This window comes from Nicotiana tomentosiformis, chromosome 6 (assembly GCF_000390325.3).
Source record: "Nicotiana tomentosiformis chromosome 6, ASM39032v3, whole genome shotgun sequence".
NCBI lineage: Eukaryota > Viridiplantae > Streptophyta > Magnoliopsida > Solanales > Solanaceae > Nicotiana > Nicotiana tomentosiformis.
In genome coordinates this window covers 67,225,195-67,297,283 of record NC_090817.1, presented here as the reverse complement: position 1 = coordinate 67,297,283, position 72,089 = coordinate 67,225,195, and the positions used below count along the sequence as shown (strand labels likewise).

Below are 72,089 nucleotides of genomic sequence, written 5' to 3'. Positions count from 1 at the left end.
CTTACTACTGGTCCAATAAATCAGTATGATAAATCATAAACATATATGAAGCATAACAGTAGCAGTGAGGTACAACCAGTAACTAACATGATCTTTCAAAATTTCTTTTAACGATATAAATTTCTCAATCTCGTATCCTATCTAAATAGCTCAGAAAATATCAATTTCCAATATCAAACAGATAAGGAATACCATATAAAATGCCAGGCATCAGTGGAAGGATAATCTCGTGAATATTCGGGCTGCTATCAATATAATACACGATTATGCCGAGGTCATACGACCCGATCCAGAGTGGTGTGTACACTGCTGAGGGTTGACCGACACGAACCAGAGATGCATCTCAATATACTGCCGAGACATTCGGCCCGCTCCACAAGAAAGGAAGGTACTTATCAAATTTACGAGACACATGCTTACAATACAAGTACAGGAGCATAAAGTGAATATAACCTTTACCGTTTCTCAAATAATTTGCCAACAACTCAAGATGATAAAACTCGGCCTAATATATATATATATATATATATATATATATATATATATATATATATATATATATATATATATATATATTTCTATATCAATTTCAATTATAAATTTGATTAATTAAGCTAACAAATGGAGTTCAAATAATTCAAATATTACATGATAGAATCCTGAGTCTACCCGGACATGAACATGCTTTAGCTACGTACGGACTCTCGACATCTCGTGCGTATGTAGCACCCACAACTAGTAACACATAACAATTACATCATCTAGGGGGTGGCTTCCCCCTCACATGGTTAGGCATGAGACTTACCTCACTTCGAAGTTCCATAACCAGCTCCAATTCCTATCTAACTCTTCAATTCAAAGCCAAACGATCCGAAACTAATCAAACAATGTTCTAATCAATCAAAATATACTCCAAATGTGTATAATTTAACAATTTATAATAATTTCCAACTCCACTCGAAAAGTCAACCCTCGAGCCCATGTACCCGAATTCCAAAACTTCTTGAAGATAATCATTACCCATAATACTACGAACTCAAATATATAGTTTATTCCTAATTCCATGTCCAATTTTATGGTAAAAATTCAAAAATACCAAATTCTAGGTTTTCTTCAAAATTCCACAATTTCTACAAAATCTCATGTTTAAATCCTTGTAATTAACTAGCATTATATGGGAATTATTTACCTTGCCGTAGATGACGAAAGTCTCCCCTTGAAAAATTCCAAAAATCGCCCACCCAAGTGAAAATGAGAGAGAAATGAACCAAATCTCATATAAAAATAAAGTCTGCCCAGGCCCACTCTTCTTCGCATTCGCGACCACCTTATCGCGTTCGCGATGCCCAACTGCCCCTTCCCTTCGCGTTCGCGACCTCCAAGTCGTGTTCGCGTAGGTTGCCTCAGCTCTTCTCCGTGTTTGCAACCTCTATGTCGCATTCGCGATGAGCAAATCCCAGCAACCCAAAAATTCTTCTTCGTGAACGCGTGAGACCCTTCATGTTTGCAAAGAACAAAACCAAACACCAACACCAGCAGCTGCAAAACAAGGAAAAATAGTCTGAAACCACTCCGAATTACACCCGAGGCCCCCGGGTCCCCATACAATCACACCAACCAGTCCCAAACCATAACACGAACCTGATCGAGGCCTCATATCACGCCAGACAATATCAAAACAATAAAATCGACGATCAAAACCTTCCTCTCAACTTTCAAACATTCAAATTTCAACGAACACGTCCGATTCATACTTAAACATTCCCGAATGACGCCAAACTTTACGCACAAGTCATAAATCACAATACGAACATATTCCAAAGCTCAGAATCCCAAACGGACATCTATAACATCAAAATCTACTTCAAACCAAACTTATGAAATTCTAAAACTTTCAAAATGCCGACTTTCCAAAATAAGCGTCGAAATGCTCTCGGACCACCTGATAGTCAACCCGAACACACGTCCAAATCCAAAATCATCATATGAACCTATCGGAACCTTCAAATCTCAATTCCGAGGTCGTTCACTCAAAATTTAAACCTTGGTCAACTCTTCCAACTTAAAGCTTCAGAATTGAGAATTTTCTATCCGAATCAACTCTGAACTTCCCAAAATTCGATTTCGACTATGCGTTCAAGCTATAAAATATGAAGTGAAGCTACTCAAGGTCTCAAACCACCGAACGATGTGCTAGAACTCAAAACGACCGATCGGGTCGTTACAATCATGTTGTGCTTATTTGCTATGGATCAAACAACAACTGAAAGATTATGGAATGATGATTGAAAAGGTCCCCATATTTTGTGACAATACAAGTGCAATGAATATAGCCAAAAATCCAATCCACCATAAGAGAACCAAACAAATTGATATGAGACACCAGTTCTTCAGAGATAATGTAGAAAAAGGGCATATAACTATGGAGTTTTGAAAAAAAGATATCGAATTACTGACATATTCACTAAAGCTTTGAACAGGGATCACTTTGAAAGGAACCATTTGGAGCTTGGTTTAATCAAAATGTACCAAGATAATCTTGACTTCGCTTAATGACTGATATGAATAAATAATGTGTTAAGTAAATAAATGTGTTGAAAAATGTTTAACTCAGTCTTATGATGTAACATATATGCACGCATGACATGGACTCTAGGGCATAGATGTATAATCTAAAGACAAAAGTCTGGACTAGAAAATGTGTCACATCCAACATTGAGGAAACAAGTCAAAGAACCTGGTTGTTTGAGATCCAAATATCTACCCCATTTCCAATTGATTATTGTGCTTAATCGTTAAACTGTCGTGTCATTAAATCAAGTTCCCACTCACTTTGTCAATCAGTCTCTTAAAAATCTAAAAAATAATTAGTGGATCAGGTTCCAAAACTGTCAAGTCATAGGGTAATCATGATTAGATCCAGTCCGCGTGCAATTATGACCAGTTTCCTAAACCACCTGTACACGTCTCTGCCGCTCAATTAACTCACTCAAACCGCCACTTTTCAAAATTTAAAAAATCTGACGGTTACACCTTTCACCTAATTAGAGCCGGATTAGGAACAATTGAAAGGAAAAATTAGAGCCATCAAACTATCAATCACTCCCTATAAATTCCTCTTCTCATTTCATTCTCCTCATTCTAATCAAAATCCCTAAAAACCAACACAAATTTCTAAAACCCTAAGTTCGTCTTCTTGAGAAAACCACACAACTCCATTATCATGGAAACCTCACCAAGCATAGTACTATCCCAAATTACCAATGAAACTACAAACCCTAACCCTACTGCAACTATCTCCACAACCACCCAATCTAGCTAAGAACTACCATCTCTACCAAAAGCCCCAAAACTCGTTAAGGTTAGTTGACTATTATGATGAAGAAGATAGTGAAGGACCTGAGAGTGAGAAACAAGTAATGGAGGAGCCACGAATTGAGGGGGAAGAAAAAATTGACGATTTGGGTGAGGTTGGTGATGAACAAGCAGATACATCTACTGTTGAGAAAACGACTACTATGGAAAGAGATGAACATCAAGGTGAAGTAATGGTGGAGAGTGAGGTGAGTACAGTAAAGGAGGGCGAAAATATTGGTGAGGGTTTAAACAAGGAGATATAGGAGGAAGATGTAGGAGAATATGGGGACACTATAGGCACTGGAGTAGAAGCACCAGAAGCCCCTGGAGAATAAACAGGTTCTTCTGTTGCTGGTGAGGGAGAACTTGCTATGGAAGTTGTGACTAAGCAAGAGGCTACTCCGGTTCAAGAACCGGTTTCTTTGAATGTTAAACCTAAAAAATCTGAGTCCCTTGATTGGACTGATTCTGAGGATAAAGAGGAAAAGGATGAAGAAGCAGAAGTTAAAATGAAAGACAGTGAAGACATCGATGATGAAGCTCTGGTGAAACTCATTGCTAGGTTAAAGGAGAAGTGACAAGCTGAAGAAATGTCCACTCCCACGAGGATATAGGTTGTTGAAAAAAAAGCAATCTTGACTCCTAGAGCTGTGAACTTAGGGGGAAGAACACTTGTGACCAGAGGAAAAAGCAAAGCAGCTCTTCAGAAAGTTATGGAGGAGAATAAGAGAAAGAAAAAAGAAAGACAAGGATTCAGACTAATTGATGAGTCTGATATAGAAGAGATGGACTTAGTGGGTGGAGATGAGGATGATAAAGAAGAGTAGAAAAAGGTTCCTCTGCAAGAAAAGGGAAAGAAGAAGGCTAAATCTTCTGCATCCACTCCCAAAGGAAAATCTGCCAAGAAAATAAAAGCTACACTCTCTGATCATGAAGTGAAAGGAACCAGTTCCAAAAGAAGGAAAAAGACTCAGAGAAAAATTGTCATTGTTGGTAGAGAGGAGTGGTTTGTTGGGCTGATGATGCTGAAAGGAAGAGTGATATATCTTGTTGTAGTGACTATGTTTGGGATGAAGAAACTACTGGAGAAGTTGGAAATTCAGGGGTGGACTCATCTATTCTTATGCATACTACCAGTCATGTATGGTGCAATGCTTCATTTTTACATGAATTTCAAAGTGCTGGAGAATAATCAAGTAAGCACTGAAGTTAAAAGAGTGAACCTGGTTCTTGATGCAAAAATAGTGGGTGAGATTTTGAATGTGCTAGTTGAGGGTTTTGACACTTACGTGAAGCGTGAGTGTCCTGAGTTGGGGGGAAAGGAGGATGCCATGTACTTAATAAACAAGTACACTCAGAAGAGAGAGAAGTTGATTGATAGAAATATAGGAAAAGGGGAGATAAAATCGGTTCACAAACTGCTCTTTGAATTTGTGAATAAGTTTTTACCGCCTCGTTCTGAAAGGAGGCGTGAGGTAGCCTACCTGGACTTGGCTGTTATGGAGGTCCTTGACCAGAAAATATCAATTAACTTCCCATCTCTGATGTTGAAGTACATGGATAGGGCTACTGATCAGGAATGAGCACTCATGAATTTTTCATATGGGTTCCTGTTGACCAGGGTGTTTGAATATTTTAAGGTGCCCCTCGGAGGTCCTAAAATGGGTACAAATAAATATTTGTTTGATGTGGAGACCCTGAAAGAATATAATTGTATTGAATGACCACCAGGAACCAAGAGCAAAATTATGGTTACCAACCTACTTGAGGAATTGGTTGCTGCCAATGAGGAAAAAGAAAAGTTGAAATAAGAAATTGCCTCATTGAAGGAGGAAAACAAGAGGTTGGAAGAAGAAGAAAGAACAAGAAGCCTCTGCAGCAAGAATTGATAGACTTCTGGGGATAATTCAAGGAGAACCCTCTTCCACCAAAAAACCTAGTCCTCAATCCACTTAGGTTCCTAGGAGACCTTTTGTCAGTCCCTTGTCCTACACTCTCTTTATGACCAGTGTTTGTGTTTTTTTTTGTGTGGTGTCATTGGCAGTTTGATGGGTTTATTCAACCGACTTTTATATTGGGCCCCTTTGAGATTAATATGGTACATAGTTGTTCTCAAAATGACAGTCTATAATATTTCCTATTTTGGCTAATTCTAAATGTCTGGACAGTATGCTTTCGACTATCCATATATGTTATGTACATGTTATTATAGGCCCAACAGCCATGAGTTTTACATTACTGCATTCTCTCATTATGCTTACTAACATGTTGGGTTTTTTGTTGATGCCAAAAGGGGGAAGTTAGGTCTGTGCTTACAAACCAGGTTCTTGAAAATGGCTTGTACTAATAACTAGAAAATATTTTGAGTTGTTTTTTTGCCAGTCTAACAACGAAATATACCTATCTATCTATAGGGTTGCGATAAATGGAAAGATGAGTTCCTTACACTTGTGCAAACATGGACAAACTAAAGCAATATACCGAAACTAGTTCTTGTGCTGGAAGTTGATGAACTTGGAACAAGCTAGTTGATGGAGTTATACAGGGGTTTGTCATCATCAAAAAGGGAAAATTTGTTGAACTGAGAACGTATTATATTTTGATGATTAACAAACCATGATAAGAACCAGATTTTAGGGTCTAGTCTGCCATATGCAAGACTGCTGTGAAGATGTGACAAAGTAAGAATGTTGAACATCAAAAGAACTAAGTTTACAGAAGGCTAGCTAAAGTCACCAAGTCAGATGCGGAAGACCAGCTTTCCCATGCAAGAAATAATTTCTACAAGATCCTGCCCGTGTCCAAAAAGGAATACGTGTTTGGAGGATTTTCTGTAATAACAGGAATATGCGTATATGGAAAATACTTGTCGTAAGCAAGAAGGATGCAAGTTGGAGTCAAATAAGGAAACCTAGTCTAAACGTAAAGGATTTCCTTAACCAAAATATTGTAGGGTTTGGAGCATTTATTGGAGAAGAATTTCGGCCAACCTTGCACCTATAATAGAAGACCTTATGCCACAATTCAAGACTACTACTATTGAGAGAAATCGTGAGAATACTTCTGATAATAGCAAAACAGATCAACAAGGTATTTTTAAAGATTAAACTTAATCAACTGAAGAACAAGTTCTTGAAGATGAAGCTGCTCGAGTTCTTTAGTTGTTAGGTTGAGTTTTGTGTTCTGAGTTATAACCTATTTGCTTTCACAAAAGTTCTATAATAGGTTATTATTGATACTTTGTGTTACGCTTTCTAAGCTAGAGTCAGTTTAGAAAGGGTTGCTACAATTGGGTTGATTTTAGGGGCTAGGGTACTAGAGGTAATTTTCTTGGTTATTGAGTTGTAACATAAAAACTGCTCTTTAAAGTTAGCGGAGATTTGGAGAAAATCCTACTGGGTAGGTCGTAGTTTTTACTCTCTTGAGTAAGGAGGTTTTCCACAAAAAAATCTCTATGTTTATTACTTTTCTGTAATTATTCTTGTTTGAGTGTGCTAAACTAGTTCAACGAACGAGGTTCTTTGAAAACGCAAAAATCAGGCAAGAGATAATTCAACCCCCTCCTTGTGTCTAAGTAGTCTAAAATAACAATACTACATTTAATATCGATTATACAGTATAAACTGTTTTTGGTTTTAAATTAGATAAAAGTTTGTTAATATTAATTAGCACCATCCATTTTGCCGGCTCATAACCTAGTGTTCAACTCTTTGCAGTATAATGTCGCATTAGATTATCACTTTGGAATTTAATGGCAGGATACATATACGGCCCGTTAAACTTGTTCAATATTTTCATCTAGCTACCTCAATGAAGGTTTGTATATATTAGATACTTTAACTTCACTTATTATGTATCTATTAGATACAAAAGGCTGACATATCAAAAATTATTTTTTAAACTTCTCTTAAGCGTGTGAAAAGTTCAAACATCCCATATTTTTTTAAACAAAAACCCTTTTTCGGAAACCACCATTAATGCCACCCTACCACTACTGCTCCACCATTGTCGCCACCACGAAAGTCCTACTACCGCAACAGCACACAAACATCATCCATCTCCGCATACCATTGTCACAATTCGCTTCCTTTCCACCATAGATTAACTTTACACCGCCATCATCTTTCCCGAAAGTCACCATCATCTTCTTACAAAACCCAACACTCTAGCCACCATGAAAACCCCTTAAGCTATCGCAGAACCCTTTTTACCACAAATATCTTCTTTCTTCATCTCCACCAGAGAATGCCATCGACGATCATCCCTCCATTTGGTAGCGGTTGAAGGGTAAGGCTGCTAAAGCCATTGTCTTAGGCCCCAAATAACAAAAGGCCCGAAAATCTATACTTTACCATATTATATATAGCATATAATATTTTTTAGTATCGTTAATAATAGATTCTAATGTTATCATTTTTTAATTTGGCCGAGGTTGTATAAATGACTGCGTAAAAAGCCAAAATATACATATACATACATACATATATATATATATATATATATATATATATATATATATATATATATATATATATATATATATATATATATATGTATGTATGTATCTTTTTAATTCTTATATTTCCTTCCCTATGAACACTTATTTTCTTTTAATGTTTTTGCGATTCCACTTTTTAATTTCAACTCAATTTTTTTGAATTAATTATTTTATTTGTCACATTTAATTGATCCATAGATCATTAGGCAAGTACAATTGTATCTTATTTCAATTCTATGGATTTTATAAAATAAGTTTAAGAGGCATCTTAAGATAACATGGCTTTACGCCACCAACTCTGTCGAGCCGCATTTGCCTCTATTAGCTCACTCCTTACCATCTAACAACCTACTCAACGACCTCTTAAAATTTTAACGCTCTCAAATTCATGACAAACAACACACCAACCACCATGAGCGCACTATTAGATTTCCTCCCTAAATCCCCTCCAAAATTCTTTTAAAGGGAGTGAGAGTGGGATAAAGAAAAAATGGATTTTCTGAAAATAGAAGAAGAAAGGGAGGTTAATAGGTAGGGGGAGAAGAAAGGGAAGGTGGGAGGAAGAAAAAAGGGAGGATGGGGAGGGGGACTTGCTGCAATGTAGAGGGCCTTGCCGCGCCGACGACTGTAGAGGGGTTGGGCATGGATTTTTTTTTCTTTTTTTAAATAGATTTTTCCTTTTTCTTTCTTTTGCTAAAATGATTTCTTAAAATTATTTAATAAAATGCTTAAGGCTTGTTTGGATGGTTGTTACCTATTGTATTGTATCATATTGTTACTTTAAATACAATATTTATTTTAATTTTTACTTAAATTTTACTTTATTGTATCGTTAAATCTGTAGTTACGTAACGACGAATTTGATGTGGTGGCGTCGTTACCTTATTTTTTTCTCTCATTTTGCCGTTCTTTATTATTAAATAAATATATTTTAATAAAGAGCACATGTCCTAGTCCATTGTACCACAATATATCAACATCACCCACGAGATGAAGGTGAAGCAAAATATGAAGCAGAAGAATGCAGAATAGAAGGAAGTGCCTTATTGCATGAGGAACTGTTAACATAGTAATCTAATTAATCAACATTTAAGAAATAATTCGTTAAATTAATTATAACGCTTATGATATTAAAACAGTAAGTATATTTATAATTATGTAATACTAATACTAGGTTATTAATTTCAAAATTAATACTTAATTAATTTTAAAAAAATAGGTATTTATTGATGGAAAATACTTTCAAAACATTCATTGTAAATATTTAAGTATAAATAAATTAATTTTAAAGGGAGGTTCAAAATTGGCCGTCAACACTTGGTACAAGGACATACTACGTACTTATTTATTCTACTTTTGATAGTTTCAAAATCTACTGAAAGTAACTTCTTAAGAACTTGTGTATATACATGACCACATCTTCTATGCCAAAGAACTATATCTGATTTGTTAGCTTCAGTTGTTTCATTTCCTCTTGTAGTTAGAGCAACCACTTTGTCCCTTTTAGTAGTATTAGTGTATAGTAGGTAGAGTCCACCATCTTCTTTACCAATCCCCTTTATCTTCCCGGTGAAGAGCTCCTGAAACACACAGAAATCAGAAAAGAATGTGGCCGAGTACTGTAACTCTTTGGTTAGCTTAGAAACTGACAGTATGCAATAATTAAATGATCCTTTAATAAAATTATAATTAAAAGTCCCCCAAATATCACATTCTAATCTCAATAAGTAAGGGCTCAACATGTATTTATAAATACTCAAGTCATGAAAGACGTATCAGGTATAATCGGACTCCGAGTGACAACACGCATGAGTTATGCCGATGTCGTATGGCCCGATCTATAATAATCATGTACATACACTACCGAGGTCTTACTGCCCGATCCATGGATGCATCCTATAACACACACACACACGCACACACGCGCGCGCGCGCACACACACACACACACATATATATATATATATATATATATATATATATATATATATATATATATATATATATATATTTGAATTTCATATTTACAACTCCAAGGTAAACCCACGAAAGAATATAAATTTTATCAATAATTAAATATTCCGCCAACTCTCAAAGTGTAACGATCCGGCATGTCATTTTTAGTATTACAGCCCCGTTCCCCCATTTACTTCTCATTTTGTGCTTTACAAATATTATGTAACTTGTCGGGGTAGTTCGTTTGAGTCCGGTGAGGTTTCAGAATGAATTGAGACACTTAGTCTCAAGGATGAAAACCTAAGTTGAAAAGGTTGACCGGATGTTGACTTATGTGTAAACGATTCCGTAATAGAGTTTTGATAATTCCAATAGCTCTGTATGGTAATTTTAGACTTAGGAGTGTGTCCGGATATTTATTTTGAGGCACGTAGTTAAATTTGACTTGAAATAGCGAAAATAGGAAATGAAAAGTTTGGAAGTTTGACCGGGGGTTGACTTTATTGATAACGGGTTGTTGGAAATATTTGTCTTCAGGTGTCATCGCACCTGTGGAGTTTTGCTCGCAGGTGCGACCTCACAAAAGCAAGTTTTCCATCAGAGAAGCGACCAGGCATGGGTTGAGGCAGTGATTGCAGAAGCGAGCAGGTGGACCGCAGAAGTGGATCGCACCTGCGAGTGTGCGATCACAGAAGCAGAAGGGCGAGAGGGGAGGCTGCTTCGCAGAAGCGGATATCTTCTTCGCATAACCAAGTCCGCAGAAGCGGACTTCTTGCCCGTAGAAGCAAAGGAAGTCGCAGAAGTGGAAGCTTTACCGCAAAAGCGGAACCGCAGATGCGTCCAAGTGCATCGCAAATACTAAAATGCTGGGCAGTGTATAAATCGAAGTGTCAGAGATTGTTTTTTCACTCTTGGACATTTCAAGCACGGGTTGGGGCGATTTATGAGCGAGAATTTATGGGAAAACTTGGGGTGAGTCGCTTGTGATCATTGTTAGTCGATAATATTGAATTATCATTGAGTATTCTGACTAGATTACATGTTTTTGAGGTATAATTCGAGAATTTGGGCCTAGGGATTTGAAAATAAGATTTGAGGATTTGGAGGTCGAGTTGATGTCGGAATTTAGTAAAATTGGTATGGTTGGACTCGTGGTTGAATGGGCGTTCATATTTTGTAACTTTTGTTAGATTCTGAGACATGGGCTCTACTGTTGATTTTTGAGTTGAATTTCAGATTTTAATTGCGAAATTTAGTATTTTCATATGGAATTGATTCCTATAATTCGTGTTGAATGTATAGAATTAATTGTGACTAGATACGAGGCATTCAGAGGCCAATTCGCGAGGCAAAGGCTTATTAGAATAAATAATTTCACGGTTTGAGGTAAGTAACATTTCTAAACTTGGTTATGAGGGTATAAACCCCGAAAATACGTGTTATGTGATTTGTTTGGAGGTGACACACATGCTAGGTGACGAGAGTGTGGGCGTGCACTATAGAAATTATAACGTAATTGATTCCGTGGAATTGTGTAGTCAAATAATCTTGGAATTATCCATGTACTTTCATGTGTTAAAGGAATTGAGTCGAGACTGGTATTAAAGATCACGTTTAGGCTACGTCCCGATATTTTTAGGATCCACAGAGGTCGTATTGTTGTTGAATTATTTGTTTAAATTATAATTTTATACTCAATCACATCTTCTAATTGCATATCATATCTCAGTCTCTGTTGTCATTCATTGATACATCATATCATCTTGTCGGGTTGATTTTCATGTATTGAAAGTCCGAGAGACTGGAGATTTCGAATAATATTTATGGGATCAGGCTACACGCCGCAACATGTTTTATTTATTTATGCCTGGATCTGGCTTATTATAGCGCTTGGGCTAAAGGAACCCCTCCGGAGTCTGCACCCCATACAGTGAGCGCAATTGATATTATATTGAGGGATGGATCTTCCATGGGCATGGATCTTGCCCGAATAATTTATATTTTTGGGATGGATTTTCCCTGACATGGATCTTGCCTAATTATTTATATTGAGGGATGTATCTTCCTTGGGCATGGATCTTGTCCGAATCATTTACATTTTTGGGATGGATTTTTCCTGGTCTGGATTATCTTTATACAGTACTGAGTGACTGACCGTCAGTTGATATTATATTTGGGATGGATCTTTCCTGGGCTGGATTGGCCATATTCAGTACGGAGTGATTGAGTATTTTGAGAGTGGGAGTACACGAGATTTCCACTGAAGTGCATCACATACAACATGTACATTGACATGTAGATATAAAGATGTCATATTCCTCATATCATTCATAATTGATGTATTTTACTTGTACTGAGTTTAACTGCTGAACTTGAAAGCATGCCTACATTTCTTTACTATTATTTATATACTGAACTATACCTATTGAGCTCGTCACTCTTTCAGCCCAAAGGTTAGTCTTGTTACTTATTGAGTACATTAAGTCGGTTGTACTCATACTACACTCTACACTTCGTGTGCAGACCCAAGTACCTCCGGATACAGCGGCTGCTAGATTTTGGGGATTTATCTGTTGGAGACTATCGAGGTAGCTGCTTTGGCTTCTGCAGACCTTGACTCTTTTTCCTTTCAGTTATTTGTACTGTTCTACATTTTCAGACAGTGTTTGTATTAGTGAGACTATGTTATCATTTATATTCTCATGTACTCAGTGACACCAGGTTTTGGGAGTGTATTTGTATCAGTATTTGTGGGATTTTTCTATTAAATCTAAATATTATGTTTTCAAAGTGAAAAAATTATTGTGATTTATTGAGGTTATCGGCTTGCCTAGTATTGAGATAGGCATCATCACGACATGCGAGTTTTGGGTCGTGACAAGTTGGTATCAGAGCATAGGTTACATAGGTCTCACGAGTCATGAGCAGGTTTAGTAGAGTCTTGCGGATCGGTACGTAGACGTCTATACTTATCTTTGAGAGGCTGCCGAATCCTTAGGAAAATTTCACTTTCTTGTATTCTTGTCGTGCGAATTTGTTGATTCCGGAAACTAAATTTTTTTTTTCTATTCTCTCACAGATGGTGAGGACACGTACTACCGGATCAGACAGCCAGCCACCAGTACCAGTAGTTAGGGCCACGAGAGATCGAGGTCGTGGTGGAGGCCGAGGTGCATCTATAGCAGCACCTATTGACCCACCAATTGCTCCAGCTCAGGAGCAGGTTCCAGATATAGTTGAACCGGTGGGACCAGCTCAGGCACCAGCTATGCCTATTGTGATTCCAGGCCTTCAGGAGGCTTTGGCCCAGATATTGACTGTTTGCACTAGCCTTGCTCAGGTGGTTTCGGCTCAGGCCGCACCAGCCACTTCTCAGACCGGGGGAGGTACTCATACTCCCATCGCCCGTAATCCAGAGCAGGTAGTGCAAGGACTTCAGATACCGTGGGTACTACCAGCCCAGCTGGTTGTAGTTGCTTAGGCCCAGGTGGGTCCTATTATGAATGACGAGGAGCAGAAGAGACTAAAGAGGTTTGGGAGACTCCGTCCTCCATCATTCAGTGGAACTAAGGCAGAGGATGCTCAAGATTTCTTGGACAGATGCTAGTGGATTCTTCGTACAGTAGGTATTCTGAGACCAGTGGGGTCTCAATTACTACTTTTCAGCTAACCGGAGCAGCCTTCAGATGGTGGGAGACTTAAGAGAGGAGCAGACCAGTTGGTACAACACCACTTTCATGGCATGAGTTCTCCGTATTATTCCTGTAGAAGTTTGCACTACATACCCGCAGAGAGGAACTACATAGGCAGTTCAAGCACTTACATTATGAGGACATGTCCGTGACCCAGTATGAGATGCGATTTTCAGAATGGCTCATCATACAATCTGGTTAGTTCCCACTGAGAGGGAGAAGATCAGGAGGTTCATTAATGGCCTCAACCAGCAGTTTCGCTTTGTTATGGCTCTGGGAAATGTAGCAGGTGCTAAATTCGACGAGGTGGTTGACAATGCTCGATGACTAGAAATGGTCCGTACTCAAGAGCGTGAGGAGAGGGAGGCCAAGAGGTCCCGTGGTCCAGGTAATTCTAGCGGTGTTCCTTCTGGGGGACAGTCCTATCATAGCAGGGGTCGACCTTATAGGCCCGCTCAGATGGCTCGTCCAACTCATCATGGCGCATCAGCTAGCCATGGTTCATACAGCACTCGACCGAGTCAGTCTTCTCTTACTGAACTTCCAGCTCAGAGTTCATCTCGTGCACCATCAGTTCAGGGTTCATTTGTACCAAGTTCTTCTGGTAGTTATTCTGGTTCTCGAGATCCACCTCAGTACTTGCCGACATTTTCAGAGAGGGGTTGTTTTGAGTGTGGAGAGTTGGGTCATGTGAAGAGATAATGTCCCTGCTTGTCGGGAGGTCTAGTTTAACAGAGGAGTCAGGCTGTGACTCCCGCACCAGTTATTTCACCACCTACCTAGCCATCACGGGGTAAGGCACAGGCAGCTAGAGGTCGCCCTAGAGAGGGAGGCAGATCAGGCGAAGGTCAGGCTCAATTTTATGTTGTTCCTGCCAGGCCAAAGACCGTTGCTTCAGATGCAGTGGTTACATGTATTGTTTCAGTATGCCACAAAGATGCTTCAACTTTATTTGACCCTGGTTCTACTTATTCTTACGCATCATCCTATTTTGCTCATTGTCTAGAAATGCCCCGTGAGTCCTTAGTCTCACTTGTTCGTGTATCTATGTTAGTGGGCGATACTATTATTGTGGACCGTGTGTATCGGCCGTGTGTGGTAACTATTGGGGGATTGGAGACTAGAGTTGATCTATTATTGCTTAGTATGGTTGATTTCGATATAATCTTGGGTATGGATTGGTTGTCTCCGTGTCATGCTATTCTGGATTGTCACGCTAAGATGGTGACGTTGGCAATGCCAAGGTTACCAAGGATCGAGTGGAGAGGTTCTCCAGATTTAGTTTCCAGCAGGGTAATTTCTTACTTAAAGGCCCAACAAATGGTTGGGAAGGGGATTTGGCCTTTGTGAGAGATGTTGATGCAGACACTCCTACTATTGGTTCTGTACCGGTTGTACGAAACTTTTCGAATGTATTTCCTGTAGACCTGCTGGGTATGCCACCTGGCGGGGATATTAATTTTGGTATTGACTTGGTGCCGGGTACTCAGCCCATTTCCACTCCTCCGTATCGCATGGCACCAGCTGAGTTGAAGGAATTGAAAGAGAAACTTTAGGAACTTCTTGATAAAGGGTTTATTAGGCCTAGTGTGTCGCCTTGGGGTGCACCAGTTTTATTTGTGAAAAAGAAATATGGTCCTATGCGGATGTGCATCGACTACAGGCAGTTGAACAAAATTACAATCAAGAACAAGTATCCTGTGCCATATATTGATGATTTATTTGACCAGCTTCAGGGAGCGAGGGTGTTCTTTAAGATTGATTTGAGGTCTGGGTATCACCAGTTGAAGGTTCGGGATTCAGAAATTTTAAATACGGCATTTAGGACCCGTTATGGTCACTATGAATTTCTCATGATGTCTTTTGGGCTGACCAACGCCCTAGCAGCGTTCATGCACTTGATGAATAGTGTATTCCAGCCATATCTTGATTCATTTGTCGTAGTATTTACTGATGATATCCTGGTGTACTCATGTAGCCAGGAGGAGCATGCACATCACTTAATTATTGTATTACAGGGATTGAGGGAGGAGAAACTTTATCTTAAGTTCTCCAAGTGTGAGTTTTGGCTTAGTTCGGTGCTTAGGGCACGTGGTTTTCAGTGAGGGGATTCAGGTAGATCCGAAGAATATAGAGGCAGTTCAGAGTTGGCCCAGGCCATCCTCAACTAATAAGATTCAGAGTTTTCTCGGCTTGGCCGGTTATTATCATCGCTTTATGGAGGGTTTCTTGTCGATTGTCGTGCTTATGACTAAATTGACCCAGAAAGGTGCTCCATTCAGGTGGTCGGATGAGTATGAAAAGAGCTTTCAGAAGCTCAAGACTGCCTTGACCACAACTCCAGTTCTAGTTTTGCCTTCAGCTTCAGGCTCTTATACAGTGTATTGTGATGCTTTTCGGATTGGTATTGGGTGTGTCTTAATGCAGGAAGGTAGAGTGATTGCTTATGCTTCGCACTAGTTGAAGCCATATGAAAAAAACTACCATGTTCTTGATTTAGAGTTGGAAGCCATCGTTCATGCATTAAAGATTTGGAGGCACTATCTCTATGGTGTGTCTTGTGAGGTATTTACAGATCATCGGAGTCTCCAACATTTGTTCAAACAAAAAGATCTAAATTTGAGACAGCGAAGATAGTTGGAGCTGCTAAAGGACTATGATATTACTATTCTGTATCATCCCGACAAGGCCAATGTGGTGGCCGATGCCTTGAGTAGAAAGGCGGTGAGAATGGGTAGTCTTGCATTCATTTCTGTTGGTGAGAGGCCTCTTGTAGTTGATGTTCAGGCCTTGGCCAACCAGTTCATGAGATTAGATATTTCGAAGCCCAGTCGGGTTCTAGCTTGTGTGGTTTCTCAGTATTTCTTATATGACCGCATCAGAGAACGCCAGTATGATGATCCCCATTTGCTTGTCCTGAAGAACACAGTTCAGCACAGTGATGCCAAAGAGGTTACTATTGGTGATGATGGGATGTTGAGGATGCAAGGTCGGATTTGTTTGTCAAATGTAGGTGGGCTGCATGAGTTAATTCTTGAAAAAGCCCACAGTTCGCGATATTCCATTCATCCGGGTGCCGCTAAGATGTACCAGGACTTGAGGAAGCATTATTGGCGGAGAAGGATAAAGAAAGACCTAGTTGGGTTTGTAGCTCGGTGTTTAAATTGTCAGCAGGTGAAGTATGAGAATTAGAGACCAGGCAGATTACTTTAGAGACTTGAAATCCCGGAGTGGAAGTGGGAGCGTATCACTATGGACTTCGTAGTTGGACTCCCATGGACTTCGAGGAAGTTTGATGCTATTTGGGTGATTGTGGATCGGTTAACCAAGTCCGTGCGCATTTTATTCCAGTTGGTACTACTTATTCTTTGGAGTGGTTGGCTAAGATTTAAATTCGCAAGACTGTTCGCCTTCACGGTGTGCCAGTGTCCATCATTTCAGATCGGGGCACGCAGTTTACATCACAGTTTTGGAGGGCAGTGCAGCGAGAGTTAGGCACACAGGTACAACTGAGTACAACATTTCACCCTCAGATGGACGGACAGTCCGAGCGCACTATTTAGATATTAGAAGATATGTTATGCGCTTGTGTTATAGATTTTGGGGGTTCTTGGGATCAGTTTCTGCCATATGTAGAGTTTGCCTATAACAACAAATACCAATTGAGCATTCAGATGGCTCCGTATGAGGCTTTGTATAGGAGACGGTGTCGGTCTCCGGTAGGCTGGTTTGAGTCGGGTGAGGCTAGGCTATTGGGTGCTGATTTAGTTCAGGATGCTTTGGAAAAGGTTAAATTGATTCAGGATCGACTTCGCACGGCGCAATCTAGACAGAAGAGTTATACCGACCGGAAGGTTCGCGATGTTGCTTACATGGTAAGAGAGAAGGTACTACTATGAGTTTCGCCTATGAAAGGTGTTATGAGGTTCGGGAAGAAGGGCAAGTTGAGTCCTCGATATATTGTGCCTTTTGAGGTACTTGAGAGGCTTGAAGAGGTAGCTTACAAACTTGCATTGCCTCCTACTCTATCGGGTGTTCATCTAATGTTTCATGTATCCATGCTTCGGAAGTATGTCGAAGATCTGTCTCTTGTTTTGGATTTCAGTACAGTGCAGTTGGATGGTTACTTGACTTATGATGTGGATCCGGTGGCCATTTTGGATCGGCAGGTTTAAAAGTTGAGGTCAAAGCACATAGTCTCAGTGAAAGTGCAGTGGAGAGATCAGCCAGTCGGAGAAGCTACCTGGGAGACTGAACGGGAGATGCAGAGAAAATATCCACACCTAATTGAGACTCCATGTATGATTCTAAACCCATTCGAGGACGAACGTTTGTTTAAGAGGGGGAGAATGTAACGACCCGACCGGTCATTTTGAGTATTACAAGCCTATTCCCCCATTTACTGCTCATTTTGTTCTTTACAGATGTTATGTGACTTGCCGGGGTAGTTAGTTTGGGTCTGGTGAAGTTTCGGAATGAATTGAGACACTTAGTCTCAAGAATGATAACCTAAGTTGAAAAGGTTGGCCAGGTGTTGACTTATGTGTAAACGATTCCGGAATAGAGTTTTGATGATTCCAATAGCTCTGTATGGTAATTTTGGATTTAGGAGTGTGCCCGGATATTTATTTTGAGGTCCGTAGTTAAATTTGGCTTGAAATGGTAAAAAAAGGAAATGGAAAGTTTGGAAGTTTGACTGGGGGTTGACTTTACTGATAACGGGCTCAGAATCTATATCTAAAAATTTTCATAGTTCTGTTATGTCATTTATGACTTGTGTGCAAAATTGAAGGTCAATCGGACTTGATTTGATAGGTTTCGGCATAGAATGTAGAAGTTGAAATTCGTTAGTTTTCGTTAAGCTTGAATTGGGGTGTGATTCATGTTTTAAGCATTGTTTAATGTGATTTGAGGCCTCGACTAAGTTCGTATGATATTTTAGGACTTGTTGGTATTTTTGGTTAGGGTCCCGAGGGCCTCGGGTGGATTCCGGATGGTCAACAGATCAAAATTTGGACTTAAACAGCTGTTGGAAATTTTTGCCTTCTGGTGCAATCGCACCGACGGAGTTTTTCTTGCAGGTGCGACCTCGCAGAAGCGTATTTTACATCGCAGAAGTGGCTAGGCGTGGGTTGAGGCAGTGATCACTAAAACGGGCAGGTGGACCGCAGAAGCGGTTCGCACCTGCGAGTGTGCGATCGTAGAAGCGGAAGGGTGATAGGGGAGGTTGCTTCACATAAGTGGACAACTTCTTCGCAGAAGCGAGTTCGCAGAAGCGGACTTCTTGTCTGCAGAAGCGAAGGCAGTCGCAGAAGCGGAAGCCTCACCGCAAAAGCAGAATCGCAGATGCGAAAATGCTGGGCAGTGTATAAATCGAAGTGTTCGAGATATTTTCTCACTTTTGGACATTTCAAGCACGGGTTAGGGCAATGTTTGAGCGAGAATTCATAGGAAAACTTGAGGTAAATCACTTGTGATCATTGTTAGTTAATAATATTGAATTATCATTGAGTATTCCGACTAGATTACGTATTGTTTAGGTGTAATTCGAGAATTTGGGCCTAGGGATTTAAAAATAAGATTTGAGGATTTGGAGGTGGAGTTGATGTCAGAATTTGGTAAAATTGGTATGGTTGGACTCATGGTTGAATGAGCGTTCATATTTTGTAACTTTTGTCTGTTTCTGAGACGTAGACCCCACTACTGATTTTTGAGTTGAATTTCTAATTTTAATTGCAAAATTTAGTATTTTCATATGGAATTGATTCCTATAATTCGTGTTGACTGTATCAAATTAATTGTGACTAGATACGAGGCATTCAGAGTCTAATTCGCGAGGCAAAGGCTTATTGGATTAAAGAATTTCATGGTTTGAGGTAAGTAACATTTCTAAACTTGGTTCTGAGGGTATAAACCCCGAAAATACGTGTTATGTGATTTGTTTGGAAGTGATGCACATGCTAGGTGATGGGAGTGTGGGCATGAACCGTAGAAATTGTAACGTAATTGATTCCGTGGAATTGTGTAGTCAAATAATCTTGGCATTATCCATGTACTTTCATGTGTAAAAGGAATTGAGTGGAGGCTCATATTAAAGATCACGTTTAGGATACGTGCCGATATTTTTCGGACACACAGAGATCGTATTTCTGTTGAATTATTTGTTTAAATTATAATTTTATACTCAGTCACATCTACTAATTGCATATCATATCTCAATCTCTGTTGTCATTCATTGATACATCATATCATCATGTCGGGTTGATTTTCATGTTATTGAGAGCCCGAGAGACTGGAGATTTTGAGTGATATTTATGGGATCGAGTTGTACGTCGTAGCATGTTTTATTTATTTATGCCTAGATCTGGCTTATTATAGCGCTTGGGCTGAAGGAGCCCCTCCGGAGTCTGCACTCCACACAGTGAGCGCAGTTGATATTATATTGAGGGATGGATCTTTCCTAGGCATGGATCTTGCCCGAATTATTTATATTTTTCGGATGAATTTTCCCTGGCATGGATCTTGCCTAATTATTTATATTGAGAGATAGATCTTCCCTGGGCAGGGATCCTGTCCGAATCATTTACATTTTTGGGATGGATTTTTCCTGGGCTGGATTGGCCTTATACAGTACTGAGTGACTGACTGTCAGTTGATATTATATTTGGGATGGATCTTACCTAAGCTGGATTGGCCATATACAGTACTGAGTGATTGAGTATTTTGAGAGTGGGAGTACACGAGGTTTCCACTGAGGTGCATCATATATAACATGTACGTTGACATGCAGATATAAAGATGTCATATTCCTCATATCATTCATAATTGATGTATTTTACTTGTACTGAGTTTAACTGTTGAACTTGAAAGCATGCCTACATTTCTTTACTGTTATTTCTATACTGGACTATACTTGTTGAGCTCGTCACTACTTTCAATCCAAAGGTTAGTCATGTTACTTATTGAGTACATTGGGTCGGTTGTACTCATACTGCACTCTACACTTCATGTGTAGACCCAGGTACCTCCAGATACAGTGGCTGTTAGTTTTCGGGGATTTATCTATTGGAGACTATCGAGGTAGCTGTTTTGGCGTCCGCATACCTTGACTCTCTTTCCTTTCAGTTATTTGTACTGTTCTATATTTCCATATAGTGTTTGTATCAATTAGACCATGTTATCATTTATATGCTCATGTACTCAGTGACACCGGTTTTTGGGAGTGTATTTGTATTAGTATTTGTGGGGTTTTTCTATTAAATCTAAATATTATGTTTTCAAAGTTAAAAGATTATTGTGATTTATTGAAGTTATCGGCTTGGCTAGTATTGAGATAGGCGTCATCACGACTTGCGAATTTTGGGTCGTAACAGTAAGTAATGATGCTCGATTCAACATAATCTTTAATCAAGTTTTACGTATTAATGCACGCACTTAAACAAGTAAGTTAAGTTTAAACAGTGCAAGTAATAGCATAATAAAGACCTATGTCTACCGGGACATAACATAAATTTTTAGCTACGCACGAGATCTCGTCACTTCGTGCATACGTAGCTCCCGTAATTAATAGAAAATAATAATTTAAACACCTATGGAGTTAATTCCCTCTTATAAGGTTAGGCAAGAGACTTATCGCATTCCCAAGTCCACTTTCCAGTCAACAAATTACTCTAAAAGCCTCAAGTCGGTGCCGAACAATCCAAAACTAGCCAAAGGTTGTACAAACTAATCAATAATTGCTCAAAAGTTTATATTTTAACTGTTAGAGTGATTACGCAACCCACTTTGAAAGATTCCTAAAATTTACTCGCGAATTCCAGAAATTTTCGAAGATAAATGTTACCCATGACCTCCCGAACTCAAATATATAATTCATTCTAATTTCCATAACCAAATATGTGATCGAATCTCAATTTTAGTTAAACCCTAGGCTCTTCACAAAATCTCACAAGTTTCACTAATTTCCATGTTTAATCTACCTATAATTCGTGTATTTAATTTAAGAATGGGTAGAGTTTACTTACTTTGTGATGCTGATGAAAATCCCCCACTAAAGTGCTCTCAAATTCGCCCAAGACTAAGTGAAAGTGTGTGAAAAATAGGCTAAGTTCCGAATTACATGCACTCTACTGCCCAGCGACTTCGGCACCTGTGGTCGGAATCTTCACTTCTATGGAACCGCTTCTACAGTCAGTCGTCCGCATCTATGAAAAATACTCAACTCCCGACCAGTCGCACTTGCTACCACGTTCCGTATCTGCGAGCCCGCTTGTGCGGTTCATCACCTGCACCTACGCATCTGCACTTGCGGATCACCTCGCGCATCTGCGACCAAGGCCAGGCTGCCTCGATCCGCATCTGCGACCAAGGCCAGGCTGCCTCGATCCGCATCTACGGACCCTTCATCCCATAAGCGCCTTTTCTTCTGCGGAAAGTCACTCGCTTCTGCGGACCTCGCTTACTCCTTGCCATTCCGCACCTGCGACCAAGGCGCCTCACTTGCGACACTCCTACTGCAGGTGCGAATGCACCAGATACCAAAAATCTTCAGGAGCTTACCAAAGTGCAACCAAGCTCCGTCGACCATCCGAACCCCACCCGAGGCCCCAGGGACCTCGACCAAACATGCCAACTAGTCTTAAGTGGTTCTACTTCGTATCCTATTTTCTTAGTAATATTGTAAGTCTTATTCTTCATATTTTTGGTGCGTAACATCATGAAACGACGGCAAACGATACAATCTATCCAAACATTGTATTCATCAAATAATACAATACGATACAGTATAATACGATACATTATGAAACGGCATGAAATAACTATCCAATTTTGATAGGCGAAAATTGCAGAACAATATGATCTCTTGGAGGCACAAGGAAAAATATAATAGTAGTAACGTAGGTGAACTGAGAAAGAAATTGAATATTGTGAAAACCAAGAAAGAAAATGAAAAGGTTTACATAATATATAATGACAAAAACACTAAAAAAAAATAATCACTTGATTTCTTTCATGAATTTTGCATTTACATGTTAGGAGCTCATTTTTAAGGAACACAAATATCTTTTCTTTTCAGTTTTACCCAAGATTAATAGGAGTGAGAATAAAACAAAAAATTAGGGTAAAAAATGGGGGCCCCTAAAATTGGGGGCCTAAAGCATGGGCTTTAGTGGCTTTACGCAAAAGCCGCCCATGAAAATTGGGCAGGTATTCCTCTTTGCTGATCTTTTTTCGTATTACATTATTGTTTAGAAACGAAAATGAATCCTTACTGGTTAATGACTTTAGTATATTTGTATCGATTTCATGATGCATGGATTGATAAATACATAGAATGTTTACACCAAACCAAGTAATTTAACCTTAGTATTTAAAAGTTAAAGTGACAAGCATATCAACTAACTAATTAAATGATAAATGTGTGTATGCATTATACATATTTTGCATTTACTAATTTGGTATAAACATGGGGTATGAGTAAGTTTTCGCCAATATGCTATGCACCCGGCTGAAAGATTTCATGAGAAAGCACAATTTTCATCAATTGAGGATTAATTCAGAGGGTAATCTCAATCTCTCTCTCTCTCCCCAAGAGAAACGAGAAAATAGGAAGCCTATAGGGAGGGTTCAAGAGTCTGCAGTGAATCTCAAGAACTAGGTTGTATTATATATAATTACTGTATATTTTTTCTTTCTAAGATGGTAATCTCGTCCCTCTTTACGTTCTGGTGAATTTAATAGATTTTAATCTTAGGTCATTCTCAAATTCTTCCTATTAAACCCGGAGCTGTAAAAATCACTATACACTTTATATTTGACTTTGAATTTGTCCTTCTGATATATATAAAATCATAATGAAAGGATTGGCATCTTTTGTTTATAATTATTGGATTTTGTCGTTGTGTGCACAATTGTCACTTATGTATTAATTTCACAGTCCAACTGATTTTGGTAAGAAAGCAACAAGAAGCAAAACGTCAAAGGAAGGCAATTAGGAAAGGTTACAATCTGACAAGACTGAACAGGAAAAGGTTTTGTGCAAGAAATAGATTATTAACCCTAAAACTGCAACCTTCTCTCTTTTATTGGTTTAGAATAATAATACTTAGTAAATTTAATTAAAGTAAATTTTGGATAGTTTAATTTTATTATGAAGCATTTTATTGACGGCTCAATTAATTAATACGTCAAAACTTGAACCGACACGCCCATTTCACGCTATGAGGGTCAATTTTGACCTTTTTATCCATTAAAGTGGGCAAAATTTAGTGCGAGAAAAATTACTTCGGCCCCGATAAGTCGTAGTGTTCAGAGGCTCAAAGCGGAGGAGACAATGGGACATAGAATATGTCTGAATATGTTCAACTTTAGAATATCAAACTCCTTTTATTCCTCTTAAAGTAAAGGCCACTAATGAGGACATATGCACATATAATAATACACACAAATTGTAGCCAATTGTCATGGTTCTTTCTTTGTATAAATATAGAAATAACATTGTACATATGACACCACGAGAAATAGAAAAATATTTTCCATACCATCTTTCTTGAATTTCTTCATGGTATCAGGAGCAATACCTCACTAATTTTCTTTTAATTTTACTTTCCAAATATCTTTTCATTTCTTTTCTTTGAACACCTACAGAATGGGTACCGAAGAACAGTCTTCCAAATCTAAAACTGAAATTGATGTCTCACATCCTTATTTCCTCTCCTCCTCTGATTCTCCTGGTATGAATCTCATCAGCACTACCTTTGATGGGACCAACTATGAAAATTGGAGAAGGGGAGTCCTTATCTCTTTATATGCCAAAAATAAATTGGATTCATCAATGGAACTTGTACAATGCCAAAGAAAGATTCATCTTTATTAGTTCAGTGGATACGTTGCAATGACATGGTAATAGCATGATTACTTAATTCTCTAAGCAAAGAAATACCTGAGTGTTATTTACTCACAGACAGCTGCAGATCTATGGAATGAACTGTAGGAAAGGTATGGACAAGATGATGGTACAAAGCTATTTCAGCTTCAAAGAGAGCTGAACAATATCAATCAAGGAACTAGTGATGTAGCTGCTTATTTTACCAAACTAAAAAGGATCTGGGACCAACTGAAAGAACTCAATACTTTCATGACATGCGGTTGCGAGTGCAGTTGTGGAGCTAAGGAGCACAATCACAAGATGCTTGAGGATCAGAAATTAATATAATTTTTGATGGGGCTAAATGAGACCTACAATGCAGTCAGAGAAAATGTGTTGATGATGAAGCGTCTCCCTACCACAACACAGGTTTACTCTATCATTTTGCATCAGGAGTCACAAAGAAAGGTACATTCTACTCATCAAATTCCTAATGACTCTTCTGTTTTTATGACTGAGCAGAAATGGACTCCACAAAAGAAAGTTATGGAAACTAAAGGAGCAAGTCACTATCCAGCAAGAAAGAATGATTTATATTGCAGATATTGCAAGAAAACAGGTCATAAAAAGAGCAGTGCTATAAATTATTAGGATATCCTCAACACTTCAAGATTAACAGACAGAACATGGGAAATTTTGGAAACCAACAAGCAAATGCTGGAGAAGTTGATGAATCTCTCGCCTCAGGAATTAGAGGAAATGCAGTCTCAAATATGGTTACCAGCCAAGGGTTCTCTAAAGAACAATGTGAGAAGTTGATTCACTTATTTCAATCTATGCAGGGAGGTAGTTCACTGCAAGTGCAAACTTGACTGGTATTGAAGCTAACTGCCACATTTTCACTTCATCTTTTCTAGTATTCCTAGAGTTCCTTGGATAATTGACTCTGGTGCTACACAATACATGACTTTTAATGAATTCCTGTTACATGATGTCGTAGTACTTAGAACACCTATATTAGTTAATTTACCTAATTCATATAAAATAAAAGTTACTTGTATAGGAAAGCTTCAATTGTCTCCTGGTGTTGTGCTTCATAATGTGCTCTATATTCCAACATTCAAGCTTAACCTTCTTTTAGTCAAGAAACTATGTGAGCAATTCAATTGTAGTCTAACATTTGACAAAATTGGTTGTTATTTACAGGTCCCTTCCTTGAGGAAGGGTCGAGTTTTTGGTGATGCCTCTACTGGTCTTTACCTGGTACAGATTAACTCTCTTCAGATCCAAGCCACACATATCAAAAGCATTGCTACAGTGTCTTCTTCCAACCAACTGTTCAAGTCAAGTTGTTTAGAGTATGTTTCTTTTTCTGTTTTTATTTGTCAAAGGCCCTTGTGCCTAAGTCTTCAGAGTCATGTTATTCTTGTCTGTCATGAAAATTTTAGTAATAATAAAAGTATTACTGAATTAGAGAGTTTGTGGCATAATAGACTGGGACATTTTCCCTTTCATGCAATAAAACATATAAAAGGATTACTTATAAAGTTCACAGAAAAGAAAAAATTCCCCTGTACCATTTGTCCTTTAGCTAGACATTCTAAACTCCCTTTTACCATTAGCACTATCAGATCTAAAAAAATATTTTGATTTGATTCATATAGACACATAGGGACCATATAAAACTCCTACTTACAAAGGGAGATGTATTTTCTCACAATTGTTGATAATTTCTCTAGAAGCACTTGGACATTTCTTCTCAATACTAAATCTAGTGCATTTCCCACATTAAAATCCTTCTTAGAACTTGTTGAAAGACAGTTTTCTGCTAAGGTTAAAGTTATAAGATCTGATAATTCTTTTGAGTTAGGTGCATGACAAATTTCTAAAGACTTCTTCTCCTCACATGGCATAATCCATCAAACCTCTTGTGTTGCAACACCACAACAAAATGGTGTTGTAGAGCGTAAATATAGGAACCTTTTAGAAATTTGTAGAGCCCTTCTTTTCCAATCACATGCCCCTAAGAAATTTTGGGGGGACTCTTTGTTGACTGCCACCTACTTGATAAATAATTTTCCATATAATGTACTTCAAAATTGATCACCATATCAGGTTCTTTTTGATAAACTACTAGATTATCACTCTCTTAAGCCTTTAGGATGTTTATGTTTTAGTTCTACCTTGTCTCGACATAGGGATAAGCTTGATCCTAGAGCAATCCCTGGTATTTTTCTTAGATATCCATTTGGGAAGAAAGGGTATAGGATTCTAACTTTACTCTCTAATGAGGTCATTATTTCTAGGGATGTGAGATTTGCTGAAGCTATTTTTCCTTTCTCCTTTTCCACTCCAATGTCTAAATTATTTCCTGCCAGCTTCCTCCCTATTCATGAGTCTTCTACTCCTAATTTTGTTACCCCACAGCCTTATCATACTTAGTCTCATAGTTCACCTGTTCAACAGTCACCATCTCATTCTTGTCCTAATTCTTCTCTTCTCCCTCTGTCTAGTCCTATTGTATCCCCTTTCTCAGTTCAAACTACACCTCCAACAGAAGCCTTACCCTCCCCAGCAGGGCCAGTCTTGCGACAATCACAAAGAGAGCATCACCAACCAGTCTATTTGTCAGATTATATTTGTAATACTGCGTATTCTAATTTTTCTCCTAATCCCCTTTTACTTCCCATACATTCTTTTGCTTTTTCTGCCCTAACAGAAGATAATCAGACAATGATAAATTCTATATGTCAAATACAAGAACCTACTTCTTACTATCAGGCAGCCAAGGATTCAGGTTGGCAACTTGCTATGGAAAAAGAACTTGACACACTGGAATCCAATCGCACTTGGGACATTGTTACTTTGCTTGAAGGAAAGAAGGCGTTGCCCTGCAAATGGATATATAAAGTGAAGTTAAAGTCAGATGGATCCTTGGAAAGATTAAAGGCACGTCTTGTTATCAGAGGGGATACACAAAGGGAAGGTTTGGATTATACAGAAACGTTCTCTCCAATAGTAAAAATAACAACGATTCGATATATTCTTACCATTGCAGTGAAAAAAAATTGAAAATTGTACCAGCTGGATGTCAGCAACGCATTCTTACATGGCGATTTGGATGAAGAAGTTTACATGCGCTTTCCTCCAGATTTAACTCATCCTTCTACTTCTCTTATTTGTAGACTACGCAAGTCGTTGTATGGTCTTAAAGAAGCATCTCGCCAATGGTACGCTCGTTTATCTGCTGCTTTAGGAATAAGGGGTTTCAAGTCATCACTTAATGACGATTACCTCTTTTTTAAGATCTCTGGTGAATTGGTTACTATACCTGTAGTTTATATCGACGATATCTTAATTACTGGGAACAATGCCAAAGAAGTTGCAGACATTAAACATTTCTTGAACATTGAATTCAAAATCAAAGATTTGGGTGAGGCACATTATTTTTTGGGATTAGAACTTGTACGCGAAAAGAATGGATTAGTGGTTACACAGCGGAAATTTGCTCTAGACCTCCTCACTGAGTTTAATTACTTGGCTTCCAGACATGCTTCTTCTCCTCTTGATCTATCTCTTAAGCTCTCTTTTGAGTGCGGAACTCCCCTTTCTGATCCTACAATTTATCATCGATTGATTGGCAAGCTCAATTTTTTAACTAATACACGACCGGAACTCGCTTTTGCTGTGCAGACACTCAGTCAATACATGCAAATGCCTTGTACTAGGCATTATCAGGCAGCACTTCATACTCTGCGATACTTGTGTAAAGATCCAGGGCTTGGACTTTTTATGTCTCCAGATTCATCTTTTCAACTTGTTGCCTACTGTGATTCCGATTGGGCTGCTTGTTCTGATTCCCGACGTTCGGTTAGTAGATTTTTCTTAAGCATGGGCAGTTCTCCAATTTCATGAAAATCGAAAAAGCAACAGGTTGTTGCCCTTTCCTCGACCGAAGCGGAGTACAGATCAATGCGTCGATTGGTGGCTGAAATTGCCTGGGTAGTTCGTCTTCTTCAAGATCTCATTGCTCCTCCATCTTTTCCTGTGCCTTTGCACTGTGATAACCAAGAACAATTCATATAGCAAAAAATCCTGTCTTTCACGAACGAACTAAGCATATCGAGCTTGACTGCCATTTTATTTGTGAAAAATTGCTGGATGGGTTGATTTCTCTATCTTTTGTTCCATCTTCATCTGAGATCGCTAATATCTTCACAAAAGCCCTCTCTGGGCCTCTTCACCGTTCTTTTATGGGCAAGTTGGGAGTCCGATCTGGGGTCTTCAACTTGAGGGGGGGTGTTGCCGGAAAAATTACTTCGGCCTCGATTAGTCGTAGTGTTCAGACAGAGGCTCAAAGTGGAGGAGACAGTGGGACATAGGATATGTCTGAATATATTCAACTTTAGAATATCAAACTCCTTTTATTACTCTTAAAGTGAAGGCCACTGATGAGGACATATGCACATATAATAATACACACAAATTGTAGCCAACGGTCATGGTTCTTTCTTTGTATAAATATAGGAATAGCATTGTACATATGACACCACGAGAAATAGAAAAATATTTTCCATACCATCTTTCTTGAATTTCTTCAGAGTTGAACCTTAATTAATCCGTTATTAGATCAACCCAATATTTAACAGCTCACGTTGCTTTAATCTGAAACATCTAAAGTTCACCTTGTGTGGTAAGGGGTTATCATTTATTGGATTTTGCAGATGTTATGAATTATCACCATGTGTGGTAAGGAATTACCATTTGTTGCATTTTGCAGATGTTATGAAGAAGATAACACATCCATTAACTAAGCTGTTAGCAGTTAGCTTTACCCTCGACCAACAAATTCTTGCTCTACTTAAATACACCTTATGACAAATACTTGTTCAACAAGCCTTTCATACCTTAGTTACTTATATGAGAAAGCACAACCCCTTAATTGTGAACTCCACCAGTTGGCAATAGTCATTATTAACATTATATTACATAAAAAAAAAAAGTTTACTACGACGATTTGTGGCAGTCTATAGAAAAGAAAATTCCACCATACATTGCTCAGGATAGATATCATAACTTAGTAACTAGATGATGCTAAATTGTGAGCTTAATATATAAATTCTTGGATCAATCAGCTTCCTCTCGTGCCATTTCATTTGTTCCCATGGGCCTTCATCCCTTCTACAAAAAGAATAAAGAACAGAAGATCAAATCGTAAGGGAAAGCACTTTCTTAACCATATTTATAAAGAAGACAAAGAGCCTGCTTTACCATTTGTGCGTATGACTTAGGTACTGCAATATCAAAATCAGTTTCAACATGCATGACAAAGTTGGCATATTGCTATGGTAGCTAAAAAAGTATCTGGACTCGAACACTTCGTTTCTTCTTTTACCTAAATGAATCTGGTTACTCCAGCTCTTCAGTTTTACTTTCTTAAGCTTCAAATGGCCGGCCTGATGTTTTTGCTCTCCACCAGTTAATATTCAAATAATAAAGAGTTTAAGTTAATTATATACCCCGCAGCGTATATAACTTTTACACCATCAAGTCAACTTTTTCTATTGTAGTCACCGGCGGATTCAAGATTTAAATTTTATGGGTTCAACCTTTAAGGTTTTTAGTATTAAACCTATTATATCCTAAAGTTATGGGTTCATATCTATAATTTATTGCGATTTTAGTAGTTTATTGTACATAAATTTGTGCTACGCGTCAAAAGTTATGGGTTTAATTGAACCCGACGTTATTGAGCTACATCCGCCCCTGATTGTAGTACATAGTAACTTGTCTTATTTTCAAAATTGCAAATCTTACATTTTAATTAAGGAGTCTTACCTGTCGTCTGTCTGTCGATATCCCTTGGTTGACCTAGTGATGTAAAATATTCCACGCTTAAACTCGATAGTAAATGGATTAATGCATAACATTGTGTTAGTGTGTATCTTATACAAAATATTTCTGATGAATAAAGTGCTTTGTTAAAACTGGATTTAAATTTAATTTTTACCAAAAGATGCTGTTGGAGATAAAGTGGAAACAGAAGGAACTTCCATGAGGTCGCTAAGTTGAGAATACATATGGTTGATGAACTTTATGGACTCTAAGTGAGGTTCCTCCATTGCTTCTTTTAGCTTGCTTAGCGCCACACAATATGCTTCCTGTCCACCAAAAAACAATTTATTCTTAGCTTATTACCAAAAATTAAAGCTCTTACCCATAAACCTAGTGTGTACTTAAACGTAGGTAAATATACTACTAGTATAATATGTGCATTAAGTATGTGTGGGTTAGGATTAGAGTTGAATTCAGGATCTGAATTAGTTAATGATTTTAGAATATGCGTGATCTTATGATATCTATTAATTTTAAATCCATTTGTGCCTCTCTGTGTACATTATCTGAATTGAAAACATTGAATCCACAGCACCTGCTGCATCAAATATGCCTCTCATAATATAAAGTTTATGCACTAATATGTATAATTGTGATAGGGTACACTATAATAGACTAAGAAGAGACAATATGGAATTAACTCAGAGAAAAAGAAAGAGATGGCGTCTGTTGCAGATTTATATGCTTCTATATACATACAATGATTATCAAACTTGGAAAAAATGCAGAAACTTGTTACCATAAAAGTGTCCAGTTCTGGTTGATCAATTGCGAGTGAGCTGAGCTTCTCATCAACAGCAAAGTTATTGTTCATTTTTGATTGATCCATTGTGTGTGAGCTACGCTTCTTATATTTTGCCTTTGCTTCAGCTCTTTCAATTTTGTCAATCTCACTGATACCCGAACAAACCTGCTAACGAAAAACAGTAAAAATATACTCTACTTGATTTTCTGTTAACCTTATGCGCTTCTTAGATTTAAAAAAGAAAAAGAAAAAAAAAAGGGAGTAACTAGGTTTTGAAGATGAAAGCAACACAAGCATCTTTTACTACCTCTTCGGAAAAATTAAGTAATAGGGTAGTAGAATAATTCAAGCAAATTCATATATATAGGATTATATAATAATATAAATACCTTCAAACAGTCCAAGTGAGTGTCAACCAAAAGATCATACAAAGAGTGGGAAGATATTTTCCTCTTGATGACTTCTGTTTCTTCTTCATTATTATCTTCTTCTACGGCATCTCCTGATCTAGAACTAAAATATTCCTTTGCTTCCAGCTGCTCTCCATCTCCAAAATTGTCACTTTTTGTCTCCATCCCCAATATGTATATCTATATGATACCAAAAATGCTATAGCTACACTCAATAGTCCACTTTATATAGATGGAGTATATAGAAAAAGTAGGGTTGCTTGAAATGACTAGTTATAGTAAATGGAAAGCAATAGCTCCAAATATTTGGAAGATACTGATTGACCCATGCATGCACGACCTATTCTATCAGTCAGACAGGCAACACTCCTATCATAAAAAGAGAGAGAGAATATGACTTTATTTCTGCATTCATATTTTTATCTCTTTTTGCATAGTCGAAAGGAACATTTCATGGGCTTCTTGGATTCTGGGGACCTTTCATAGTGTACTTAGTACAACTACGCTATGATGAGTCAGTTCTTACTTTGTTTTCCATGTTACAGTGCCCCCCTCTCTTTATTACTGTACTAGTAGCCTTTCGTTCCTTGTTTCTTTCTTGAATTTAACCTATACTCACCGGTGTCGAGAGCCAAAATTTCAGCTCAAGATAGCATGTAAAAATATAAAAAAATTCAACATCTATAGTATATATACATAAATTTATTTTTAACCTATTTACACATCGTAACTTTTTTTTACAAGATGTCAATTGTCTTCTCTTGGAAAAGAGTGGTGGAGTGTCTTGCCAGCTTATACTATTAGTATAATTTTATATTGTAGTATGTTAACTATTTTATTTTTTATGTTACTAATTTCACAAATCTCAAGTGATTACCTGTAATTGTTTTTAGGTGTGATCGAATAGTGTAAAAGTTTTTTACATTAGATTTTTTGTGTATAGGAATTAAAATCTTCTTTCTTTACTTTGAAGGCTGCAGATCATGAGAGAGAGCATTCAACTTCGTTACTGTGGAGAAACTGTATGCAATGTTCTTTTCCAAAACATGTCTTTGTCAAAGCGTCATCACTATTTAGGAGTATTGTGAGGAGAATGTTATTACCACTGTTCATTGGTTCACGGGATCTTGCAGGGTCACATTCTTGAATGGGGTCCCAAATGTACGGTTGCACATGATTTTTTCAGGTTGTACGGGAAAAATTAAAAATAAAAATCATTTCTCTGGAAACTGTATTCCTATCTATATATGTACTGCAAAATTTGTTCAATAATCACTATATGAAATGAATCCTTTGACCATGGCACCAAATATATACTATCAGGGTTCAATTGATTTACTGAAACAACGAGAACTTGAAAGCTACTTTTTCAAGTTTCAATAGCGGAACATTACGTAGCCTCCTATTATCTACTATTATACCTGGTGTCGATCAACTTTCGGATACGTACGGACAGGAAGAAGAAGGCAGATAACGGAAATGCAAAAGAGAAGAGCCTGTACATTCATAATGCAAAACATTTCATACTATAAGTATAATTGAACATGTTATCCTAGGTTAGTTATCATTTTTTACTAATTTATTTATCCTCTAACTAATTACCTGTGGTTAACTTGCAAGGACCTGATTTGCATAGAACTTAAATTAGACGGTTTAAAAGATACTTGCATAATGAGGTCATGACTTGTAAGGTTGTCTAGCTTAAAATCTGTCACTTGTAATTAATTTAACTATTCATGTAAAATCTATACAATAACCAGTAACTGATAACATGATGAAAAATGTAACTAGCTATCAGAATTCACATGTTGAACTACCATGGTCGAGAAAAAAATCTTTTTTTTTTTGGTGAAACAAAAAGCTTTATTTATCACCAGTACCCAATAAAAAGAATGTACTAGAATCCTAGTATGTACAAGAATCCTAGCCAGGCATGCGAGTGCCCCTAAATGTTTATCCTCTCTTTGCTCCTCTTTTCCCTACTCAGTCTTCCTATTCTATTGTTATCATTACTTCCTATACAATTGATCTATCCACTCCCTCTCATTCCTGCTACATTTCCTGTGTAAAAAATTACTACTCTAATCTTGCATTCTTGCTGGACTTGTGCACATATAACACCCGGTGAAGGGGCTCGCTGGTTCCATAGAGCTTCATTTCTTGCCCACCATATTATGTATATCAACACTGCTGTCATTGCTGTGATAAGCGCCCTGCACTTCTTCCCTTTGACCGCTCTTATTGATCTATGCCATACCCCCTTGACATCATTTTTTATTGTACCTTTCTGCACCAATTTTAATAGCATCTGTAGGCATGCCGCAGAGAATTTGCACTCAAAAAATAAATGTTCCACTGTCTCTGGTTGGCTTCCACAAATAATACACCAGTTGTCTTGGCTTATCTTCAGCCTTAGCAATCTATCCTTTGTAAGTAGCTTTCTGTGCATGGCAAGCCAGCTAGTGAAGCAACGCTTAGGCATGTTCATCCTACATCATACCCCTCGATACCATGATCTTTCTTCTGCATCTCCCTTGCTCCATTGGTATCCACTCCCTCACTAAGTATTTGCCATCTTATTTCAGCCATCCATTATTCATAAAACCTCTAGAAAACTTGTCTCTGGTGGAGCATATTTTCTTCCAGTACCAGCTGCTTCATTCCATATGATACAGTCAGGAGGAGTATTGCCACCATGGTAGGTCCTTTATATACAGATGATTGACCCACTTAACCCACATATTATCTTTCTTGTTAGCTATGTTCCATACGTACCTAACCATTGCTGCTTCATTCCATATGATACAGTCAGGAGGAGTATTGCCACCATGGTAGGTCCTTTATATACAGATGATTGACCCACTTAACCCACATATTATCTTTCTTGTTAGCTATGTTCCATACGTACCTAACCATTGCTGCTTCATTCCATATGATACAGTCAGTTATCCCTAATCCTCCTTGCATCTTTGGTCAACACACCATGTCCTAGGCCGCTAATGGCATTTTGGTAGAATTTCATTTCACCTCCCAAAGAAAACTCCTACATATAGCTGTTATGTTTCTCAGTACCTTCTTAGGGATAATGAATATAGAGGCCCAATAGGTATGTACCTGCATTAGAACCGCACTCACCAGTTACACCCTGCCTACCAGCAAAGGATAGGTGTTTAGTACCCCATGTTCTTACTTTTATTGCTAGTTTGTCCACTAGCATTTCACAGTTTGTGGATGATAGCTTCTTAGAAGAAATTAGCACACCAAGATATCTAAAAGGCAGTGTTCCTTGCTGATACCCTGTTAGCTCACAGATATCCTGGAGGCATTGTGTCTCTATATTTTCCATATAGATATTCGACTTGGCTGCATTTGTGTTCAATCCAGATATTTGTGAGAATGTTTTGAGCCCACTGAGGATCAGTTCCACTAATTTCCATTCTCCTTTTCAAAAGAACAGAACATCGTCTGCAAAGCACAGATGGTTCAACTTGATGCCTCTACATTATGTATGATATTGGAATCCTTTTTGGTTAGTTATCCACTTCATAATTCTAGATAGATATTCCATACAAATCACAAATAGCAGAGGGGATATTGGATCTCCCTGTCTAAGGCCACGCCTGCCTTTAATGCTACCAAATACCCCTCTATTTACAGTTATAGTGTACTGAGTGAATGTGATACAAGTCGTAATCCATCTAATGAACCTTTGAGAGAAATTAAGAGCATGCAACATCTCTTCAACAAATCCCCACTCCACAGTGTCATATGCCTTATGAAGATCAACTTTTATTAAGCAACTCCTAGTAGTATTCTTCCGTTTGTATAATCTCACCAGGTCTTGATAGATTAAAATATTGTGTACTATACTTCTACCAGTAATAAAAGCACTTTGGTTGTCAGAAATTATCTCAAGAAGAACCTTCTTTAATCTATTGCATAACATCTTCGATATTACTTTGTATATTGTGTTGCAACAGGCAATTGGCCTATAGTCACCCACTGCATCAGCATGTGTACTCTTGGAAACTAGTTTTATCACTGTGTTGTTTACTATTCTGAGCATTCTTCCTATTCTAAAGAATTTCATAATCCCATTTATCACATCATTACCCACAATGTCCTAGTTGTCCTTGTAAAATTGGCTACCAAACCCATCTGGCCTAGGGCCTTGTCCCCTGAGATAGCCCACAATGCTTTCTTCACTTTTGCAGCTGTGAATTCTACCTCTAACCCATTCCTTTGCTCCTCATTAACTGAGGACCTTGCTTAACCAAGTAGCTATTTACACGAGCCCTGTCTTCCTGGTTCGTTCCCAGTAAGTCAGTATAAAACTCTATGAATGCTTCAGGTATCTTCATTGCGTCACTTCATTCCTCCCCATACATATCCTTGATATGGAATATTTTGTTTCTATTCCTCCTAGCTTACAGCATTCAATGATAGAACTTTGTGTTTTGATCCCCTAGTGTGAGCCATTGAACCTTAGCCATTTGTTGCAAGAACAGGTCTCTGGCTTTCTTCCATTTACTGAATCTGTCTTAATTGATTTCTTGGAGAGTACTCTTGATCTTATGCGATTTCCCCATTAACTGATACATATGTGTGCCCTGTGTACTAGTCTTCCACCCTTCCTTTATCCTTGCTTTGAAGTCAGTAGCCATACTCCACATGTTGAAGTATTTGAATCTTCTGCTGCCCTTTTGTACTCCCCCCCCCCCCAGCTGATAATACCAGGGGAATGACCATACAGCTTTGGACTCATATAGTGAACCTCATATGCATGCAGCCTTAACAGCCAATCATAGTTGACAAGTACTCTATCAACTCTACTCATGGCTCTATTATCACCTGACTGTTTATTGCTACATGTATAGTATACTCCTGAGGATCTCAGATCTTGCATAAAGCATTCCTCCACACACTTTTTGAATTCCTTGATCTCTGCCATGGTAACTGGCTTCCTAATCTTTCCTCTCTATTCAGAATACAGTTGAAGTCTCCCATTAGTGCCCACGAACCTTTCACCATTTGATGTATGCCCTTGATATCTCACCAGAGTTGCCTCCTCATACTCTGATCATTGAATCCATATATTACTAGTTGTTCAGTAATATTTACTATATTAACATCATAAACCAATGGTTTCCAAACAATCCATATTTTTCTACCTGGGTGTTGTGCCGGGTTTGTATTAAAGGACCAACCATTGCAAAGATTAAGAGAAGCTTGTTGTGCCTTGCCCCTCTTAATCTTAGTTTCCAAGAGACCAAATAAACCAACTTTTTGGTTGTTCATAAGCAGATTCATTTCCTTTTGCTTATGTGGTTTATTCAATCCTCTGGCATTCCAAAATCCAATTCTATCAATTTGGGAAGGGGTTGTCCCCATCCCTCCCTTTTCCTAGGGTCATCTCATCCCTTTTTCCTGTTTGACTCTTATCCCCTGCCATAGTTCCCCTCTTTGTAGCATCATCTTCTTGTTGGTGATCTCCCAAGGTTGTAAAGGAGTTCATTGTTCTAATAGTGATACCCTTCTATACTACTTCCCTTGCTTTCCCAAGCCTTGGATTGCTGACCTGATATCTCTCATGCCTGACACCAGAGGTTATTGCCTTTTCCTGGTTACACCCTTGTCCTGTATTTCCATTATTTCTTTGTATGCCCACTCATTGTCTTTGGCCCTATCCACCCTCCCTCTGTGGAGCTTCAATATGATTTTACTCTTGTTTTTTCATCATGGTTTCATTATGTCCTCCATAATGATCTTCAAATTGAGATTGTCGGGTTCCTGAAGGGTGAGGTCCAACCCCTCTATAATTGGGCTTGCTATAATTTTGCTTCATGATTTAGGGCTTACCTCAATATTTTTCACTGCATTCCCCCGTTCCATTGTCTGATCATCATCTTCAACCATATCAGTCCATAATTTTCGTTCCTCTATCTGCTTTCCATCACCGTCTCTGTTGTTTATCGACCAAATCCCTAACCCTCCACCATCGGTGGTTGATTGACTGAGATCCTGTGGTGGTATTCCTTGAAAGACATTGACACTTCGAGATTTTTTAGCATAAGATGTTTGTAAAATTCCTCTTGCTCTGCTCATGTTACTTGGATTACCTCCTGCGTATGCTGCCCTCTACCCAGTCTTTGACTTCCTCGTCATATTCAACAATGGCTAAGAGGAGACCTCATTCTAGAGAGAGAAAAGCCCGTAGAACCTTTATTTCACTTGAGAATGAAAGAAATCTTTAATTTAGACAATTTTTAAAGGCCAAAAGAAGTTCGTGAAAGTATTTAAAAAGTTTGTAATTTGGCCAAACATATTTGGATATCAAAATGGGACCAAACATATCAAAATTTGTAATAGTAGTACCAGATGGAAGATATTCAAGTACTACAAAATACAAGTAAATATCAATAAACAACGTTCATAAGTTTTGCAACTATTCTTGTAAATGCATGTTAGTAGGGGAATCTTTGGCCAAGGCCTTCATATTATGTTAAGTGATCCATTAGGATATCCTAGGTGATACGATCCTGGATAGAAGAAGCATAACATATTACGGATGATCTTGAATATCTAGTGAACTATTATGTTGATTTATTCAAACCAATATGAACGCGTAATTCGCAAGCCATGGACCACCATATATGATTTTGAATTGGAGTGATTCAGGGAAGGTTTGAACTATAAAATTATGACTTTGTTCCACACCTGAAATGAGTTGAATAGTTTGAAGAGGAATTTAAATGTGGGATAAGATAATATTTTGTGGCAAAGAGGAGATTGGAAAAGAGCAAGGGAGAAATCTCCGTTATCTGAGCATGGTCAGCTTGACCTAGTAGGAGATCCAACTTGTTGTGTTATCTGAGTGTGGCTAGCTTGACAACATAGGACCTCCAAGCATGTTGCGCAATTTGAGTGCTATTTGAGTGTTGTCACATGATTGTATTCAAAAAGATAGTTTGATTTTTGGGCTACTTTTGATTTCTAGACCTTCCATTACAAGAAAAAATAAATTACCAATGAATAGGGGACCTCGAAGTTTTTGCATATTGAGATATTAGTAAACCTCTTTTGAGATGAATTAGACCTCTTGGTTCGAGTTTGACTCATGATTGCATGTTTTCAAGAATTGAGATTTTTAAGGAAAATCTTCTGTTTGTTTCTTTATATCGTGAGTTATGTTTTGTTGTTCTTTGGAGGCAATCAAGTTAGTATATCGACTGTTGCGTAAAACATTCATCTAAATTTCTAGATTTCTTCTTTGTTTGACTATTACATTTATTCTCGATTATTTTATTAATTCTATCTTTAAGTTTGCTTTCTAATATTGATATTTAATATTTCGTTTCCGTTTGTAGCTCGCATGGTGTCACCGGGGCATTTATCAAGGCGAGGAAAGAGATATTCAATCCACGAATTATTTAAAAAAGAATTAAAGAATTATAACTCGAGCATCTCGTATTATTAATTTATGTTTATATATTTCTTGATATAACACTAACTGTTTGAAGGGTCAAACATCCTTTTGTTTGACCACATCCTTTTAATCTATGTTACTGTATTGGTAAAAAAAGTCTTGACATGTGAACAGATCAATAACCAACACGTTGCAAATATTGCCTAGTGAGTTCCATCAAACTCGAAGGTCAACTAAGGAAGTAAATTCCAAGTTCTCTAAATCGATATCAAACAATGTTAATCCAAAAGTAACCATCCCGAGTCTCCGAAAAATGATCGAATATCCAAAAAAACTACGAATATCTGGATAAGGTGTATCTCCAGATAAATTATCAAGTGCCCGGAAGCAACTATTCGGAGTCTCTGAATAAGAAGACCGATATACTTATAGTTTTTGAGAAATTCGAGGGTAAGTTTTAATTCAGTAGTTACAAAATTTAGTATTACTCAGAAGTTATAAATCTTTTAAGACATAATGGAAGGGCCAAATAAATGCTCGTTAAATAGGTCTGATTAAATAAATGCGCTACTAGAGTTTAATCTCATAAATTTCATAAATCTCGAATTGTCTATATCATGATCAGATAATGTTATCTAGGAAGTCATCACTTAGAGTCTCTGAAAAGTCAAGTGCCCAAAAAGTCTGCATTAATTCCTTGGCAGGTACAAATTATTCAAGTTGGCTAATTAATGTTCGTAATGAACAAGCGAAATTCTAGGGAATAGTTACACTTACTTTGTGCTATAAATATTTTCAATTCGTCATGTTTGTATCCCAACTCATATTCATATATTCATACAAGATACAAGTAGCTATCATTTCTACTAATCTGTACTATTCATCAATCTTGTTCGACAACTCCTTCCCATTATGGATCATTGAATAAGAATTATTTCCTTTTAACTTTATTATCAATTCATTGCTCAATTCTATTTTTTATCTCATTAGTCTACTCATTTAGGGATTGAATTAATTTCTTGAGGGTTTATAATTATAAATTTAATTATTTTATCCTTAAATCAGTTTTTAGGTTAAACAGTCTTGATATAACACTAACTGTTTGAAGGGTCAAACATCCTTTTGTTTGACCACATCCTTTTAATCTATGTTACTGTATTGGTAAAAAAAGTCTTGACATGTGAACAGATCAATAACCAACACGTTGCAAATATTGCCTAGTGAGTTCCATCAAACTCGAAGGTCAACTAAGGAAGTAAATTCCAAGTTCTCTAAATCGATATCAAACAATGTTAATCCAAAAGTAACCATCCCGAGTCTCCGGAAAATGATCGAATATCCAAAAAGACTACGAATATCTGGATAAGGTGTATCTCCAGATAAATTATCAAGTGCCCGGAAGCAACTATTCGGAGTCTCTGAATAAGAAGACCGATATACTTATAGTTTTTGAGAAATTCGAGAGTAAGTTTTAATTCAGTAGTTATAAAATTTAGTATTACTCAGAAGTTATAAATCTTTTAAGACATAATGGAAGGGCCAAATAAATGCTCGTTAAATAGGTCTGATTAAATAAATGCGCTACTAGAGTTTAATCTCATAAATTTCATAAATCTCGAATTGTCTATATCATGATCAGATAATGTTATCTAGGAAGTCATCACTTAGAGTCTCTGAAAAGTCAAGTGCCCAAAAAGTCTGCATTAATTCCTTGGCAGGTACAAATTATTCAAGTTGGCTAATTAATGTTCGTAATGAACAAGCGCAATTCTAGGGAATAGTTACACTTACTTTGTGCTATAAATATTTTCAATTCGTCATGTTTGTATCCCAACTCATATTCATATATTCATACAAGATACAAGTAGCTATCATTTCTACTAATCTGTACTATTCATCAATCTTGTTCGACAACTCCTTCCCATTATGGATCATTGAATAAGAATTATTTCCTTTTAACTTTATTATCAATTCATTGCTCAATTCTATTTTTTATCTCATTAGTCTACTCATTTAGGGATTGAATTAATTTCTTGAGGGTTTATAATTATAAATTTAATTATTTTATCCTTAAATCAATTTTTAGGTTAAACAGTTTGACGTCTACTGTGGGCCCCCAGAAATCCTACTGTTCATCCAAAAATTTCTACTAATTGTCTTTGATTACTACTAATATACAAAATCACTATGTATGGGGAAATACTACATAATGTTGTTAACGAGCAAGTAGGAGAGACATCCACTAATCAAAATTTGAATGATGGAAATCAGCTGCCTCGTTAAATTCCTCAGAATTCACTCCCGAATCATTCCAGGGAACCATCAGCTCGAAGGATTGACCACGGTGAAGCATAAAAAATTCAGTAAGAACTGGCATAATTTATGGCTCAATAGAGGTCTTGAAATCAATAAATTCACGAGGCTATTCTATCCTTGACTATGAATGCATGTGCACATTTACCGATAGTACCGATAATGGATTTGCCAATTCTGGTTGCGACACCCCGAGGTTCTAGTATTGGGAAACTCTCAAATAATTTCGGAGCCAGAGGTTCAAGTACAACGGACAACTCAGACTTGTAAAATTTAGTTCTAACTTTCCAAAAATAGCTCACAAATCAAGGTGAACATATGGAGCAAATTCCAAAATTTTCACATGTGGTCAAAGGATCGATACAGATAAATATTCTCAACAACCGCAAAAATTGAGTGCTTCCCCATTGTCGATTCCGAAGAAATTAAAAATATCGGACATTACAAAGTATAGTAGGATATTATATCCATGGGCTTACATCGTAGTATATACAACCAGAGCCAAAGGAAATAACCTAAAACAATTGGAGATCGAGCCAGTGATCGTGAAGAAATTCGAAGAAACAATTACAAAAGGAGCATTAACCTCGTATTCTCTCCTTCTCAAATATTCAATTAACTCTTTTGTTGAGCTTGCAGAAGCCTTCAGTAAGGCGCATACCGGGGCCCGGAAGGTGGAAAACGAATGGAGGTGTCACGACCCAACAACGCTTGCTAGGCAAGGCAACAATGCCACAATAACAATAAACTAAAATAACAGAACTTGATAATCTAAACAACAAAATAATCAGAAAGTATCCGAAATAGAAACAATAACGCAACTTCAACCATCCCATGATCTGGTGTCAACGAGTACATGAACACTATGAAATCTCAAAATTTAGAGTCAGATCCTCAATATAGAACAGTCTGAATGGTCGAACAATGATAATAGAAATAAACAAAACAGAACATCAAGGTCTGCGAACGACATAGCAGCTACCTTGTAGTCTCCACAAACTAGATCCGGTGCGAACTCCAGCAATCACCATGCCCAGTAGTACCTGAATTTGCACATAAACTGTAGAGTGTAGTATGAGTACAACCGACCCCATGTACTCAATAAGTAACAAACCCAACCTCGCGCTGAATCCAACGACGAGCTCGAAAGAAGATCAGTGTCCAGCACCAATAATCAATCAACACATGATATAATGATGATAGTAAAATAAAAAAATTCAAGAGATATCATGTTCAACTCATTCACAAATATGGAAAATTAGATAGAATTTCAAAGTATAACAGTCAAAGCCCCAATCTTACCACCAAAATCACTAAGACATGAGTTTATCAAGAAAACTGTGATTTCCAAACTTTCAACAACATGTAAGACATTTCATCTACCATCTAGCAGGAGGAAAATACACCTTTTTGCCTGCATGTCAAATATTCATGTCAAATCAATAACATTATAATGAACTCATTAGGTATACGCACACTCAACACGCTCATGGTGCCTGGTGCAGGTGCCCCTCACTATACACAATCACACTCAACACTGTACGGGTGCCTGGCACAAATTTCCCTTACCAAATCACATATATGAGCTTGTGCATGCGCTCACTGTGAATACTAGACTTTTAAGGGGTGGGTCCTTTCTCAAGCACTGATCAAATATAAATCAACAATCAATATAACCGTTGCGGCGTGCAACCCGATCCAAATATCAATCATATGCAGCATGCAACCCGATCCAAATATCAATATAACCGTTGCAGCATGAAACCCAATCCAAATATCAATCATTGCGACGTGCAATCTGATTCAAATATCAATTCGTTAAAGCGTGCAACCCGATCCAAATATAAATAACAATACGACTCTATGTCCCACATCAGTCATCAACCGCTCAAGTCTCAATGGCTCACGTCTCATAGAATTCAACCCAAATAATATCACATATTAAAGGCATCAACTGCATGTGATATGATGTATAAATAATGTACAGAGACCGAGATATAACATGTAGATAAAAATTATGACTGAGGATATGACTACAAACAAGGCAAACAACTCAAAATAGCAACAATGCCCCTATCATGTCCCAACAGGTAAGCACATAACTTAGAAATGATCCGTAGCATGAGTAACAACTCAAGTAGTCATACAAGTAGAGAAAGAAAACACGGATATAACGAGGCATGATAAAAAACAAGTATCATAGTAGCCTAAAGTCTACCCAGATCATGAATATCCCGGTATACCCACCCACGCCCGTCACCTAATACGTGTGTCACCCTCAACACATCTCAAGTATCATAGTCCATAGGTATAATTACCCTCAAACCAAGATTAGATATGTTACTTACCTCACTCGGACTAGTCTTCAACCTTGAATAGCATAAAAACATCGATCTAGCTCTCCAGCCGCACAAATCCAAGCCAAACATCATCCAAGAAAATCCACAATGCCATAGAAAACGATCCCAATCTTTAAAGCTTTGATTTTTGAAAACATCTCCAAAAGTCACCAACAGTCCACTTGGGCTCGCGTGGCCAAAATACGAAACCAATACCAAAATACGATAACCTATAAGCTGCCAAGTCCAAATACATAATTAGTTTCCAAAATTGAGTCCAAATCGGAACACAATTTCCCAAAATACTACCTCTTAAAATATAGGCAAAAACCAATTTCCTTTCAAAATCCCAGGTTCTATGTGTAGAAATACATGGGTAATCAAAATATAAAGCCAAATCCAAGTGAGAATTTCTTACCTCCAGTGTAGTAGTGAAATTGATCTTCAAAATCTCCTTTTTTCGAAGTCTAGGGCTCAAAATATGAAATAATAGGCAAAGTCCCGAAACTGGAAACTTAAACAATCGGCCCCGGCTATACATAATGCGAACGCGGCCCTAGGCCACGTTCGCGAAGAACAAAACCACTCAGTGCCAAAAACCTTCAATGCGAATGTGACATCCCCAGCGCGAACACGATGGCCAACTGGCCTCTCAATTGCGCGAATGCGAGAGCCCAAGCGCGAACGCGAAATCCAACCTCTATAATACTCCATGAACTCGAGAACTTCATCGTGAACACGATAAATAAATAACCTGCAGCCCAGAACTGTCATGATCCAAAATCCCAACTCGTCGTGATGGCGCCTAATACAATGGCTAGGCAAGTGAAAACATGATAATAAAGGAAAACAGAACAATGAAACTTTTAGAAATAACATAAGTCTGAAATCTCAATACAACAAATACTGCTAATACAAAGTAAATCCCCCAGAAACTAGTAAATATGGAGTCATGAGCTCTACAATGGAATACAAGTCTAAAACTGAACAATAATAACACTATCTGAACTGTAACAACAGTATGAAAGGAAAAGACAAGTCAAAACTGCAACCAAGGATGCAGCTCTACCTCGCCTCTTGTTGGTAGTCCAACAAGCGAGCCTACTACTGAAAATTGGTCCCCATACCTAGATCTACACAATTAAGTGCAAAGTGTAGTATGAGTACAACCGATCCAATGTACTCAATAAGTATCGTAACTAACAACGGTGAGGTAAAAGAAACAAGAATTATAAATGATACATGTTATAATATGTACAACTTCATATAATTCAACAAGTATAGAACAATAATGTGAATATGTGTAAGATATTGAGAGGACTATCTGTGCGTGTGTGTACAATTACTTTTAATCACTACTCAGTCACAGATACAACATATAAGATGATATGCAGATAATCAGATAACAAACTATGAAAATTGCAAGTAGATATGGATGCAATTCCAAAATAACTCTGGCCAGACTTTCCTCAGCTTTTCCATATCCGTACCAACTCACTGATCAGTTTTCCTCAATAACCGTGTGTATACCATCAAGAGAGAAACATGAAAGGGTGACCCTAGGGGATGGATTCGTATTCACACGCTGCATGGACCACTCACGTGCTAATAATATAACCTGCACGGACAACTCACGTGCTCATAACATCAATATCTGGATCCGCACAGATAACACATGTGTTGCATGGACAACTCACATGCTAATAATATCAACCACACAGACAACTCACGTGCCAACAATCACAATCCGCCAGGCGTGGTCACATGCTACCTGTACAGCTCATAACATAGAGAAAACAAATATACGAGAGTATATGTACATGATCAATAATTACCAATTTAATACTCCTGGATTGGTATATCTAGCATGCTATAGTGTAGGCATGTGAAATGTGTGCTATCACAACCAAAACAGATAATTTCCATCAATAATAGTAGTTATCAGGTTCAACCGGAAAAATAAGCTCAACAAAATCTCAAATATGGTACAAATAGCTCACAAAGGTGTACAAGTAGGAGAAACATTTCAACTTAAAGCTTATCAGTCATTTCAAGGCATGTCATAGCCTAAACACTCCCGAACATGGAATTAGTACCCCGGTGCGCGCATATGGGCTCAACCCCGTACATGTATGCCACCCATAGCACGTAGCTATCACAAATAATTCAGGCAACTAATGCACCGACCAAGTTTAGATAAGATACTTACCTCGAGCAAGCCAAATTACTCCCTTAGCAAGTCCTTTCCGCGCGTATCAACCTCCGTAAGGCTCGAATCTAGTCAAAATAACGTAATACTATTAATAAAAGCTATAGTAATTGATTCCAAATGATAAAACTAAGATCTTTAAGCAAAATCAAAAAGTCAATCCAAAAGGTCAACCCCGGGCCTATATCTCGGAACTCGACAAAATTTACAAAATCCGAACACCCATTCACTTACAAGTCTAACCAGACCAAAATCATCAAATCGACCTTGAAACCTCCATTTCTCATTTTTCCAAAGTTTCCACAAAATCCCTCATTCCTTCACTTTAATTTACTAATTAAATGCTAAAATAAAGATAGAATTATAGAATAATGATGAATACGAGTCAAAAACACTTACCCCGATCCAATATGTGAAAATCCCCTACAAAATTGCCTAAAATCGAGCTCTCCAACTCAAAATGTGAAAATAATACTCTAACCCTCAATTTGGAATTTTAAAGCTGCTGCCCAGTGATTAACATCGCGATCGCGAAGAACAAAATCTTCAATGGCCAGAACCCTTCTACGCGAACGCACCCTCAACGCCGCGAACGCGGTAACCAAACTTTCAAACTTACGAGATTGCGGACCTACTCACGTGACCGCGAAGAACAACGCGTCTGAATCCCAGACCTCACCTACCTTCTTCGCGAATGCGTTCATACACCCACGTTCGCGTAACACATAATCTCAGAACTCTGCGATCGCATCCACCATATCAAGAATGCATAGAACAAATTCCCAGTTACCAGAAAAGACTCTACGCGATCGTGTCCCTCTTCCCGCGATCGCGAAAAAGGAAACTAGAAGCACAGATATTAGCAATCCAATGAAGTCCAAAATGAGTCCAAACTTGATCCGAAACACACCCGAGACCCCCGGGACCAAATCCAAACATACTAACAAGTCCTAAAATACAATACAAACTTAGTCGAAGCCTCAAATCACATCAAACAACAACAAAAACACGAATCGCACCCCAATTCAAGCCTATTGACACTAATGAATTTCCAACTTCTACAATCGATGTCGAAACCTATCAAACCAACTCCGATTGACCTCAAATTTTGCACACAAGTCATAAATGACACAATAGACCTATTCCAACTTCTAGAACTAAAATCCGAGCCCGGTATCAACAAAGTCAATTCTTGGTCAAACTTGTCCACTTTCCAAACCTTCAACTTTTCAACTTTCGCCAATTCAAGCCAAAATAACCTATGGACCTCCAAATCAATATCCGGACATACTCCTAAGTCCAAAATCACCATATGAATCTATTGGAACCATCAAAGTTCTGTTTCGAAGTCATTTACTCATAAATCAACATACAGTTAACTTTTTCAACTTAAGCTTCCAACCTTGGGACTAAGTGTCCCAATTTATTCCAAAACATCCCCGGAACAAATCAAACCACCCCATCACGTCACATAACCCCAATTAAACATAGAATAATCAATAAATGGGGGAACGAGGCTACAATACTCAAAACGACTGGTTGGGTCGTTACATTCTCCCCCTCTTAAGCAAACGTTCATCCTCGAACAGGTCTAGAATCATACATGAAGTATCAAATAAATGTGGATAGTTGCTCCACGTTTCCTGCTTGGTCTCCCAAGTAGCTTCCTCAACTGGCTGACCTCTCCACTGATTTTTCACTGAAGCTATATTCTTTAATCTCAACTTTCGAACCCGCCGATCCAAAATTGCCACCTACTCCACATCATTAGTCAAATCCCCATCTAACTAAATCGTGTTGTAGTCCAAAACATGAGACGGATCACATAATACTTCTAGAGCATAGAAACATGAAACTCTGGGTGAACACTCGATAAACTAGGCAGCAATGCAAGCTTGTTGGCCAACTCTCCAATCCTCTCAAGCACCTCAAAAGGACCAATATACCGAGGGCTCAACTTGCCCTTCTTATCGAACATCATCACACCCTTCATGGGTGAAATCCTGAGCAGTACCTTCTCCCCCCACCATATAGGCAACATCACGAACCTTCTGATCGGCGTAATTCTTCTATCGAGACTGTGTCATGCGAAGCTGATCCTGAATCAACTTGACCTTTTCCAAGGCATCCTAAACTAGATCTGTGCCCAATAACCTAGCCTCCCCCAGCTCAAACCACCAAACTGGAGATCGACACCGCCTCCGATATAAGGACTTATAAGGAGCCATTTGAATACTCGATTGGTAGCTATTGTTGTAGGAAAACTCTGCAAGTGGTAGAAACTGATCCCAAGAACCCACGAAATCCACAACACAAGCGTGTATCATATCCTCCAATATCTGAATGGTGCGCTCGGACTGTCCGTTCGTCTGAGGGTGGAATGTTGTACTCAACTCAACCTGTGTGTCTAACTCTCGCTGCACTGCTCTCCAAAACTACAATGTGAACTGCGTGCCCCGATAAGAAATAATGGACAGCGGCACACCATGAAGGCATACAATCTCGCGGCTATAGATCTCAGCCAACCTCTCTGAATAATAGGTAGTCACGATCGGAATAAAATGTGCAGACTTAGTCAACCGGTCCACAATCACCCAATTAGCATCAAATTTCTTCAAATTCCATGGGAGTCCAACAACGAAGTCTATGGTGATACGCTCCCATTTCCACTCAGGAATCTCAAGCCTCTGAAGCAAATCGCCCGTCCTCTGGTGCTCGTACTTCACTTGCTGATAGTTCAAGCACCGAGCCACATACTCCACTATGTCTTTCTTCATTATTCTCAACCAATAGTGCTGCCTTAAATTGTGATACATCTTTGCGGCACCCGGATGAAGGGAATACATCAAACTGTGGGCCTCCTCAAGAATCAAATCATGCAATCCATCCATATTGGGCACACAAATCAGACCCTGCATCCGCAACACCCCATTATCTCCAATAAAAACCTCCTTGGCATCACTATGTTGTACCGTGTCCTTAAGAACAAGCAAATGAGGGTCATCATACTGATGCTCTCATATAAAGAAGATCGAGAAACCACGCAAGCTAGAACCTGACTAGGCTCCGAAACATCTAACCTCACAAACTGATTGGCCAAGGCCTGAACATCTGATGCATGACGTCTCTCAATAACAAGAATATATTCAAGGCTACCCATACTCACCGCCTTTCTACTCAAGGCATCGGCCACCACATTGGCCTTCCCGGGATGATACAGAATGGTAATACCATAGTCTTTTAATAGCTCTAACCATCTCCGCTGCCTCAAATTTAGTTCTTTTTCTTGAACAAGTATTGTATACTCTGATGATCTGTAAATACCTCACAAGATACATCGTAGAGATAATGCCTCCAAATCTTCAATGCATGAATAATGGTTGCCAACTCTAGATCATGAACGGGGTAGTTCTTCTCATAGGGCTTTAACTGGTATGAAGCATAAGCAATCAATTTACCTTTCTGCATCAAGGCACACCCAATACCAATCCAAGAAGTATCACAATACAATGTATATGAACCCATTGCTGAAGACAAAACTAGAATCGGAACTGTGGTCAAGGAAATCTTGAGCTTCTGAAATCTCTCCTCACACTCATCAGACCACCTGAGTGGGGCACTTTTCCGGGCCAACCTAGTCAAAGGTGCAGCAATGGACGAGAAACCCTCCATAAAGCGGCGATAAAATTCGGCCAAGCCAAGAAAACTCTGAATCTCAGTAGCTAAAGATGGTCTGGCTAACTCTGAACTGCCTCAATCTTCTTCGGATCAACCTTGATCCCCTCACTGAACACCACGTGCCCCAAGATCGCCACGGAATCGAGCCAGAACTTACACTTGGAGAATTTAGCATTAAGTTTCTTCTCCATTAATATCTATAGTACAATCCTCAAATGACGTGCATGCTCCTCATGGCTACGTGAGTATACCAGGATATCATCAATAAACACTATGAAAAATGAATCAAGATATGGCTGGAATACACTGTTCATTAGATGCATGAATGTTGCTGGGGCATTGGTCAAACCAAAAGGCATCACAAGGAACTCGTAGTGACCATAGCGGGTCCTGAATGCCTTCTTCAAGATATCAGAATCTCGAATCTTCAACTGGTGATACCCGGACCTCAAATCAATCTTAGAGAACACCCTCACACCCTGAAGCTGGTCAACTAAGTCATCAATGCATGGCAATGGGTACTTATTCTTAATTGTAAATTTGTTCAACTGCCTATTATTAATGCACATCCGCATGGTACCATCCTTATTCTTCACAAACAGAACTGGTGTACCCCAAGGCGACACACTAGGCCTAATAAACCCCTTATCAAGAAGCTCTTGAAGCTGTTCTTTAAATTCCTTTGACTTTGCTGGTGCCATACGACATGAAAGAATAGAAATTGGTTGAGTGCCCGACACCAAGTCAATACCAAAATCAATGTCCCTATCGGGTGGCATACTAGGCAAGTCTACAGGAAACACATCCGGAAAGTCTCGCACTACCGGAACAGAATCATTGGTAGGAGTATCAACACCAACATACCTCACAAAGGCAAAATATGCCAAAAGTCCCATCCCAACCATCCATTAGGCCTTCAGATATGAAATCACTTTGCTGGGAACATAGTCTAGAGAACCTCTCCACTCTATCCTAGGCAAACCTGGCATCGCCAATGTCACGGTCTTAGCGTGACAATCCAGAATAGCGTGACATGGTAACAACTAATCCATGCCTAGAATCACGTTAAAATAAACCATACTAAGCAATAAGATATCAACTCTCATCTCTAGTCCCCTAATAGTCACCACATACGACCGATATACATGATCCACAATAATAGAATCACCCACCGGTGTAGATACATGAAAATGTGTAACTAAGGAGTCTCGATGCATATCCAAATAATGAGCAAAATACGATGATACATATGAATAAATGGAACAAGGGTCAAATAATATGGAAGTATCTTTGTGGCACACTAAAACAATACCTATGATCATGGCATCAGAGGCAACTACCTCAGGTCTGGCTGGGAATGCGTAACAACAGGCCTGACCGCCACCTGATCGACCTCCCTCTCTAGGGTGGCCTCGAGTTGACTAGGCCTTACCCCGAGTTGGTTGTGCGGGTGGTGTAGCTGCTGGTGCTGGTATTATCAGCTAAGAACTCTGCTATGGAACCCTACCCAATAGTCAGAGGCAATCCCTCTTGAGGTGACTCAAGTCCCCGCACTCGAAACAACCTCTCCTCTAACGGAGCTACTACCCCTAATAGCCCGAGGAACTTCCTGTAGAAACCTGGCAAGGCAAAGCATGGTAAGAACTCTATGTTGGTAATGCACTGAATGATGACTGACCCGAACGAGAACTATAGGAACCATGGCAAACTGATGCACCACGATGAATTGGACGAGTCATCTTAGAAGGCCTATAAGGACGACCCCTGCTATGATAGGACTGTCCTAAAAAAGAAACACCACCGAAATTACCTGAACCACGAGTCCTCCCTATCCTCACGCTCCTAACTGCGGACCTGCTCCAGGCGCTTAGAAATGTTAACCACCTCGTCAAACCTCGTACCTAACGTAATCTCCCGAGTCATGATGAAACGTAGTCCATAGTTGAGGCCATCAATGAACCTCCTAATCCTCTCCCTCCCAGTGGGAACTAACCATATCGCATGACGAGCCAACTTTGAAAACCTTATCTCATACTGGGTCTCTGCCATGCCCTCTTAGCGTAGCTGCTCAAACTGACTACGCAACTCCTCTCTGCGAGTCTGTGGAACAAACTTCTGTAAGAAGAGAACAGTGAACTCATGACACGAAAGTGGTGCAGCGCCAATTGGCCTGCTCAATTCATAGGCCTCCCACCATCTGAAGGCTGCCCCAGATAGCTGAAAAGTAGTAAATAAGACTCCATTGGTTTCCAGAATACTTGTCGTATGAAGGATCCGCTGGCACCTGTCTAAGAAATCTTAAGCATCATCTGACTCAGCCCCACTGAACTTTGGAGGCCTGAGCCTCCCAAATCGCTCTATCCTCTTCTGCTCCTCATCACTCATAGGTGGACCAACCTAGGTCCGGGCAGCTGTAATCGGCTGGGCTAGTAGTATCGCCGGTGTTTGAAGTCCTTGAGCTATCTTATCTGGAGTACGGGCGGTTGGAGTTTGGGCACCTTCCCCTGCCTGCAAAGTCGTTGGTGTAGCCGAAACTGAGATTGCCTGAGCCAGACTCGTGTATATAGTCAATATCTGGGCCAAATCCTCCTGAAGGCATGGAATCACAATGGGCACAGCAGGTGCCTGAGCTGGTCCCAATGGCTCGACCACATCTGGTGCCTTCTCCTGAGCTGGAGCAACTGGTGGCTCCACGGGTGTTGCTCTAGCTGCAGTACAAGCCGCACCTCGACCTCTACCACGTCCCCGACCTCTCGCAGTCATAGTTAGTGGTACTAGTGGTCATCCGCCTGATCTCATCGCACGTGTCCTCACTATCTGTGAGAGAAAAGGATAATAGAAGTTTAGATTCCGGAATCCACAAATCCGCACGACAAGAATACAAGTAAGTGAATTTTCCTAATGGTTCGGTAGCTTCTCGAAGATAAGTACAGATGTCTCCTTACTGATCTGCAAGACTCTACTAAACCTGCTCATGACACATAATACCTATGAACCTAGGGCTCTGATTCCAACTTGTCACGAACCAAAATCCCTGCCCGTCGTGACGGCGGCTAACACACTGGCTAGAAAAGCCAAAACTGATAATAAAGGAAAAAAGAACAACGGAACTTTTAAAAATAGCATAAGTGTGAAATCTCAATATAACAAATACTGCTAATACAAAGTAAATCCCCAGAAACTGGTAAATACAAAGTCATGAACTTTACAATGGAATACAAGTCTGAAAATGAACAATAATAACATTGTCTGTACTGAAACAACAGTATCAAAGGGAAAGATAAGTCAAAACTGCGACCTAGGATGCAACTCTACCTCGCCTCTTGTAGGTAGTCCAACAAGCGAGCATTCTGCTGATAAATGGTCCCCACACCTGAATCTGCACAATAAAGTGCAAAGTATAGTATGAGTACAACCAACCCAATGTACTCAATAAGTATCGTAACTAACCACGAAAAGGTAAAAGAAACAAGATTTATAAATGATACCTGCTATAACCTGTACAGCTTCATATAATTCAACAAGTACAGAACAATAATGTGAACATGTGTAAGATACTAAGAGGATTATCTGTGCTTGTGTGTATAATTACTCATAATCTCTACTCAGTCACGGATATAGCATATAAGAAGATATGCAGAAAATCAGATAACAAACCATGGAAATTGTAAGTAGAGATGAAATACAATTCTAAAATAATACTGGCCAGACTTTCCTCAGCTTTTCCATATCCGTACCAACTCACTGATCAGTTTTCCTCAATAACCGCGTGTACATCATCAGGAGAGAAACATGAGAGGGTTACCCTAGGGGGATTGTCTTGCCCCGACCTCGGGGAGCGGGACTGGTGCTCAACCGAGATACCCTAGTTAAGCAAGCCTGTTAGATGCCTTCTACCCAACCTTGACCTTTAATAATATAAGAATCAGTACAAGAGATAGACATGAGAAGAGTCAAATGTTTCCCATTATTTTCCCATTATTCAAAAGAGATTCATTTATGACTTCCAAAATATTACAAGTTTATAGATATGATAAAAAACATGTTTGCCACATACCAGCACTTCTAGTTCATTACCCAACATCAAACACCACCTACAACCTGTCTACGGAGCCTCTAAGTACAACAGAAGAGAAGAATAGAAGTGCCGACGACAAGGCCCGGCTATACCTCAAAACATAAAGTACAACGTCAAATGACAAGAAGTCCGAAACAGAGTAGGGCTCACCAAAATCTGCTGAATAGAGAATAACTGCTAACGAGGATCAAAACCGTCTGCTGACGAACCACCTGCATCCATTGAAGATGCTGGAACGTTAGTACATATAGAATAGTACTAGTATGAAAACAAAAACACCTATTAAAGGACTTAGAAATACAACATGAACATGATGAATCATGGTAACAATAAAAGTCTTAGTTAGCCGTTAAAGCCACAACAAATTTATTAAAAGCTTTCAATAAGATTTATAAATTCTTAAGTCGGGGATCCTCTACAACTACCTTTACATAAAGCGGCCCTGCCGCCTCACCCCAATGTATGCGGGTGGAGGTGCAATCACGATACCCTAAACTCTACACAAAGCGTCCCTTCCGCCTCACCCCAATGTATGCGGGTGGAGGTGTATTATAATACCACAATCCCTACACAAAGCGGCCCTGCCGCCTCACCCCAATGTATGCGGGTGGAGGTGTATCACAATACCATAATCTCTACACAAAGTGGCCCTGCCACCTCACCCCAATGTATGCGGGTGGAGGTGTATCACAATACCATAACTCTACACAAAGCTGCCTTGCCACCTCACCCCAATGTATGCGGGTGGGGGTGTAATCACAATACCACAACTCTAGATTCCCAAAACGATAATAGTTTGTACAAGGGGTTCTCTTCCAATCAACCGTTTGGCACCTTTGTCCTTAGCAAGAGTAGGTTTATAAGGTTTCATCATATGAGAAATAAGTGTTTGATTACATTGATTTCATACAAGGTTTTCTTCTCAAAAAGGGGTATAACATAATTAAGTCACAATAGAAAATCTTTAATACATCATTCATTCTTGAAATACCTTTTCCCAAAAGGGGAATACACAATTTTAACTCATGAATATATAAGATCTCAAAACATTTTAGAAATAGTTACAAAGCATAACATTAGTTAAAACAACCATATTTGGGCATGACTTGAGTACATAAGCTTTTAGGAACATCTATTTTCGAAGTCAATTTGGAACAGTTGAATCAAAGGCTCATTTCATAACCTTTCTCACATCATTTCATTCCCTTGGCACCATTGGCCATAAGTATAATTTTTATTCTTGCCACATTGGCCACACTTTATATCTCCAACCGGCTTCTTTCACTTTCAAGCACCCTTATAAATTATCAACAACAAGGAATTTCTACTCAAGACTTTAATACACATTTGAGCAAGTAACCAAATTAAGGGTCTTAGGCACATGTGATTTCTTCCACAATTTGACATGCTAGTTTTCATTAGAATCACGTTTTCAAATCATAACATGTTAACACATAAATTACGCTTAATCATCTTCTCAAATAGTAACTCAACATAACAAGGACATTTGGAATACAAATTGAATGCATATATCTCTTGACACAAGTCTTATTCGGAATAATCACTTTATAATGAGCAACACGGGACTTACAAGGCCTTTGGGGGTTCAATTCTAAAAGAGGAGTTTAGCCAACATATCTTGATGGAGCTCTTTAGTGATACTAAAACCTTCCACTACTCTTATAACTTCAATCTACATCAATATAATTCAATTGGACCAATATTATTAAAATTTCCAGGTTTTTGGTCATTTTGGCATTTTATCAAGCACCTAGAGTGCATAGCATTCAACTACCTCTAGTAATGGTGTTTCTTCATTCAACAATCCCTCTTTCCTACCAACAAGAGATAATACAACATCATTTGACCACTTACTACCTTCTTAGCACCACCATAATCATCAATGAACTAACATCCACCAAATTTTACTAATTAACACATTACAAATTATCTATAATACCCAATAATCTAGTTTAAGTATTTATGGCTTTCAAGCACCATACAATAAGTGCTAATACTTATTTCTTGCTCATATATTCACTAACAATCCAAGCATGTAGGTTTAAGCGTGAAAGATTACCTCTTGAAGGCCAAATCTTGAAAGTCAACTTTTTTTCTTTCTTGATGATTGTTGGAAATTTGGTTTTGATGATAAACAAACTTGTCTCAAACCTGGGGTCTATTGGTGGTTCTTATACAGCTTAGAGTCCTATCGAGAATGGGAATTACTTTTGCGCATGCACATCGCCTATATCTACTATGCTGACCTGGCAGCCATGCGATGACGTCAGAAAATCTAAGCAGAACTTTATGGGTTGACTTTGGGCCAAGAATTAAGGAAGTACATATGAAAGTAATTCTACTTCCTTGGAAGAATTAAGGAAGTACATATGAAAGTAATTCTACTTCCTTGGATGTTCAAAAAAAAATCTTTTACTTCCATTATTTGCTAGGGTTACCAAATTGGGTAATCTCTCTTCCACACTTACAAGCTTATCTTGGCAAGGTTGCTGATAGTAGGCTAGAAACCCATGTTTTAGTCATAGTTTGCACTCTAATCACTATATTTTACTTATGGTTGAACTTAATTAATGGTGATTTGCACTTATTATGTGTTTTATGCCTTGTAGGAAATGATTTCGAGCTATTAAGATAATTTGGAGCTAATTTGAACAAGTTGGATCTTTGAAGTCTGAGTAAAAGCCCAAGAAATTAAGCCAAGATCACGTTCGGGGGTAGAGGACCAAGTTTGGATGTCAAAAAGTGATAAAAACAAATTACCCTGATAATAATGCACTACCGTGCTGCGCCATGCGTAACGGGGCACGTGGCACTAGTGAAAAATTCATGCATAGTAAAAAAAATAGGCCTTAAAACTTTCCCACTAATATGGCGCATGGTGAGCCGCCCGATGCCCAGCGGTAGTGTATTTTCTCGCCCAAAGTTTTTCCACTTCGGCTTGGAAAGGATAGTTTCATCCGGGCCCATTCCTACATAGTATAAATACATCAAAAACACGAACTTTAGGGGACTTTTGACCTTGTAATATTTTGGAGAGCATTAGAGGCTACAAGACACAAGATTTTATCATCTTTTCATCAATTCAATACGAGAGTTTGGATTGTAATGTTAGATTGATGTTTTCTTACTCTTTAATTATATTTGTGATGACTTCCTCCATGATTATGGAGTAGTTTCACTTAGGGTTTGATGGATATGGTGGTTTGATTGATATTTATGGATTTTAACTCTAGTTTTTTGCTTGAATTCGTTTATGGAGCTTTGAGTTATTTGCAACTTTATTCACCAGTTTATTTAATCAAAAGGGGAATAATTTGGTGATTATCTTTGCATTATTTTGTTTGGTTTAACTCAGTGATCCTTTTAAGTAATCGAAAGAGCTTGTTGAATTGTTGATTAAATCAAGTTAGGAGAATATTCGAGAGGCGTTTCCTGAAGACTAATCTATTAACGCATGCTTGCATATGTTCATAGTGCCTATATTAGTTCACCTAGTAGAGTTAAGATTTAATCGAGAGAGGAGTCTTGACTACACTTTTGGACTAATCATCGAGTGAATTCGTGAGAATAAGTACAACTTTAGAGTGAATTGAACTAAAGTTAGATCCCAAATAGCTATCTTGCACCTATCCTGTCATGACCCTTATTTCTCCCTTTGATATTTCGGTGTTGCTCAACTCTTATCTTTCGGTGATCAATTGTTAATTGATTTATTTTTATAGTTAATTTTAATTATTAATCATCCCAACCAAAGTATTAATAATTTTGAATAACGTTAACCTAAAAATTACTTGAGTATTGTTTAAATCCAATCTCTGTGGAGACGATAATTAAACTATACTATCTTTGGCTAGTGAGCATAAATTTCATGTTGTGTTTTGCGCTCGTTAAATTTTGGCACTGTTGCTAGAGATTGGCGATCAATAGTGTTTAGAATAGTTTTTGGTGCTAATTCAGGAATCTATTTTATTTTATTCTTCGCAGTTTTTGCTTCCGTGTGCAGGCAACTAGTTAAGTTCATAGGTGTATGACTCGATTTTCTGCAAAAGAAGTAACACCCTACAAACCGGAGTTGGAAAAACACCTGTGACAATTGCTAAAAGAGAAAGAACTCACCGAAAAATTCTTGGGGCAATGTTCAACCCAATAGAAAATGGCTAAAAATAGTGAGCAGGTAGTTGATTTGGTTGCACGGGAAGCAGCCCAACATGAAGCAGTCGCACGGGCAGCTACTGAGGTAGCCCATAGATTTATTGAGGAGACTGTTGAATATGATGGGGGTCGAAGATTCAATCTAAACTGACCCTTGGTTGAAGACCAATTCGAGAATGTGGTACCATATCCCGGTAGAGCATTGGGTGATTATGCCAGACCAGTTTACAATCAGGGACTGTCCAGTGTCAGGCCTCCACCAGTAGCAGCAAATAATTCTGAGTTAAATCAAGGCTTGCTTCAAACCATCCAGAACAATTGTGTCTTTAGAGAAAAGGTGAATGAAGATCTTAACACTCACGTAATGGATTTTGAGGAAATTATGAACACCTTCCAGTACAATAGAGTATCAAAAGATGCGGTCTACTTAAGGGCATTCCCATTTTCACTGAAAGATGATGCAAAGCACTGGCTTCCTAGCTTACCAACTGGGTCGATCAGGACATGGGAAGATATGACTAAAATGTTTCTTGACAAATACTTCTCAGCTGCAAAAATAGTGAAATTCAAAAGGTAAAATCACAACTTCTGCCAGAAGGACACTGAAATAGTTTTCGAGGCTTGGGAAAGATTCAAGGAGATAGTAAAAGTGTCAGCATAATGGGATTGAATTGTGGATGCAACTCCAGAACTTTTGGAATGGACTGACACCTTCCTCACGACGAACTCTGAGTACTACAGTTGGAGGTCCTTTAGTGAAAAAGACTCCTGAGGGGATTGTTGCAATTCTGGATGAGCTCTCTGAAGATGCTAACCAATGGCCTGCTGAGAGTAATGATAGAAAAAAATTAATTGGGATTCACCAGGTAGACTCTAACATATTAGTGCAAGCCCAACTAGACACCATGGCCAAAGAGATAAGAAAGATAGTATTGGCCAAGATACAAAGTGAACCACAAGTAGCATGTGACTTTTGTGGAATGGGACACCCTACACATGAGTCTCAAGCTTCAGCTGAAGTGGTAAACGTTATAGGGAGCTTTGACAGAGGCAACTACCAAAGTGGCAATAATTTTAACTCCAAGGGGCTGAGGCACCCAGGTTTTTCATGGAGTTCACCAGGTGGTAGTGCAAACACATAGTAGCAACATAAGTCCAGACCCCAGGGATAGGGAGCTCTAGTTTTTCAAAATCAGCAGAGGCAGTAATATCATACTTTACAGTCTTATTAGTCTAGCATGAAAGATCTGATGAAGGCCTTTATTATTAAGACAAATGAGAGGATTACCCATGGCGTAGCTATCAGAGATTAAGGCACGACCATTCAAAATTTGGAAAGACAGGTGGGGCAACTAGCTAATATATTGTCTGAGAGGGTTCCAGGAACTCTCCTTCCTGATACTGAAAGAAATCCAAAAGAGACAGTAAATGCAGTGTCTTTGAGGAGTGGGCACGTATTGGAGGATCCCAGGGCAAAACAAAAGGATGAGCTGATTGAAAGACATGTGGAGATTTTGGAGGAGCCTAAAAATGACAACATTCAAGAAGGTGCAGGGGTGGTAGATGATGGTCTGAAGAAGAAGGGGAAGACTAGAGCTCAGAAGAAGAAGAAAGACGAGAATGCAATAAATGAGGAGACTGAAGAAAGTAAATATATGCCTGCTCTACCTTTCCCGCAGAAGCAGAGAAGAGAAAAGTTGGACAAACAATTCGAGCGCTTTCTAGAAGTGCTTAAGAAGGTGCATGTGAATATACCTTTCACATAGGTGCTTTCACAGATGCCAACTTATGCTAAATTTTTGAAGGAGATATTTTCCAAAAAGAGAAAAGTGGAAGCGACATCGGTTGTCAAGCTCACAAGGCATTGTAGTGCCATTCTGCAAAACAAGCTCCCTTAAAAGTGTGAAGATCCAGAGAGTTTTACTATACCTTGCTCTTTATGAAGTTCTAAGTTTGAAAACTCGTTGTGTGATTCAGGTGCTTCTATTAATCTTATGCCTTTGTCTATTTCAGGAAATTAGAGGGAGAGATTGGAGAAATCAGGTCGATGCATGTGTCCTTGCAGTTGGCGGATCAGACCACAATCATACCTGAAGGAATAGTGGAAGATGTGTTAGTTCGGGTGGAAATATTTGTGTTCCATGTGGACTTCATTGTGGTGAACATGGACGAGAATATGGAAGTCCCTCTGATTATAGAAAGATCCTTCTTAGCTATGGGTAGGGAAATTCTAGACATTCAGGAAAGGCGGCTCACGCTCAGAATGAGGGAAGAAAGGGTGATCTTCAAGATGGAAGGAGCAAGGGGGCCCTAAAGGAGCAACTGGGAGAGAGTAAAACTGATAAGTGCGGGGTGTACCCAAAGAAGGCCGAAAAGAAGCTCTTAGCATGGATGTGTGCACTGGGTCAGGCGTGCAAAGAAGATCCCGACTAGATGAATCAGGGGAGTTTCCTTTGCCTCTTACATTTTATTTGTGTGTCATGGGGACATGCCACAATTTAAAGTGTGGGGTGTGGGATGTAAATATGTACACATGTGGTTGTTTTTGTTTTTTTTGATTGAATTGTTTTTTGACTTTTCCCAATAATAGATTTCCTCGACTGGCTTCTTGAGGGATCAAAGTTGAAGAATTTTTTTTTTGGTTTTTTAAGGTAGCGTAACAATTACCCTTGGTTTTTCTTTGTGCCGCGGTTCTTTTTAAGGGTTTTGCTTGAACCGGGTGTAGTTAGTTTTTCTTTTGTTAGGAATAATGAGGTCTTGTGCTACGGTATTAAATGAAGATAACTGCTCCTGGCTTTGTTATACCTTGAGAGTAGTGAGTGCTTTAGCTATAACGCCTAGGCTCAGTTCTTTACTCATGTATAAATGCCTTAAATTGTTTGATTTTGACTTTGCCTAACTGCTTTGATTAGAGAGTTGGGATGGATCCGATCCTAAGTTAGTTATGTGCCAACGTGTGTTTGAGATTTTGTTAATATTTTGTGCATGTTAGTTGATGTTTAGAACTTGCCCTGTGTATTTGCAAAGCGAAATAACAGTCTTGTTCAGCCTAGGAAGTGATATGGGCATTTCTTTGTTGAGCTAATTATATATTTTACCCACATAATTGTGAAGTATCTTAGTTAGCCCTATTGAGCCTGTAATCCTATTTCTTTGGCAACCACACTACAAGCCTGACCCATTTGTTTGAATTGTCTATCTGTTTGAACCTTTTACCTCTCTCGAGCACTTGAAATTGTTATGAGCTTGTAAAAGCTAAGTTGAGGTATGCTCGGGGTTTTGAGGGGAATTATTGAAAAAGGAGAAAGGTGCATTGTATGAAAAATTGTGAGAGCCACTTGTAGGGAATTGAAAGAAAAAAAATGAAATTGCTTGAAAAGAAAAAAATCAGAACATAGATAAGAAAAAAAATTGATTCCTTGCTAGTGGTAGTTCTCATCTTGTTTGCACTTAAAGATATTGGGAGCTTGATGCGATTATATGTGAAGGCTGGGGTTTGGTTCAATACAAATGTGGGGTGTAAATTGTGAAATTATATGTATTGAAGTGCTTAGGGAGGTGTAGTCACTATATCCAAATATATCCTACCAGTCTCGTATCCTACATTATAACCAAATTAAGTCCTACTTGATCTTTGACTGAATGAGCTCGAATAAGTAGAGTATTACACTATGGGAAAGCCTATGGTACATCTTCTGTGGTACATGAATCTTAATTCTGAGAGTGAGTGAATTCTTTCTATCTTGAGTTCCTAATTGTTCTTAGAATTTATTGTGTGTGGAACTACTCTTTATTGTTTGTGTGAGGGCACATGATTTGCGAAGGTAAGGTAAAGTCTTTGACCTATGTGTTAGAGTAAGTGAGAAGGTGATGAAAAATACGTGGTGCTTTTGAGTCGAGTCTTGAGGCTAGGATGTTATGATAGGGTGCTTAGTCTGCTTTAAATATTCTTGGCATGATGGGTTAGGGAAGTTGTTTGATGAAAAGGTCGTCTATATGTGAAGTGTAGTTTGATTGCTCGGGGACGAGCTATGGTTTAAGTGTGGGGTATTGATGGTAGGCTACAAACCCATGTTTTAGTCATAGTTTTTACTCTAATCACAGCATTTTACTTGTGGTTGAACTTAATTAATGGTGATTTCCTCTTATTATGTGTTTTATGCCTTACATGAAATGATTATGAGCTGTTAAGATAATCTGGAGCTAATTTAAACAAGTTAGAGCTTTGAAGTCTGCGTAAAAGCCCAAGAAATTAAATCGGGATCACGTTCAGGGGTCGAGGACCAAGTCTGGATGTCAAAAAGTGAGAAAAATAAATTACTCTGAGAAAAATGCACTACCGCACCACGCTATGCGTAGCAGATACAGGGCGCTAGTGCAAAATTCATGCAGGGTGAAAACAATTGGCCTCTCAACTTTCCCACTAATGCGACACATGATGCGCCGCGGTAGTGTATTTTCTCGCCCAACTTTTCCCACTTCGGCTTGGAAAGGATAGGTTCGTCCGGGCCCGTTCCTATTGATGTTTGGCATATTTCGATATGTGTTGATGTTACTTTGCCCATGTTTTAACCACTTTTTGATGTTATTTAATCTTTAAAACACCCAACATGGTGTAATTATTGGTTTGATGACTAATTAAGTTATGTGTGACGATTTAAGGTGTTCGGAGTGCAAAATATGAAGAAAAGGTGGTTTAGCCAGAGGAAGAAGGGTTGGATGCGTCGCATCCAACCTAGGAAAACATCATCCTGCATGCAACCTTAGCAGTGAAGTTGGGCCATAGCGTCCGCCATCGCGTGCGAAACTGGGAAGTAGAAGAGAAGGCTGGATGCGTCGCATCCACCTTCGCAGAAAAAAAATTGAAATGGTGGACAAGGTGGATGCGTCGCATCCACCTTAGCATCAATCCCTGAAGCCGAATTGGACTAGGAATAGAAGAGCTTTGGCCCACGACTTTTGTACGCAATATATAAGCTAAAAACGCCTCTTTTAGGTTATCTAACATATTGGGAAGGGGGAAAAAGCCACGACAAAGCTGTGGAGGCCGGAATTCATCGAGTTTCATCTTTCTCCCACCAAACTTAGTAATTTTTATGTTTCTTTATATGATTTGTTGTTTGGCTACCATGTCTATGTGGAGCTAAACTTCACGTTCTAGGGTTGTGGTTCTTTCATGACTATTGTTATTCGGATATTGATTTTGACTTCTTGATTTATCATATTAGTTTATTTATTCAATCTTGCACTTAATTATTTAATTGCTTGATCACCAATTGAATATTATCTACGAATCTAGAATTGAACTCGAAAGTGGGAATTCTATATTGCATATAGGATTGAGTAGGGCAAGTTCTTGAACTCGGGCATCGGGGAACGGATTCGTAGTTAGGATAGACATATACCTAATTGCCTTGCTTGGTTGATTTACAGGAATTATAAATGCGTTCTTGTTGATTCTAACTCCATAGACATATAGGCGTTAGGTTAGCTTGAATAGGCGAGTAAGAACTCGACATATTCTTATGAGCATTAACCCTGTCAACCAATAAGCTAGATAAATTAGTCGGTCAATTCAATTGAAGAATACAATAGGATTGTTAGATAGCCCATAACCCTAGATCGTTTTCATTACATTGATATCATTAAAAATCTGCTCTTTCTCTGTTCAAAGTTTATTATTTATATTTTTCTTATTTAATTAGTTTAGAATAAAATATTTTTAGATTTAATTCTTGTTTAGATAATTGGGATAGTCTAATTTAGTTAATAGTTAATCATAAGTCCTCGTGGGTTCGACATCCGACTTTTAGTCACTTTATTACTTGACGACCGCGTATACTTGCGTGAGTGTGTTTGGTCGCAACAAGTTTTTGGCGCCGTTGCCGGGGACTTAGAAATTAGCTACGTGACTAAGTTAAGCTTTTATTAGATATTTGTTTTCAAGTTTTAATTTTCAGTTTGCCTGGTTTGTGTCAACGCAGGGTTTTCTCTCGAATGCAGAGGAGTAGAAGTGCAAACAACCTCATTCCTCTTGATCCAGAAATCGAACGAACACTACATAGAGTGAGAAGGGAACACGAAGCTAGAACGAGAATAGAAAGAGATTTGGACATCGCAGTCCAACCACAGCCAATAGATATGGCAGGCAATGAAGAGCGTCCGGTAATTGAAGCCGCAAGGCCCAATCTTGCGAATATGACTCAGGCTATTGTGAAGCCTGATATCACTGGGCATTTTGAACTCAAACAGTACATGGTACAGCTGATTCAGTCCACAGGACAATATGTGGGTCTATCTCATGAGGACCCGCAGAGGCATATTCAGAACTTCTTGGAAATCACGGACACTTACAATTATCCGAACGTCTCCAAGGACTATGTCAGGCTGACACTATTCCCTTTTTCACTGTTGGGGGAAGCTAAAGAATGGTTGCAAAAGGAGCCCGCGAACTCTATCCACACTTGGGATGATCTAGCAAGGAAATTCCTGATCAAGTTTTTCCCAACTAAGAAGACAAAGTCGTTGAGGAGCCAAATTCTTGGGTTCCAACAACGGGATGGCGAGACACTTCGTCAAGCTTGGGAAAGATACAAGAAGCTACTCAGAGACTGCCCGCATCATTGTCAAACTGATGAGGTATTGGGTCACACTTTTGTTGATGGGTTAGATGAAGCATCAAAGATGAATCTTGACTCAGCTTGTGGGGGTAGTTGCATGGCAAGACCGTATAGTGAAATACAACTCTTGCTAAATAATTTCACTGCTAATGACCATAATTGGCAAGGAGAGGGGGATTCACGAAGGGGAATTAAACAGAAGGCCGCCGGTTTGATTGAGCTTGATGACTTTTCCGCCATGAGAGCCGATATAGCAAAATTGGCAAATCAGATGAATAGAATGACAACACAACAAATGCAACATGTACAGCAGATGTCTATTTGTTGCGAACTATGCGGAGACAGTCATATGATTGACATGTGCCCCACGAATCCTGAATCTATATACTATGTGGGGCAACAAAACAGAGGTCCTATGAATCAACATGCGCAATATGGGAACACTTACAACCCAAACTGGAGGAATCATCCTAACTTCTCATGGGGCGGAAGTCAACAGAATCAGTATAGGCCTCAAGGGAATTTTACTCAACCTCAGAAGCCACCCCAACAAATGGAAGAAAGTACGAATGACTTGCTGAAAAAGTTGTTACTAGACAATCAACAGCTCAGGACCGATTTCAGAAATCTTGAGAGGCAAATGGGGCAGTTAGCAGCAAACCAAAATACTAGACCTACAGGCTCACTTCCCAGTGATACAGAGAAGAACCCTCAAATTAATGCAGTTACACTTAGAAACGGGAGGGAACTAGAGGAAGTGCCAAGGAAGATAAAAGAAAAACCTATACCTGGGGGGAGTTGACACCTAAGGCAACACAAGAGTCAAAGGAAGATGATGCAAGTTCAGAGCGAATGGAGGTTACAAGGCCACCACCACCTTTCCCCCAAAGATTGCAGAAAAGGAATGACGATCGCATGTTCAACAAATTTCTCTCCATGTTAAGTCAGGTTCAATTAAATATTCCATTAGTGGATGTACTTCGTGAAATTCCAAAGTACGCTAAGTACATAAAAGACATAGTGGCTCATTAGAGGAAATTGACTGAGTTCGAGACGGTTGCACTTACTGAGGAGTGCACATCAAAGGTCCAAAACAAGCTTCCCCAAAAGCTTAAGGACCCTGGCAGCTTCACCATTCCAGTACAAATCGGTAATATTAACGTGGGACGTGCTCTGTGTGATTTGGGTGCAAGCATAAATCTGATGCCGTTATCCTTGTTTAAGCAATTAGGTCTGGGAGCTCCGAGACCAACCACCGTGATGTTGCAATTAGCTGATAGGTCCATAGCCTACCCCGAAGGAGTGATTGAAGATGTGCTGCTGCAAATTGGAAAATTCATCTTCCCAGCTGACTTCATTATTCTAGACTTCGAGGCTGATGAACAAGTTCCAATCATATTGGGACGACCTCTCTTGGCTACTGGCGATGCAATAATTAAAGTGAGAGAAGGGAAAATGATTATGAGAGTGGACAACGAGGAGGCAGTCTTCAATGTCTACAAAGCAATCCAACTCTCCCCCGCCACTATGAGGAGCTCTCTATGATATCTGTGGTGGAGGTGGATGAGAAACTTCTTGACACGAGTGTATATCTAGGCGACTGTTTAGAAAAAGCAATCATGATGTTTGATAGCTTGGAGATGGATGATGAGGTTGAGGAGATGAAGGGAATCCTAGATACATCATGTGGTTACATGCAAGGAATAATCCCGTTTGAGCCCCTGAATAGGCCAAGTGGCCCCCACCAAAGCCGTCAATTGAAAAAGCTCCAAATTTGGAACGTAAACCCCTACCCCCTCACCTTCAATATGCTTATTTGGGAAGTTCTGACACTTTACCTGTTATTATTTCTGCTCACTTGTCTAAATTACAGGAAGAAAAGCTATTAAGGGTGCTACGTGAGCACAAGCGAGCAATTGGGTGGACAATGTCTGACATTAAAGGCATTAGTCCAGCTTTCTGCATGCACAAAATCCTCATGGAGGACGGACACAAGCCAAGTGTAGAACACCAACGCCGACTAAATCCAATCATGAAAGAAGTGGTAAGGAAAGAAGTGATTAAGTGGCTTGATGCAGGTATTGTATTTCCAATCTCTGATAGTAAATGGGTAAGCCCCGTTCAATGTGTGCCGAAGAAAGGGGGGATAACCGTAGTAGTTAATGAAAATAATGACTTAATTCCTACAAGAACTGTAACTGGATGGAGAATTTGCATAGATTACAGAAAACTGAACAATGCCACCCGGAAAGACCACTTTCCCCTTCCTTTTATTGACCAAATGCTTGATAGATTAGCTGGCCAGGAATACTACTGTTTCCTGGACGGTTATTCGGGGTATAATCAGATTGCTATAGCCCCAGAAGACCAAGAGAAAACTACATTTACATGTCCTTATGGCACGTATGCGTTCAAGAGAATGCCCTTCGGTCTTTGTAATGCACCTGCGACTTTTCAAAGGTGTATGATGGCTATTTTCACTGACATGGTTGAAAGATATGTAGAAGTATTCATGGACGATTTTTCTGTGTTTGGATGTTCTTTTGATAGTTGTTTGATGAACCTTGATAAAGTGCTAGCTAGGTGTGAAGAGACGAACTTGGTGCTAAACTGGGAAAAGTGCCATTTCATGGTACGTGAAGGTATAGTTTTGGGGCACAAGGTTTCAAAAGATGGTCTACAGGTGGATAAAGCAAAGGTGGAGATGATCGAAAAATTGCCCCCGCCGACATCCATCAAAGGCATTCGCAGTTTCTTGGGTCATGCAGGTTTTTATCGTCGTTTCATTAAAGATTTTTCGAAAATTTCTTCCCCTTTGTGCAGGCTTCTAGAGAAAGACGTTACCTTCAAGTTTGATAATGCATGTCTGAAAGCATTTGAGGAGCTGAAGGGAAGATTGGTGACTGCACCAATTATCATTGGCCCCGATTGGGCACAACCATTTGAGTTGATGTGCGATGCAAGTGACATAGCAATTGGAGCGGTGTTGGGGCAAAGGAGGGATAAAATCTTTCACTCCATTTATTATGCAAGCAAAACTATGAATCCAGCTCAGATGAATTATACAGTGACTGAAAAGGAGTTGCTTGCAGTGGTGTGGGCGTTTGACAAGTTCAGATCCTATCTAGTGGGAACCAAAGTCATCGTCTACACAGATCATTCAGCTATCAGATACCTATTTAAAAAGAAAGACGCCAAGCCGAGGCTGATTCGTTGGGTCCTCCTCTTGCAAGAATTTGACTTAGAAATCCGAGATCGAAAAGGGACAGAAAATCAAGTGGCCGATCATTTGTCCAGATTAGAGAGCCGGAACCATGTAGCTGAAGGAGGGTCAATTAAAGAAACATTTTCGGATGAGCAAATATTAGCAATCACCTCAGGTGAAGCCCCATGGTATGCAGATTATGTGAATTTTATCGCAAGTGGGGTAACGCCACTAGAATGGACAGCTGACAATAGAAGAAGATTCCTACATGATGTAAGGTTCTACGTGTGGGATGAGCCATTCCTATATAGGCAGTGTGCAGATCAGTTGGTGAGAAGGTGTGTTCCTGAGGAAGAGATGAAGGCTATACTACATGACTGCCATGCGTCACCATATGGAGGTCATCACGGCGGGGATAGAACCGCCCAAAAAGTGCTACAATCAGGTTTTTATTGGCCAAAATTGTTTAAGGATGCACATGCCTTCGTTAAAAATTGTGATAGATGCCAAAGAACTGGAACTATCACGAGGAAGCACGAGATGCCCTTGCAAAATATACTGGCGGTAGAACTTTTTGATGTTTGGGGGATTGATTTTATGGGACCATTCCCATATTCTAACGGACACAGATACATCTTGGTGGCGGTCGACTATGTTTCTAAGTGGGTAGAGGCCATAGCTCTTCCTACTAACGACGCAAAGGTTGTGGTAGGCTTTGTAAAGAAGCACATCTTCACACGTTTTGGGACCCCAAGAGTGTTGATAAGCGACGGGGGAACTCACTTTTGTAACAAACTGCTGAATAATATTCTTGCAAAATACGGAGTCAAGCACAAAGTTTCCACTGCCTATCATCCCCAAACGAGTGGTCAAGTAGAAGTTTCCAACAGAGAGGTCAAGCAGATTTTGGAAAAGACAGTAAGTATGAATAGAAAGGACTGGGCCGGGAAGCTGGATGACGCATTATGGGCATATCGCACTGCGTACAAGACCCCAATAGGCACTTCTCCGTACAGGTTGGTTTATGGGAAGGCCTGCCATCTGCCCGTCGAGCTTGAACACAAAGCATATTGGGCGATTAAAAAGCTAAATATGGAGATGGACTTGGCCGGTGAGAAGAGATTGCTACAACTCAACGAGCTTGATGAGTTTCGATTGCATGCGTATGAAAATGCCAAATTGTATAAAGAGAAGACCAAAAGATGGCATGATAAGCATATCCAACATCGTGAGTTTGAACCAGGTCAAGAAATTCTACTGTTTAATTCAAGGCTAAAGCTTTTTCCAGGAAAGCTTAAATCTCGATGGTCGGGTCCGTTTGAAGTGGTTAGTGTGAAACCTCATGGTGCGATAGAATTGTGTGATAAGGGGTCCAATACGACATTCTTGGTAAATGGCCAAAGAGTAAAACACTATTGGGGTGGTGACATTGCACGTCACAAGACCACAATGGATTTAGTGGAGGCATGAAGAACATGTTGCGTCGTGCCGCGACGTTAAATCAGGCGCTTCTTGGGAGGCCACCCAAGTTAGTTAGTTTATTTTTATTTTTATTTTAATTTTTTTTTTCTCCTTTCTTTTCGTAGGACATAGATTTTATTCAAGAAAACGAGGAAATAAAACTAAAAAGTTCCCCAGATATGAGAAAACGAGGCGGATGCGTCGCGTCCCCCTCAGCAAAAAAAAAAAAAAATTTTTTGACGGGCCAATTGCTCAAGGCAGTGAAGTCTGCCTATCGCGCCCGTATCGCGTCCGAAAATTTTTGAAGGAAGACAAGGGGATGCGTCGCGTCAAAGCTCGCACGCACAGGTAAGTAATATATATTTTAACACATCTTAAGATAACCTATTCGAAAAAAAACGTTTCTTGCGACGCATCCACTCGTCTCTTTTTGGCGACGCCTACGAACGCAGAACAGAATTCTCTCATCGAAATTGTAACGCATACAAACGCAATAAGCTCAAACGCGACAGGTACGCATCATCCTCTTCGTTCTTCCGTTGGCTTCTCTCCTAATTCGTCTCTCCTCCCTCCTTCAATGGTAGCAACAAGTAGGTTTTGCAATTTCAAGATTTTTAGGGCTGTCGTTCTTGGTAGTTGTAATGGTTGCGAGATGATAAACTATAATTCCCTTCATCTCGTCCAACTTTGGGAGGGTAGTTGCATTGCTCAACTGATAGAATGAACTAGGCACACTTGTTGCATACCACATGTTCGACGAATTGTCCCTGAGGAAAATTTAGGCGTCGGTGAAGTCTGAGTAACCGAGCAACATTGGTGTATGCTTGAGAATAAGTGTGGGGTCGAGTGAGGGGCTATGTGAAATTGAATTTTTGAAGAGAGTTATCACATACTTGCTGAAAGTCATGAGCTACAATTCCATGAAGAGTGAATGGCATGACTTTACGAATAAATTGAAGTCTGCAAGCTGTTGCAATTGCTTTCAAGCTGAACTTCGCTGTTTCATCTGCTAATTGTTGAATTCTTTGCATTGCAGGTACTTAGATTCGTAAAATGACAGCAGCGAGTAAACCATCCAAGCAACAAGACAAAGATGGTAACAAGCAACCGCCCAAAAAGCCTACCGGAAGGGCAGCGGGCGGTCCAAATCCACAGAAAAAAAGGAAGCGGACGGAGAAGGAAATGGAACTGCTGCCTAGGCAGTTAAGTGATGATTCAGAGCAAGAGGAGGAGGAAACATTGGTCAGGAGGACAGTGAAGAAGGGTATTACACCAAGCAAAGGAATAGAGATACGAGAGCCTGTGACATACCAAAGAAAAGCTTCGAGAATGAGTGCTCCGACTGATAAAGGGAAGGAGAAGATTACTACAGAATCTGAATCCGATTCCGATTCGGACAATGACCACCTACAGGTCAACATGAGTGATGAAGACGAGGGTGAACCCATAGACCGAGTTGATTGGGAGAAATACTTTGTTAATGAGAAGGCATTCCGAGCCTATAAGAAGATACTGGTTTCAAAGAAGTATATTCCGGAAAAGCCGATAAACATCGGACCACTTAAGACAAAGTACTCAGAGTTTCTCAAGTCAATTCGAGAGGTGCAAAAATGGGGACCCATTCTGAAAGGTCATGGCAAAGCCAACCTCACCATTGTTAGAGAGCTCTACGCCAATTGGCGTCACGCAAGGGGAAACATTGTGCGAGTAAGAGGGGTAGATATTAATGTGTCAGCTGAAGCTCTGAATAACTTCTTAAGGGTGCCACACACACTCACAGACAGGTTTGACGCCATATGCAAAACACCAGATTATGCACACATTAAGTCTGTCCTATGCCCTACCAGGAAGGATGCAGAATGGAAGCATGGGAGTATGGAGTACCACTCTATAGCAAAGGAATTCATGAGTGCGTTAGCACGTGTGGCTCTAAATTTCATTTGTAACCGACTGCTGCCATGCCAACATAAAACTGATGTCCCTCGTTACCGCGCACTCGTATTATATGCTTTATTAGAGGGGATACCACTCAACTTCGGAGCCATCATGCATGATCAAATGCAGCGAACCAGGATGAATTACAAGTGGAGGCTGTTCTTTGCTAATACCCTAACGGCTTTTTTAACAGAGAGGGGAGTACTATGGGACAAGGAGAATGACGACATTGAGGCTAAAGCTCCAGGACCATATGATGTCACTCATGTTCTAGAGCCGAACAAGGGAAGGTCTTCTAAGCTCACCATCCAACAATTATTTGAGCATATGCAAGCAGATATGCAAGAGAACAGGGCTGAGCTGATAGCGACTCGTGTCGAGTTGAGTGCCACCAGGGATGAGTTGAGACAGACTCGTGCGGATCTAAGCCGAGTTCAGACCGAGCAGGCCACGATGATGAAGGAGATATCATTACTCCTCAGAGCTCTGGTTCAATGTGCAGGTACAGACATCTCCCAGCTGATTGCATCATCCACTGCCGGACCATCCACTCCTGTTCCTCCCATAGTCACCGAGGCTCCACTCAACAGGCCTATTGAGGTCGCTGTAACACCTGATACAGAATCCGCACCAGTTGTTGATGATAGGAATGCTATGGATGCAGATGCTCCTCCACAGACTGCGGATGAGCCCTCCACCTTGACTTGAGGGAGTTCTTCTCACCCTACTTTACCTTGTTTGTGTGCGTTGGGGACAACGCACAGTCCTAAGTGTGGGGTGGGGGTGATTTATGTTTGATGTATGGATGAATGTACTAATATATTCACTGGATTAATGGCATAAAATAGCAGTAAATTCATCTATATGGAGTAACTATCAGTTTATCTATCAGTTTATCATTATGAAAAAAAAATATATATATATATATATATATATATATAGTATCTTTGTAGATAGTAATAATCCCCTGTGGTTTTTCTTTGTGCCTCGGTTCTTTTCCATGGGATGTAGTTTGAACCGGGTAATTTTGTTTTCTTTTTAGAGTAGAGTAGGAATGTAGGGAATAAAAGGAGGAAGAATGATGAACCTAGGTGACCTTGACTTGGTTGATACTGGCATATTTAAGCTTTTACATATGTAATATCTTCCCTTCTCACTCTGAAATTATTGATGATGCCTTGTTAAAACGGATAGCATGTTTTGTGGCGCCTATTTCTCATTTTCTTGACTTG

General features: G+C 39.2%; 3 protein-coding genes and 1 long non-coding RNA gene across 5 annotated transcripts; 1 reads left to right on the top strand and 3 right to left on the bottom strand.

The window, feature by feature from the left end:
• Nucleotides 1–26,713: 26,713 nt before the first annotated feature.
• LOC138893333 (uncharacterized) lies at nucleotides 26,714–28,712 on the bottom strand. Its single transcript, XR_011408621.1, has 2 exons — nucleotides 27,421–28,712; nucleotides 26,714–27,261 (listed from the first exon to the last, which is right to left on the bottom strand). It is a non-coding gene; the product is annotated as an uncharacterized lncRNA (long non-coding RNA).
• A 596-nt stretch (nucleotides 28,713–29,308) lies between these two features.
• On the bottom strand, nucleotides 29,309–31,617 carry LOC104094657 (homeobox protein knotted-1-like 1). Of its 2 annotated transcripts, XM_018770247.3 has the most exons (5): nucleotides 31,400–31,617; nucleotides 31,005–31,175; nucleotides 30,381–30,531; nucleotides 30,209–30,241; nucleotides 29,309–29,551 (listed from the first exon to the last, which is right to left on the bottom strand). In XM_018770247.3, the coding sequence occupies exons 1-5, from the start codon at nucleotides 31,583–31,585 to the stop codon at nucleotides 29,523–29,525; spliced, it is 570 nt and encodes a 189-aa protein (XP_018625763.1). In that variant the 5' UTR covers nucleotides 31,586–31,617; the 3' UTR covers nucleotides 29,309–29,522. The 2 variants fall into 2 exon arrangements, with proteins under 2 accessions (XP_018625763.1, XP_009598925.1); XM_009600630.4 differs by lacking the exon at nucleotides 30,209–30,241 and having other exon boundaries at nucleotides 31,400–31,605.
• Nucleotides 31,618–33,449: 1,832 nt separating this feature from the next.
• LOC138894143 (uncharacterized) lies at nucleotides 33,450–33,902 on the bottom strand. Its single transcript, XM_070178823.1, has one exon. It carries the CDS (start codon nucleotides 33,900–33,902, stop codon nucleotides 33,450–33,452), a length of 453 nt encoding a protein of 150 aa, XP_070034924.1.
• Nucleotides 33,903–58,313: 24,411 nt separating this feature from the next.
• Nucleotides 58,314–59,950, top strand: LOC138894142 (uncharacterized). Its single transcript, XM_070178822.1, has 4 exons — nucleotides 58,314–58,737; nucleotides 59,020–59,375; nucleotides 59,442–59,497; nucleotides 59,650–59,950. The coding sequence occupies exons 1-4, from the start codon at nucleotides 58,314–58,316 to the stop codon at nucleotides 59,948–59,950; spliced, it is 1,137 nt and encodes a 378-aa protein (XP_070034923.1).
• The last annotated feature ends 12,139 nt before the right edge of the window (nucleotides 59,951–72,089 follow it).

Coding starts and splice junctions, on each gene's coding strand:
- LOC138894142 (XM_070178822.1), top strand. CDS start 58,314: ATGCAACTCCAGAACTTTTGGAATGGACTGACACCTTCCTCACGACGA. Junction 59,376..59,441: donor TTCTAGAAGTGCTTAAGAAG/GTGCATGTGAAT, acceptor AAATTTTTGAAG/GAGATATTTTCCAAAAAGAG. Junction 59,498..59,649: donor TCGGTTGTCAAGCTCACAAG/GCATTGTAGTGC, acceptor TGTCTATTTCAG/GAAATTAGAGGGAGAGATTG.
- LOC104094657 (XM_018770247.3), bottom strand. CDS start 31,585: ATGGAGACAAAAAGTGACAATTTTGGAGATGGAGAGCAGCTGGAAGCA. Junction 30,242..30,380: donor ATCTCCAACAGCATCTTTTG/GTAAAAATTAAA, acceptor TTACATCACTAG/GTCAACCAAGGGATATCGAC. Junction 29,552..30,208: donor TATCGACAGACAGACGACAG/GTAAGACTCCTT, acceptor TTCTTTTTGTAG/AAGGGATGAAGGCCCATGGG.
- LOC138894143 (XM_070178823.1), bottom strand. CDS start 33,902: ATGCCTAAGCGTTGCTTCACTAGCTGGCTTGCCATGCACAGAAAGCTA.